This window comes from Carassius gibelio, chromosome A3 (genome assembly GCF_023724105.1).
Source record: "Carassius gibelio isolate Cgi1373 ecotype wild population from Czech Republic chromosome A3, carGib1.2-hapl.c, whole genome shotgun sequence".
NCBI classification, from domain to species: Eukaryota; Metazoa; Chordata; class Actinopteri; order Cypriniformes; family Cyprinidae; genus Carassius; species Carassius gibelio.
Genome location: NC_068373.1, coordinates 30584476 through 30652728, shown reverse-complemented (window position 1 = coordinate 30652728; position 68253 = coordinate 30584476). Strand labels below are relative to the sequence as shown.

Genomic DNA, 68253 nt, shown 5'->3' with positions numbered 1-68253 from the left:
CAGAATGCAACCATAGCTGACCACTCTATGCAAAGTCATCCAATTAATCAAAGAAGACTCATGGGGGTTGCTGTCTGATAAACAGGATTTTGCTGATGGAGATGATGGTGCTGCAATTAAATCATTTTATGAAATCAAAGATGAACTGACAGTAACGCCAATCTTTACAAGCCAGGGCAATATCACTTTTACACGAAGGCCACCAGGGGCTAGTCAAAACAAAGAAACTGATCAGGGAGAAAGTCTGGTTCCCTGGCATTGACCGACAGGTAGAAACCATGATAGCTTGCTGCATCCCATGTCAGGCCGTTGTGCCCAATCACACACAAGAACCTCTCCACGTCTAAGCTGCCTTCATCACCATGGGAAAAAGTTGGTGTGGATTTTGGTGGACCGTTCCCTTCCGGTGATTATGTTTTGGTGGTCATTGATGAATACTCCAGGTATCCAGAGTTGGAGATTCTGCAGTCCACATCAGCCAGAGCCACAATTCCTAAACTTGACAAAATATTCTTGACACTGGGAATTCCACTGGAGGTCAAAACAGATAATGGCCCACCCTTCCAAAGCTCAGAATTTGCCGATTTCGCAACATACCTAGGCTTAAGGCATAGGAAGATAACTCCACTCTGGCCTCAGGCTAATGCAGAGGCTGAACCTTTTGTATGCGTACCTTTGAAAAAGCTAAACGTGCTACACATGTTGAAGGCCGCCCATGGAAACATGAACTCGACTGAAAATCTTCCTGAACAAACCCCAGAACGTGACGTTAGGTTATATTATTTCCACATGTGATGTGTTTTAGCTTGAAAGCAGACATTGTTCATTCAGTCCACAAGGGGGCGCGATAGTGGTTGAGACTGCGGGAGCAAGGGAGAGGAAATACAGAGCGGAGAGCAGAACATGTAAACAATTGTAACGCAGATTTATAAGTTCACTAAAAGATCTAAAAACTGCTTTGTTGTGTCAGAGGTTTATTCAGAAACTTTACAATACTAAATTATTTTTAAGAAGCATGCTGTTATAAAACACAGGATTTGTTTGAAAACCCACAAACCATAATGTTTTCGCCCCTCCCAAATATCTGCAAAAGTGAAACTAAACTACTGCATTTAAAGACATTCTGCACCATGAAAAAATACAGTTCTTCTCATCGAAGCCTTAAACGAAGGAGGAAACTTTATTGAAGATAATAACCATTTCTAAAGAGAGGAACACACAGGGTTTTGCTCCCAGTTTACATTTTAAAGGTAAGAATAATCAGTCCAAAAACAGATGGCTTTATTAAATCAGATTTATTAAAAAATAAAACATCTGATTTCAAATTGATTGTTTAGTAGACTGAACAAAATCATTGATGATTTAACTTAAAAAGTAAGTAACTTAGTTGGCTTAAAATTTTTAGTTCATTGAAAATAAAAAAATAAAATAAAAATTCTGTTAACACAACAAAAGTTTAATTTAAATAACAGAAGCTCCAAATAGTTTTTAGCTGAACAACATTAATTATTTGTCAAAAGAAAAACAGTTGCAATAAAAAATCATACAAATAAATCCATGGTCTCAAAATATAAGTTCTTTCGGAAATTAAAGGTAAACACTACTCTCACCAATGATCATTAAATCGATTGCTTTTTTTTTTTTCATTACTCATATTGAAAATATCTGCTTTATTATTTACCCTTGTATCCTTGCATATAACAATTTCAACAGAAACCAAATCTTTGGTTAGCTTAAATACACACACATACTGTACATTCCCTTCTTAAACATGATGCTTTGCAGATATTTTCAGCAATGGGCAATAGTCAGTTGTCTCTAAAAGAACATGGCTACACTCTGGTGAAGGAAGAGGAGAATAAGATCCTGGTGAAAAATGAAGCTGGTGATCAGTTTGTCGTTAAAAAGATGAGCACTAACCAGGTGAGTTAGAAGGTTTAATTATTATGAGAACTGAGAGTTTAATGAGGAGAAAGATAAGTTCACGCATGGATATTAATACTTAAGAGGATAGCTCACCCCAAAATGAAAACTTCCCCATGATTTTCTAACCCTCAAGCCATCCTAGGTGTACTTGACTTTGGCCCCACTTTATAATAGGTGGCATTAAGTACTATGAACTTACATTTAAATTAATCATTTGATACAATCCACTTATTGTGTATACATGTTTTTACATTGTACTAAAATTAAAAAAAAAATACCTGCATGCTATTTATTAATTAATTAATTGCATATTACTTTGGTAACACTTTAGATTATAGCCAGCAATGTACTGTGTAATTCAACAGAATATACAGTGTAAGATTTTTAAGATAAGAAATTGAAAGTCATCCCTTGTCACCCTCGTTACGTGTAGTATCTCAGAATACTTACACCTTACTTTTAAAATATTTACAGTATTAATACTTTTAATTTTCCAAGTCATTACCCCCTTATCCCCAAAACATTGCATATTGTTTACGTTTACCTACGTACAGCTGTTAGTTTACGCTGAAAATTTTGATCTTTGTGTCATATGTAGTACCACGTAATTTCAGAATAGGTGCTCTTTAGTCATAAAATTCATACAGTATAAATGCTTCATAATTTTGCAGGTTATTACCCCCCTACTCCCCAAACGTTGCATATTAATCCCTTATACTTACGAGTAGGTACTGCTGAGGTACTCCATAGGGCTTACCTCCATGCTTACTTCAAGGACTACCTGTTATACTTACCTGTCTCCAGCAATCCCAAGCTACCTCCTGTGTTCGTGTGTGTGTGTGTGTGTGTGTGTGTGTGTGTGTGTGTGTGTGTGTGTGTGTGTGTGTGTGTTTGTGTTTGTGTGTGTGTGTGTGTGTGCGCGCGCGCGCGAGCGTCTTCATCATCCAACGTCTCGACTCCTCTACTACCGCTTGGATCTTCTCTCTGCCAAATACAAAGGACAGTATCAATGCTCTTTCAATTATCACTCACGATTGCCACTTCAGTTTGACTCACCTGTGTTGGCTTTACCCTCTGCTTGTGTCAATAAACAACCTTTTTTTTTTTTTTTTTTGGCAGGTCTAGCATAAGTTTTTAGGTACAGAAATTGAATAAAGTAATCACATGTAAAACAGCATTGTATATTGGACTATATAAATTAAATATATTTCTTTATTAAGTTATAAAAGCTTTATAATCAAGAGCAGTGAGTGATTTCATTGTTGTTGTTTCTATTAATATAAAGACTGTCACTTTAAAAGGAATACACTGATACAGTGGCCGTTCAGCCGGCTATATCTGCTGTAGGATAATTACCAAGATGGGCATTTTGACATAATTTTTGTCTGAATTTGTCCATTTAAACACAATACTTCAGAGTGATCTTATATTTGCGCGCGTTCTGAGGCGCGGGTTTGCGCGCATGCTCAAATCTTCTCACTGCGCGCGCGAGCTCGCGTCCTTTGGCTCTTAAATGTTTAAACTGGCAAAGCTTAAATGAGTTTAGTTTAAATACATATCAACGTGTGCTGTTCAGGTCTCATCTGTGCGCGCTTTCAGCACCCGGATGATGACAGAATAAATGACTGCTCATATTCCAGCATAAATCGTTCACAATGGGTTGCCACCTTCAAAACAGAAATATAAGAGACACCCCCAACCTTGCGCTTGATAGCACTATGCTCTACCAATTGACTTACAGGAACACATCAAGTGGTAAACACATAAGGTAGTGAAACCACATAATAAATAACCGATCTATAAACATTTCTAAATTATTTTAAAACACCATTTTTATTATTATTATTGGTAAGTTAATCTATTTTGTTAATTCAACAGTAGCCTATTGAAGAATGATATCACTTAAATTAGTTAAGTTGTTTATTTGCTTCACATAGGCATTGTATTTTTATTATTAAATATATCTCTCTTATCACTTATTAAAATAATGCTTATGTGTCTGATTGTACACCTTAAGCAAACAAATCGGCAACACTTTACAATAAGGTTCATTAGTTATCTACATTAATTAACATTAACTAATAATGAACTGCACTTATAAAGCAATTGTTCATCTTTGTTCATGTTAATTTCCACATTTAATAATACTTGTAATGCGCTGTGAACTAACATGAACAATGAACAGCTTTATTTCTATTAACTAACATGAACAAAGATTAATAAATACTGTAACAAATGTATTACTTACTCATTGTTAGTTCATGTTAGTTAATACACTAATGTTTAATAAATCTCTCTCCTTGAACTGTCACCTTATCATGGTGGAGAGGTTTGAGTACCCGAATGATCCTGGGAGCTATGTTGTCTGGGGCTATATGCTCCTGGTAGGGTCTCCCAAGGCAAACAGGTCCTTGGTGACGGGCCAGACTAAGAACAGTTCACAAAACCCATTATGCTGAAACTTAAATCAAGGACCGTGACGTCGCCCGGCATGGCGCAGCCGGGGCCCCACCCTGGAGCCAGGCCCGGGGTTGGGGCTCGTATGCGAGCGCCTGGTGGCCGGGCCTTCCCCCATGGGGTCCGGCCGGGCTCAGCCCGAAGGAGTGATGTGGGGCCGCCCTCCTGTGGGCTCACCACCTGCAGGAGGGAGCGTAAGGGGCCGGTGCATAGTGGAGCGGGCGACAGTCGTAGGCGAGACCCCCGACGACCCGATCTCTGGACACGGAATCTGGCTTTAGGGACGTGGAATGTCACCTCGTTGGCGTGGAAGGGGCCTGAGCTTGTGCGGGAGGTCGAGAGGTACCGACTAGAGATAGTCGGGCTCACCTCAACGCACAGCTTGGGCTCTGGAACCACACTTCTTGAAAGAGGCTGGACTCTCTACCACTCTGGAGTTGCCCATGGTGAGAGGCGGAGGGCTGGAGTGGGTTTGCTAATAGCCCCCCAGCTTCTTGGAGTCTCTGGGAGGGGTGCTGGAAAGTGCTCCGACTGGAGACTCCGTCGTTCTACTGGGGGACTTCAACGCTCACGTAGGCAGTGACAGTGACACCTGGAGGGGCGTGATTGGGAGGAACGGCCCCCCTGACCTGAACCAGAGTGGTGTTCTGTTATTGGATTTCTGTGCTAACCACGGTTTGTCCATAACGAACACCATGTTCAAGCATAAGGGTGTCCATCAGTGCACGTGGCACCAGGACACCCTAGGCCGGAGGTCGATGATTGACTTTGTGGTCGTGTCATCAGACCTTCGGCCATATGTCTTGGACACTCGGGTGAAGAGAGGGGTGGAGCTGTCAACTGATCACCACCTGGTGGTGAGTTGGATCCGATGGCAGGGGAGAAAGCTGGACAGACTCGGCAGACCCAAACGTACTGTGAGGGTTTGTTGGGAACGTTTGGCCGAGCCCCCTGTCAGAGAGATCTTCAACTCCCACCTCCGGCAGAGCTTCGACCAGATCCCGAGGGAGTTTGGAGATATTGAGTCCGAGTGGACCATGTTCTCCACCTCCATTGTTGCTGCGGCTGCTCGGAGCTGTGGCCATAAGGTCTCCGGTGCCTGTCGAGGCGGCAATCCCCGAACACGGTGGTGGACACCGGAAGTAAGGGATGCTGTCAAGCTGAAGAAGGAGTCCTATCGGGCCTGGATGGCTTGTGGGACTCCTGAGGCAGCTGACAGGTACCGGCAGGCCAAGCGGACTGCAGCCCGGGTAGTCGTAGAGGCAAAAACTCGGGCCTGGGAGGAGTTCGGTGAGGCCATGGAGATAGACTATCAGTTGGCCTCGAAGAGATTCTGGCAAACTGTTCGACGCCTCAGGAGGGGGAAGCAGTGCTCTACCGACACTGTTTACAGTAGAGATGGTCACCTGTTGACCTCAACTGGGGATATCGTCGGGCGGTGGAAGGAATACTTCGAGGATCTCCTCAATCCCACCGACTTGTGTTCCGTTGAGGAAGCAGTGGCTGGAGACTCGGAGGGGCACTCGTCCATCACCCGGGCTGAAGTCATCAAGGTAGTTAAAAAGCTCCTTGGTGGCAAGGAACCGGGGGTGGATGAGATCCGCTTCGAGTACCTCAAGTCGCTGGATGTTGTGGGGCTGTCTTGGCTGACACGTCTCTGCAACATCGCATGGCGGTTGGGGACAGTACCTCTGGACTGGCAGACCGGGGTGGTGGTCCCTCTTTTCAAGAAGGGGGACCGGAGAGTGTGTTCCAACTATAGGGGGATCACACTTCTCAGCCTCCCTGGGAAAGTCTATGCCAGGGTACTTGAGAGGAGAATTCGGCCGATAGTGGAACCTCGGATTCAGGAGGAACAGTGTGGTTTTCGTCCCGGTCGTGGAACACTGGACCAGCTCTATACCCTTTCCAGGGTGCTTGAGGGTTCATGGGAGTTTGCCCAACCAGTCCACATGTGTTTTGTGGACTTGGAGAAGGCATTCGACCGTGTTCCTCGCGACATCCTGTGGAGGGTGCTCCGGGAGTATGGGGTCGGCGGCTCCCTACCAAGCAAGAGCTTGGTTCGCATTGCCGGCAGTAAGTCAAACCTGTTCCCGGTGCATGTTGGACTCCGGCAGGGCTGCCCTTTGTCACCGGTTCTGTTCATAATTTTTATGGACAGAATTTCTAGGCGCAGCCAAGGGCCGGAGAGTGTCCGGTTTGGGGACCATATGATTTCGTCGCTGCTTTTTGCGGATGATGTTGTCGTGTTGGCCTCCTCAGACCAGGACCTTCAGCGTGCACTGGGACGGTTTGCAGCCGAGTGTGAATCGGCTGGGATGAGAATCAGCACCTCCAAGTCCGAGGCCATGGTTCTCAGTCGGAAAAGGGTGGATTGCTCACTTCAGGTTGGTGGAGAGTTCCTGCCTCAAGTGGAGGAGTTCAGGTATCTTGGGTCCTTCACGAGTGAGGGAAGGATGGAACGTGAGATTGACAGACGGATCGGTGCAGCTTCTGCAGTAATGCGGTCGCTGTACCGGTCTTTCATGGTGAAGAAGGAGTTGAGCTGTAAGGCAAAGCTCTCGATTTACCGGTCAATCTACGTTCCTACTCTCACCTATGGTCATGAGCTGTGGGTCATGACCGAAAGGACAAGATCCCGTATACAGGCGGCCGAAATGAGCTTTCTCCGTCGGGTGGCTGGGCGCTCCCTTAGAGATAGGGTGAGAAGCTCGGTCACTCGGGAGGAGCTCAGAGTAGAGCCGTTGCTCCTCCACATCGAGAGGAGCCAGCTGAGGTGGCTCGGGCATCTATTTCGGATGCCTCCTGGACGCCTTCCTAGGGAGGTGTTCCAGGCACGTCTCACCGGGAGGAGGCCCCGGGGAAGACCTAGGACACGCTAGAGGGACTATGTCTCCCGGCTGGCCTGGGAACGCCTCGGGGTCCTCCCGGAAGAGCTGGAAGAAGTGGCTAGGGAGAGGGAAGTCTGGGTGTCTCTGCTTAGACTGTTGCCCCCGCGACCCGGCCCCGGATAAGCGGAAGATGATGGATGGATGGATGGATGTTTAATAAATGAACCTTATTGTAAAGTGTATGAATGCTGTTCTAACGAGGCATGCTGTTGCACATCTTAAGCCACCAAGCGCAACAGAGAACACTCGCTGACAAATTGTGCTTGGTACTCATTTCCGCTGACACTTTTTCAGTCAGTTATTTATTTGATTCCTCCTACTCTCGTCGGTATTTAGCATCCGCTTTCGTTTAAACGCTGGATGCGGGGGGTATCTGGAGCAGCCTCCGCCATTCTTTCAAATTGTTCTCTGCCAAGAGACCCGCCCTCCTCTGACTCCGATTGGCCGTGAACCTGAAACAAACCAATCAATCCACCGATGGCAGCGAGTATTACCCAATCAGGGGCAGAAAAGGACGAGTCTTCACACAATGCCGATGGGATGATCTGCATGAGATGCTGCATTGAAGACAACTCCGAAAATACAGGACAAACCCCGTCCCGTATTGAATTCAAAACGGGACGCGCTATTTTATTCTCAAATACGGACGATTCCGTACTTTAAGGGATGGGCGGCAACCCTATTCACATTGATCAAGAGTGAATGGTTTTTCCAGGTTTTTTTCTCCTCATCTCTTTATTTTCTCGTCATATCTAACCTTTGCATTAGGATTTAGTTTTAGGCGATATGGCCCGACAATGTTTTCTTTAGTCTGCTGCATTTTATAGGATTATATTCTTTTTTTCACGCTAATTTTTCATTATTTTCATTCCAGAACACTAGCCTGCAATGCTAGACCATGTTAACTGGCCAAACCTACCCATAATTCTTTGCGCTCTGAGGACGTTGCCGCCCAGTTGGTCACATGTGTTAGCGATCTCTTGTAATGTCTGGGAATCCAGAATGCGCATCCATCAACAGAAACATATATTAAATTTCAATTTATGTGTGAACGCCGCTTCGGAGACCTGAGATCAAGGTGCGGTTTTCCAGCGGGAAAGCTGAAAAATCGCACTCCATTCAAATTATTTTTCCATGCCGGTCATGAGTACGAGTATGGCAGTTAATTACACAACAAGGTTTTACCATTGTAACTTATTTTTTAGCTGTAGAGAGCAAACAAAAGTCTATTATCAATCCAATACAATACATACAGCAGCGTCCGTGTCCTAAAGTCCCAGAATGCATTGCGTTGCTGGCGTCATGTTCCCAGACTCTATAGCAGAGCACTGAGAGCACAACAGGCATTCACTGATCAGAGCGAGAGCATCGCAAAATGTCACAAAAGAAGTGTGCTTTTGGTTGCCAGGGCAAGACAACCCTGCACAGATTAACAAAAAAAAAAAAAAACAGCATTAAGGGACCAGTGGATGGAGTTTATTTTTACAGAGCATCAACGGAGCTGTGCAAGTGTTTGTGTTTGTTCCCTGCATTTCTAAAATGCTTGTTTTACAAACAAGGCCCAGTTTGACGACGGATTTGCACATCGTTTATTTCTTAAGGATGATGCAATCCCAAAGAAAAGGGGTCACGATCGTGTGTTGGAACCGCAGGCCGTGAGTAAAACTGCTTCAAATATCTCTGCCTCCTTGTTAGTGTGTCCGCCTCCCATGCCGGACACCCGGGTTCGAGCCCCGCTCGGAGCGAGTCGTTGCTGATGCTGCACTCGTTCAGTTTAAGCCTCGGGATCTGATTCTGGATCATAAATATACGCTGAATCTGACTGTTAGCCATGGTTTGTTTTGGATGATGGTTTTTCCCTCACGGTAATGTCACAGTTTCCAAACGCTCTCAACGCAAAAGCCTATTCGCGCTCGTGATTCTTTAGCTCCGCCCACACGTCACGCCTCCAGCCGGTCGTGTTTTTCAGGGAAAAATCGGTACAGACTATCTTTCTCTTATGAATATAATTAAACTAAAGACTTTTTGGAGTTATGAAGGATGCAGTACTACTCTATAGGTACTCAAGATTAACAGGATATTGAGTGAAAACGAGCATTTCACCCCCTTTAACTGCTACCATATTACAGATGCTTTGGATTTAAGTTGAACCGCGGTCCCAGTGATGGATGTGTATATATATATATATATATATATATATATATATATATATATATATATATATATATATATATATATATATACATCCTAAATGGCTTGAGAGTGAGTAAATGGGATGCTTTTCATTTTGTGGTGAACTAAGCCTTAGTAACTGTTATTTTCCTCTTTATTACTGTAAAGCTGCTTTGAAACAATATTTATGAATGAAGTGCTAAAAATAACTGTAACTCTATGAGTTCTCTCTGTTTTTAGGATGAATCAATGTTCCTCCCAGATCTCAATCACCCACACATCGTCCAGTACAAGGAATTTATCAAAGGTTGAGAGAAAATGCTGAATTAGTTCTGTTCATCTACATTAGCTGCATTCAGAGCTAAATGAATTATTAAATATTAGTGTGTTTTTAAATAATTTTAAACTGTATTGAATCTGTTTCAGTTTCTGACTGTCTGTATCTTGTACTGGAGCACTGTGAAGGTGGAGATCTCGCTCAGAAAATCAAAAACAAAAACAAGGAAAATGTCACGTTTTCTGAAAATGAGGTATGGTTGTGGATTGATGGTGAGGCTTAACCCATTAGCACAGGCATTATATTCTTCAGAATCACTTAAAAATACAAGCAAGTGTACTTGATTAGTTTTGGAGATAAAACATTTTTAGTTCTCCAGGAGCAGAGATCCATCCATACATTAGCATGATTTATTAAACTGGAGCAGCGTTGTCTGACTTCAACCCTATTGAAACAGCTGAAGCAGCTAATATACGTCATTAGGTTTACTAGAAACTACTAGACAGATATGTTGGAGCAGGCTGGAGCAAATCTCTGTGACACTCAAGAGCAGGATTGAGATAACGTGATCTATAGGATCTTTTATAGCAACACAACCCTATATAATGGCATGCATAAGTTTATCTTGAGATGTATGTCAGAGAACACCTGAACAACCGGCTTCCCACATTTAAAACAATGGTGTTTCTCATAATAAACAGTGCCTTGTGAAAGTAGTCATACCCCATATGTTGGTCACAGTTTCGTTTTTGCTCTGGTATGCACTTTCAGCAGTTAGACCTCTTATAGACAGGTGTGTGCCATTTCAAACCATTTTAACTTCTTGCAGTCAATATTAAGGATTGTATTTTTAACAAAATAAAATTGGTAAATTCACATTGTACTGAATTACAGATTCTGGACTGGATTGTGAAGATCTGCATGGCTTTAAAGTATCTGCATGATCAAAAGATCCTGCATAAAAACCTGCGACCCGAGGTAAAGATTTAATTCCCTTCATACACATAATCTAAATGGGAACAAGGGAGCACTGAAGCCGATAATTCATCTAAAGTGCTCTAAAAATGCATCTAACTTGGCTTTACTTCTTTATTATTATGTGTGAATTGTAAAGAATGAATATAAACAGCAGCATACAATACACAGGAAGAAATTAGGATGTAAAATAATAATAAACAATTCATGAACACAAAGGGGTTGTTAACACATCAGCATTTTCAACTGAAACCAGAAAACCTTTAATGTGTTTTGGCCGTTCATTCACACAACAGCATGTTGTAAGAATGTAATGTAAGCAATAAAAAAGTGAATTATCTCATGCTCATGCCTATTACATTTTCGTGAGGTGTTTCTTGACCAAGTGATGTCGCCAACTACTGGCCTGGCAGCAGAATACAGCATTCCTGGTTGTTTTCACAGATCCGTGTGAATGGGAATCATGTTGACGATGTTTCCGTTTTTTTTTAGTAAATCACTCTCATGTAAACATAACGTCCGTAACATTTGAGACAACAAAAATTCTGCAGTCTCAAGTTGCAAAAGTTAATCAGTGTACTGGAAATGCAAAAATCATGAGAATGAAACAGAAAATACTTTCACTCAATATCACCATCTCCAGACTTATAACAACATACATCTGTTTTCTTATGACAGAGTATATTCTTCACTACATGTGGAACCATCCGTCTTGGAGAGTTTGGAGTGGTCCATCAACGGTATTGTTTCATTCAAAACATAACTTTGTCAGGAACTCTTCTATGCATAATACAAAAAATACATATAAAGTACATATGTGCTTTATGATTTGTATTCTGTAACATATTTTCCCTGTTTCTATCAGATCCATTGAAGGACAAACAGTTGAAGATGGACCTTCTTCATATATTGCACCTGAGATTTTGAATGACAAACCTTATGGGGAAAAAACGTAAAAAATAAAATAAAATAAAAATAATCTTCAGAGTGTAATGATGACTGGCTAATATACATAATATGTTTCAAACTGAATACTAATACTATGATGTTAATAACCATCACAGTGAAATATGGAGCCTGGGATGTGTCATCTACGAGTTGTGCATGCTGAAATGTGCGGTGAGATTTTCCTTTCATCAGATTGAAAGAGTTTCAAAAGGTTAAAACCATGATATTCAAATTTATTGCAGGGAATTTAATATAATGTATTAAGAAATATCAATGCAGTCTCAAGACAAAAATCAGTTCATTAGTTAACCAGTTAAAGGGTTAAGTCACCCAAAATGAAACTTCTGTCATACCCTCCTGTCATTCCACATCTGTACCTTCATTCACCTTCAGAACTCAGATATTTTTTTATGAAATCTGAGTGATTTCCTTCCCTCTATAGAGATCCAGTGTAGCTTACACAGTCAAGGTCCAGACTCCATGTGACTCCAGTGGTTTAACCTCAGTTTTTATGAAGCGATGCGAGTGCTTTGTTTGAACAATATATAAATAAATAAATAAATAAATATATAACATTTTTTTAACAAAATTATATCCAAAGCATGTTCACATGTAACCAAACACCCTGGCTGCTCTCGCTTTATCTCTGTTTGTACTGCTTTACAAATGTGTTTGCTCAATTGTTTTGTCTCAGTGGGAATACAAAGATTTTGACAACTGATTCTTATTTTTTATCCCCATTTAGTTTCCTGCAATAATCACAGTTGAGAATGTTAAAAAGATACTCACATCCTCCTATGAAGCTCTTCCCAAGACCTTATCTGAGGATCTTCGCCAGCTGGTATCAGACACAATTCAGTCCGATCCGGTGAAACGCCCGTCTGTCAGCGAGATCTTGACCAGACCTTTCATCATTAAATATCTTCATGAAAAGGTGTTACCTTCTTAAAAAATGGAAATGTTCATAGAATTTGTTTTAAAAAAAATACACATTGGCACAACATGGGGAAAAAACATTCAACATACAAAAATTTGAATTGATGAAATCTAATGCCTTTTTTTCAGAACATGCAAACTATTAAGACACTTTATAGGACACTAGAGGAACTGAGAGCCCTGGCTGATGATTTGGAAAGAGTCCATTTCAACACAACTGTAGGCAGTCTCACAGGAGGTGTCGTAGGACTGGCTGGAGGAATCGCATCTGTAGCTGGACTTGTTCTCTCTCCGTTCACACTCGGAGCGTCTCTGGTAGTAACAGGGGTGGGAATCGGTACGGCAGTAGCTGGAGGAGTGACAGCTGGTGCCAGCAACATAACAAACATGGTTAACCATAAAACAAGCCGGCAAAAGATCAAAATGCTCATAAAAGAGTTCCAAGAAAAAATCACCTCCACAGTTTGCTGCATCCAAAACATCCAAATAGCTGTGGAAACTTTAGAAAGACAGTTTTCCACAAGTGATCAGTCGTCTATCAATGCACAACCTGGGGCAAATGCTGGAGCTCGACTTGGACGAGGACTGGGAGGAATTCCGGAGCTTCTACGTGTAATTGAAGTCATAAATGTTGGGAAGGTTGCAGCTCAGACTGAGAGAGCCGTTCGTGTGGCTGAAGCAGCTACTGGAGTTTTGACTGCACTTTTTGTAGCTGTTAACATCTTCTTTGTTTTTCTCGACTCCAGAGAAATTCACAAGATCCGCCAAGATTACGCTTTAAGAGAGAGTCAACGAAAATCAGATTCTACCAGCAACCAAAGCACTGGGTCGACTAACCAGACGTCAAATAACAGCGACACAACAAACCTGCTGCCTTCAAACACTCAACAAGCAGAAGAGCTGAAGTCTGAGACCATGAAATTTGTGACAAAAATAAAGGAGACGACAGAGGAGCTTCAGAAGATTCTGGATACACTGCGAGATGCACTGCAACCATTCTCTGAGCTGCCAAACAATGACAACTAAACTTGTTAGTCAAGTTCTCCAGTCATAGATTAATTATAGTTGCAGCAAAGTTAGGTGATGAATATGTATCTATTCTGGAATTATTCTGGATATTCTTGATTTTTATGATGAAATATCTAAATTAATATTGCTGGTTTCAATAATGCTTAGAAACCTTTTGAGAAGTAATAAAGTAAGCTTGCTGCACTTCCATTTAATTATCTTAAGAATTTGTGTTAGGACTTCTTGCCTTAATTTCCTCGATGTTTTAGAAATCAGAAAACATAAGCATACAATATTTTCCTTTTTTCTTCCTGTATACAGTGGCTGCTTATTGTACTTTTCCTTCACTTGTACAGAAATAAATATATCAGAAATCCAAATATTTATTTTTCTTTTGATTTAATTATTTTTAACAGACCTATTATATGAGAAAAGCTAAACCATAAAAAAAGAAAAAGATCACCCCGCACAAAACCGCACACAAACCATTCATGAATGCACACACAGTGGACTGTGCACATCTCTGGCTATCTAGTGATTCCTGGAACCTAAGAGTCTGTAGTGATGCCTGTCCGCAAAATTCGAAATAAAATATATTATGCTTCTTACAATTAGCCTATACAGTTTCATTAGGACTACATGTTTGGTAAAAGTGCAAAAGCCTAAAACCTCAAAACATCCCTCAGTAAACACAAATACACCATCTAAAGATTTAGATATTTTTGTTATACAAAAGTGTTAAGTATTAAGGTTAACAAAAGCTTCTGCAAATGATGGAGGACTGGAGGATTTTTTTTATTCTACATTTATGTATAAAATTATATATATATTGTGTCGGGGTGAAGAAGCACACGACAAGAGGATGCAGGTAAATTCCCCCGAAAGATGGATTTATATTAACCAGCAGGTGGGGAAAATAGCCAACGTGAGGAGTTGTCGGGTGCTCGGTGCTCGGCCCTTTCTCTCTCTCTCTCTCTCTCTCTCTCTCTCTCTGTGCACAGTACTGTGTGGGTACCTGAAGTCCATGCATAGTGGGGGCTGGCGGTCACATACTGCTGTCTGTGGGGAAATAACTGAGGTAGTGGTAAGCCGAGTTTTTGGAGAAATATCTCCCCTCTGTGTTCATCTGTGAGGCTTATGAAGCCAGAGCTTGATGGGTTGCAGGTGTGGCTGCTCCGCCCGTGATGAGCAGGTGAAGGTGTGCCTGCTCCATTTCCCCCGCCTGGTATTGTAGGGTGAAGTGGAAGTCCTGGAGCACGAGGAACCACAGAGTCACCCTGGCATTTGTGTCCTTAGCTCGGGCCATCCACTGTAGAGGGGTGTGGTCAGTGATCAGGGTGAACTAGCGGCCTGGGAGGTAATTGCGGATCTTCAGAAACGCCCACTTAATGGCCAACGTCTCACTATCGACGGTCGCGTACCGTCGCTCCGCTGGGGTCATATATATTACCAGGAGAGGACGGCTCCCAACCTGGTATCGGAAGCATCCGTTTGCACCAGGAAGGGGTGGATGAAGTCGGGGGCTTTGAGCATGGGCACAAATGTGGGGGCTGCTTTTATCCGCTGGAACGCTCTCTCCATCTCAGGGTCCCAGGGGACCTTCTCCGGTTGCCCCTTCCTGGTCAGGTCTGTCAGGGGAGAGGCTAAGGAGGAGACGTTATGGATGAAACAGTGGTAACATCCCGCCAACCCCAAAACGGCCCGTACCTGTGTCTTGGTGGCGGGCCACGGCATGGAGAGGATAGCTGCCACCTTCTTCTCCTGAGGCCTGATGAGGCCGCTGCCCACTTGGTAGCCCAGGTACTTGGCTTCAGCGAGGGCCAGGTGACACTTACGGGGGTTGGCGGTCAGCCCAGCCCAGTGGAGTTCCAACAGCACCTTCCGCAGCCGCTCCAGGTGGTCCTCCCAAGTCTCTGAGTGAATGATGACGTCGTCGAGGTAGGCAGCCGCATAGGTTTGGTGGGGCCACAGGAGGACGTCCATCAGGCGTTGGAAGGTGGCGGGGGCCCTGTGCAGGCCGAATGGAAGGACCCGGTACTGCCAGTGGCCACTTGGGGTTGAGAACACCGTCTTCGGTTTGGCCTGCTCTGTTAAGGGGACCTGCCAGTAGCCCTTGGTGAGGTCGAGGGTCGAGATGAACCAGGCCCTTACCAGGTGGTCTAACTGCTCATTAACCCGTGGCATCGGGTAGCTGTCGAACTCAGAGACTTAATTTAAGCGGCGGAAGTCATTGCAGAAGCGGAAGGTGCCATCTGGCTTAGGAACCATGACGATGGGGCTGGACCATGGGCTGCATGATGGCTCGATGACCCCTAACCTCAGCATCTCCTGTACCTCTTTTTCGATGGCATGCCGCTGAGCCTCCGGGACAGGATAGGGCCGCTGCCGGACGATAACTGCAGGTGCTGTGCGGACATCGTGCTCGAGTACGTGGGTCTGCCCAGGCTGGGGAGAGAACACATCAGTAAACCTTTCTGTGATGGTGTAGGGACCTTGCCAGCTGGCCAAGAATTTGCAGGCGGCTTTGGGGACTAGGACCATGACGTGATCTCCTGGCTGGAACTCCTGTGGCTGGGCCGCCCTATTGTAGTGCCGTTGCTGGGCTTGTTGGGCCTTGGCAAGGGGTTCCCGGATGATGGGCATGACCCTGTCGATTTGCTCCCGCATCTCCCGGACGTGTTACACCGTGGTTCGGTGGACAGATGGCTGTTGCTCCCAGGCCTCTCTGGTGACGTCAAGCAGGCCACAGGGCTGCCGGCCGAAGAGGAGCTTGAATGGGGTAAAGCCGGTGGAAGCCTGGGGTACCTCTTGGATTCCGAAGAGTACATAGGGCAGCATCTTGTCCCAGTCCCGGTTGTCCTCGGCATTCACTCAACGTAACATCTGCTTGAGCGTTTGGTTGATCCGCTCGACCAGGCCATCCGTTTGGAGCTTGCAGAGGTCAGTCATCATCCAAGACATAAACAGGGTGCCTTGGTTAGTCAGTATCTGGGATGGTATGCCGACCCGACTACTCAGCAGGAACAGCTCCTGGGCGATGGCTTTTGCGGTGGCCTTACGGAGGGCTATGGCCTCAGTCCAGGATGACCAGGATGTGTTCGTGTCCCCGGGCGGACTTCGGCAGCGGCCCCACTAGATCCATCCCGATTCGCTCGAAGGGCACCTCGATGATGGGCAGCGGTATCAAAGGACTGGGGAGAGGGGTGCGTGGAGACTGGCAGGTTGGAGAGGCTTGACAGAAGCGCTTGACTTCGGCCTCCAGGCCCGGCCAGTGGAAACGGTCACGTATGCGTTGGACTGTGTTCTGGGCCCCCAGGTGACTTGCCATGGGATGTGCATGTGCCAGCTCCATCACTGCTTCTGTCTTAGACCGAGGGACTACCAGCAGGGTTTTTTCCTCCCTCCTTCGTTGCGCAACACAGTAAAGCAGGCCGTTTTTCACTATAAAGTGAGGCGTTGGATGGGGAGCCGGCTGGAGCTCCTTCCCGTCAGCGATCCGCACTTGGTCCCAGCAGTATTTCAGTGGGTGAGATAGCAGAGTCCCGCATATTATATTAAATTATAAACTACGAGCTAGGTAGCACAGGATATGGGCAAAGTTTAATCTTAAAATACACAACACAAGACAATACTTCCTTACAAATGAAACAAGAATTTATTGAGCTACTCTATTACGTGGATCTAATACCTAATGAACACACACATACACACACACACACACACACACACACTCACACACACATACATACTGTACACACACACACACACAGTTACTGAAAATGATAATGGATTTGAATGAAGTCCTAGGAGTAAGTTATTCGTTAGATCGCACCAGGAAAATGTGTAAATGTGTAGCAGAGATGTGTCTCATCTTTCCTGCTTAAGATCAATTTGAACTTATTTCAGCAATAAATGAAGTTTGTTTGTTTTACTTGCATTTGTGCTGAAAAGCAGAGTTGGTAGATTCGCTTGTTGCCTCGTCTCAGGGAATCCCCACGCCTAGGATTGGTTGCAGATCTGTTGTTTGGCTGACGTTTTTTGGGAAAACCCTCCTGGTGATTGGTTGGTTGCCTGGTTACGTAGAGCTTCGGAATTTCTTCGGATAGTCTCGCTGTTTGCAAGACTTCGAAAATTCTTGGCAGTCACAAAGTTTTGAGTTCTGGATGACAAGAACGCTAGCAGCGTGTTGAAGTAGGTCAAGCCATGGCGAAGAAGGAAGCCTGCACTCTATTAGTTCATGCATTGGGGTTTTATCCAAGTGGATTTGGTCCATCCCATGATGTGATCTTCCAATGGGATGCTGTTGCAAGGCAGACCATGCATTCCTTAACATGACGCTTCAACTTATCACATGGGGCAATATCTTTGCAGGCTTTTGTTTAATAACTTCTATAACATGCCATACAACATACATCACTCAAAATACCATCACACGTGTAAATGACATATCTGTACATGCATTTAAACAATTGCATGTTATTTTTTCTCTGTTTCTACTTCTGTATATTTATGTATTTATTTTACTTTTTTCTAGTGTTATTCCATCTATGCTGTGTAATTCTATGTGTGTCTGCACTGTGTGTGTATTCTCTTCCCACTGGTAGCTCTTGTTGCCAAGTCAGATTATTTGTGTGTGTAAACATTCTCGGTAATAAAGCTCTTTCTGACTTATGACTTCATGTCCAGGCCTCTGATGATAAGGGCTCACACCAAAATATTTCATTTTGAATCCTCAGCCTAGAAAGTGAAGATGTGGCACAGCATCCCATCTTTCACCTCCATCTATGTTCTGTGGAATTCATCTCAAAGGGGAATTATGGGATGACAATTTAGAGAACCTTGTTCAGACCATTTGTTCTTTTTTTTTGAATTGACGAATGTCTTGGTTAGTGCAAGACCAATAGATTCATGCATATTAAAAATGCAATTTGGTCTACTAAAAGTTAACAGTTTAATTTAATAATTTGAGTAACCATAACTGAACAATTTTAGTTATTGTAACGCATTGTTATTTAAATGAACTAACTCTTTTCAAAGTAAAGAACTTGAAATGTCTTGCTTTTTCAACAAGACAAAATCAACTTTTTTTAAGTTTTCATTTATTTTTTTAGGTTCGGTTTACTTGTACAGGTTTACAATGTGTCAGTGGAGTGACAAAAATATCTCAGATTTCATTAAAATATTTTCTTTTGTGTTTCAAAGATGAATGATAGTCTTACAGGTTTGGAACAACATGACGTTACTAGAATATTATTTGTCATTTTTGGGTGAACTATCTATGTAATATTAGCCATTTGGTGACTATTAGTGAAAAGAAAAAAGAAAAGAAAAGTGTAGGATCAATGTTTAATAAATATTCATATGGCAAGATAAAGATTTCTTAATTTATTTTTAGTTAGGTTTCTGAATGCTATTCATGTTCAATTAAATTGTACTAATACAGAGCAACAACAATTTAAACAATAAAATATCTTTATGTGCATATGGGAGAGTATTTGATATCCATTTTTTGAGGACATTTTCATAAACAGCATTCGTCTTTGATTTCTGCAGGGAAAAGTAGTTCTACTTTCTGTACAATGACCATCTAATCATATAAAAATGACTTTCTATTTAAAAAAAAAATACATATAATTTTAAACAAACCCTAATATAGGCCACATATCACAAGCAATCTACAGCGGTTCACTCAAAGCTAAACTGTTCACGCGAGACTGACAGGGCGAGAATTATCGTAGCTTTAATTATGTATTGTATGATGATCACTGCACTCTTTTTTAATGTGTATTTTCATTTCCAATCTATTGAATGATGAACTAACACTTAATGTATGATCCTTTATCAGTGGCTGTTGTTTAAACTGTTTGGTAGATTCCCAATTTAAGAAATGGGGTCCCCCAATCACAATATTTGCAATCGTGTCTCACTAGGTAACTGTAATAATGAACCAGGTAAAATAGAGATCGATTTTGATGATTTACTTGTTGAAGGCCTCCAGAAAGACCGGAGCAAGAAGGTCAAATGACAAAAGAAGAAAGACAAGCGTCGAGAAAAACAGAAGAGGAGATCAACCGACGGACCAGTAGAAAATTGTTTCTAAGATAAGAAGAATAATTAGACTGGAGCGAAGACAAGAAGTCATGAATAAAAAAGATAATAAAAATGATGGGGGAAATCATTAACTGGATTGAGTTGGTTAATGTTAATTCAGAATTGCAGTCTCTTGCAAATGATATCGAGGCCTTGAGATGGCAAACCTCTGTTGCAAGACCAGAAAAACCTTAAAAGGTAATAATGAGATATACAATTTGTTAGACATCAACTTTAAAAGGCAGTAATAAGAGATGTATGATGTTAACAGTTGCTCAACAGTTGAGACTGTCACGTATGCTTGCTTTTTGCTAAGATAATAATGAGTGTGCAAGGAAATGCATCTTGCAATCTGGATTGCAGGATGGACTTTCTTTCTAAAAAATTGTATTGTAATGTGTTTAATCTGATTAACACAGGGAGGAGGATTCTGCGCAGTTTAGCAATAGCTACTTACTTAACCCACGCCTTAAGATTTTGCAGTAGCTTAGAGAAAGATTCATTTGCTTTAATGGAAAGAAAATAAAGCAGCAATTACTTAATGTATGTGTGCTGAAGAGGGGTTGCCAAAAAAGGAAATGTCATATTCCTGTATCCATAGCAACCTGACTGTGAGTGTGTGCGTGCATGCAGATGTGTTAATGTCTTTCACCAAAAGAGGCATCTGGAAGAAAGGACGTATTGTTTTTGGGACTATATAATGTTATGGTCTGGACACATCCCCTGCCGCATCTCGGGGTGAAGACTTACGCTTTTACTTTTTGTTATTATTTTGCTTATGAGTTATTGCTTAAAATAAAGCGTAATGGTGATGCGTTTAAAACTTTTAAACAAGTCTCTGAGTAATTTATTATGAGTAAAGTTATTATTTTAGTTTGTTCCTGATCCTGTATTACGAAGCTCTGCAGCGGCAAAAACTCAACTCAGCTGATCTTGTTCTGGTGGGAAGAAGTGCAGAACTCTCCATTGCCACAGAGAAGACATCAAAGGTAAGAACAATGGGTTAAATCACCTTTGCTGGTTGGAAACTAAGATGTTTGGAGAGAACATCTGTATATTTCTTTAGTCAGATAAAATGTACACAACATGGCGCCCAAACGTGTGGGGCTTGAATACAGGATAAAGGATGACTTGAAAATAATAAGAAGCGTAAAGTATTAAACCTAGAAAGTCCCTACAGACCACGACCACAGTAATAGTCCAGAGGGACTTGTTTGTTTTCTATATGCTCGCGCAGGCTAGTAGATAGACCTGATATAGACAGACATAAGGCTCAGTGAGGCCAGAAGCGAGGAAGGAGATCTTGCTAGAAGATAAAGCTAGACTCTAAGTGAGTAAAACATGGATATGATGACGATGGTCAGCCTTGTTTCTCATGATTTAGTTCGAATGCTTGAATTGATTGATCTTACACAGTGAAGGTGTGGTTCAGATCAAATTCCATGGCATGAGATAAGAATGCTAACTTCAGTGGTTAATCTTAGGATTTATGAAGGAGCAGAAATCCCGCCCTTTATTTATTCAAACAGAGGAGAAAGAGACGTTTCTCCCAAAGTTAGAGTGTTTGATGAATATGGGGGGGAAGCCAGAAACATTCCAACAAGAGGTTGGGATGATCTGGATGAGTAGATACTGGGGAAGTGCCCAAATGTGGATCGGTAGCCCCCGGTTTTATGCCCCGCCAAGAGGGGAATAGAGATGCTCTAGACTTAAGTGCTCTGCAGCCGGAAGTGCCTGAAAGCCCGAATGATGAGTCTGAGTCAGAGAGTGAAGAACCGTTTAAGAATTATTTTTGAAAAGGTAGAATTCTAATTATCCTGAAGGAAGGATATTAGGAATTAAAGGAGGATGCTTTTGTTTTGATGAATCCAGTAAATAAAGATCTTCAGCAGAGATGGGGTAGCTAGTGCCTTTAGAAGAAGGGCAGGCTAAAGATTACAGGCTAAATCAGACAAAATAATAGAGCACAGAAAAACTCCAATAAAGACAGGTGATGTAGTCTTAAAGAAAGCAGGCAGACCTAATAGAAAACCTGTAATGTACTCAATAGGTCACAGAAAAGGTCAAAATAGTGACATAGCTGAATAATTAACAGCAATTCTCACTTTAGACACTTTGACAAAATACGCAAAGTAGCCAGGGATAATAATTAACGCTCAGTGGCTATGCCAATAATCTCAGGGGGGATTTTTGGATTTAATGAAATCACAATGGGAACAGCCCTTGTAAATGCATTAATAAGAAAAACGGATAGAACTAACTTGCCCAAGTTATGAAAGATCTGTCACCCAGACCCTACAGTCATAGAGGGAATAACTCAGAGAGTTAATGAAGATCAGGCTGCAGGAGAGGGGAGATCAGACCAGGGAGTTAGTAACTTACCAAGACCAGGAAATGCCTGGAAAATTCAGAACCAGAACGACCAGTGATAAAATGGACAAGAACCGTTAAAGGGAGGAAAGATAGGGTAGAAAACCCTTTCCCTAAACCAAAGCTAGGCAAAAGCTTTGAGACATTCAGGCTAGATGAGGGATATTTTAGACCCACACATGCAAGGGGTAGAAAGAGAGAAACTACCTTAGATAGAATCAATAAATGGGATGAAGAATATGTTCCAAGTATAACATGTGGTCATTTATAGTCATTACTGAATGGAGGAGATGCTAAGCAAATCCTCACATACACCACATTTACATAGTGCACTAAAAAAGCTATTTTGGCTCAAAAAGAATAGTACTCAGAAGGAGTACGGTAGAGAATTAAGAGTTTGAGGAATAGTATTCTAGTGTAGGTCCTTAAAGTGACAGAGGATGAAAGTGTAGTTCAAAGAAGTGATAGAAATATGATAGCTACACTAATTAGAGAAACAAGGAGACCTAGAAGGCTCCGTTTCATAGAAGTGACAGCTGAGTCACAGTATCAGTCAGAGGAGGAAATAGCGCAGCCAGCTGAAGTGAGTGCACTGAATCATCATTTAGAAGCATTGCATTTAGGTGCACCAGGTCAAAGAAGGCCCATAACCGCTATAAATCAGGTACATACTCCTCGACAAACTGAAAATAGTGCAATGGAATCCAGAGTAACTCTGGGAGAATTAATGGAAAAAATATCAGGAGATTAAATTCTTAAAAAAAGGCCAAACTGAAAAATAACACAGTAAAAGGCAAAGTGGGGGAACTAGTCAGATATGGTGAACAGATGAAATTATCTGGCGAGTCAGTAGACTCACATAATTTGGCTGAGTTTGGTCTGCATGGAAGCAGAGAATTAGCTAAGACTCTTGAGGGGTTAATTACTAATAAAAAGGAAATTGAGCAGGAACACTCAAAAAGTGGCATACAGTAGGATTATTGACAGCCTGTCAAGAAATTGCAGAAAAAGTTGTAGAGGGGATCCCAAGACACATTTTTCAAGGTGTAAAGAGAAATGCCCGTGAGAAGAAGCCCTACAACCGTTATGAGGTGGAGGGTACATTCTCCCCTCACCCAGAACAAAAACCAGATAGGAACTGGAGAAAAGGGAGAAATAGATCTATCGCTAAAGAAATATCCCTTGGAGGGAAAAAATATAGGGAACAACCAAAATATAGGAAATATTGATATGAGAATAGTGGAGAGAAAAGTAGTTACATCAGTCCAGAAAAATGGAATAAATTGAGCCCAGAAGAGAGACAGCAGATTATAGTAGAGAGACTAAAAAGCAGGCCCGAAACGAACAGGCAAGGTTTAAGATAGCTGACAGAAAAGCAGAAGCCAGCGTAGAAAAAGAGGAAGTCCAACAAAAGAGAAAGTAAAAGATGAAAAAGATGAAGTAATCAAAGATCATGTAGGCTTTAAGCCAAGACAATTTCAAAATGCAATTTTGAAAAAAAAAATTATCAGAAATACTGCTCACAGTTTACATTAACATTTTATATTCACAAAGGATAAATAAGAGCACTTTAAACTGCGGTGACACTTTGTTTTGGTGGTCTGTTTTTAGCCATTCTACTGGCGGTGGGTAGCTTTGCAGCCACATGTCAACCAACAGTTAGTGGAGTATTAGTAGACTGTCTGCTTAATATCTTCTAACACTTTCAACTAACACTAACCCTAAACCTATCCTGACTTTTCTGCTCTGAGAGTTTATGGATGTGTGGTTGCGGGGTTGCTTATTGGGTGCCTGGAGTGGACAATCAAGACAGGGTCAAGTCAAGTCACTTGTATTTATATAGTGCTTTGAACAAGAAAGATTGTGTCAAAGCAATTGAACAACATTTATTTGAAAAACAGTGTGTCAATAATGATGACAGTATCTGTGCAATCATTTGCTATCAAGTCAATGATATCGCTATACGTTAAGTAATCCCAACTAAGCAAGCCAGAGGCAACAGCAGCAAAGAACCAAAACTATATGATAGAATAGAGGAAAAAACCTGTAACTGAAATAGATAGAACAGACACTAGATAGGTTAACAGAGACAGGTCTTAAACCTAGTTGGAAGAAAATGGAAATTGGAAAACATGAGATAGATTTCCTAGGGTTAAAGCTTGGTAAAGATACAAAAGCTTTAACAACAATTACAAGAGCTAAGCTAGAAGAAATACAGCAGGCAAGGTCCCCCAGAAACAGGAATCAACTTCAGTCATTGCTAGGTACCTTGAATTACACGAGGGAGCTAATACCTAAATATTCTGAGGATGCTAAAATATTATATCAAGGAACCAAGGGAGGAAAATGGCAATGGATTGAGCAGATTGAGCAAGCTAGATTAAAATTAATTAATATCCTCTTAATAGTGGTGCATTAGAAAGAAGAGATGAGACTTTTCCTCTGTACGTTCAGGTTGCTGAAAAAGAAGAGGAAGTTACTCTAACAATACAAAAAGCGGAAGGGGCGACATCCGATTGCCTTCTTGACACACAGGCAAGGTCCAGCAATGAAGCGCTTTGATGAAAACAGTCCTGAGAGAATATTAGCAGCTGTATGTAAGAGACTAATTACAGCTAAAAGCTGTAACAAAAGAACAACCAATAGTGATTGTTTCCTATGGCAGGAGAGATAGCTAGAATAAAAAGAAACCTAGTGATGAATCAGGCTCCTGTAAACAGTCATAGGTGGGATCAACGGAGTTTAATTCTAGGAAATAATAAATTAGATTGAAGAATAATTAAACAGAAAAGTAAATATAAATTTACTAGGTATCATGAGAACCATCAGTACCTACCAAATTACATCACTGATGGAAGTGAAAGGGCAGGGAAAGTTAAGTGAGGATACCTGGTTAAATTTAATGGACAGCTGATCAAATCACAGAAAGAGGAAATTCAGGGGACCGCTCAGTTAGCAGAAGTAACAGCTGTTGAACGTGCTGGGTCATACAGAGATTGTCCTGACGTGTGATTCAGAATATGTTACAGATGGGATTAACCTGGAACTAGACAAGTGGAAAGCTAATGACTTCCACACAGCTAAAGGTAAACCAATGGCACATAGAGAGCAGTGGAAAAATATAGCCAATTTACTAGAGAAAGTAAAGACCCATGTTTATCAGCAGGTTAGTCACACAAAGGTCAGAAAATAAAAGGAGGACCAAGATGGTTTGAAGATCCTGGAGAATTTGTGAAAAAAGGTGTGGAAGGTGTAAAGAAAGCAGCTGAAGCTATGTTTAATTTCGTTACAACGGATTTATGGAGTGGTCTAATTAATCTCTTTATTAGAGCCGGATGGTACATTTTATATGGAGGATTAATTGTATTAGGACTAGTTATAATAATGGTTATTATAAAATGTTTCTGTGCATCTCTAGGCCAAAGAATGATGTCCCGAAAAGAAAAAGGGGGATGTATTAACTGTATTAGGAAAATTAATAGATATTCAAGCTAAAGGGCATAAACATATTAAACAAACAAATAAGCATGACTTAGAAAAAACGTTATTGTATAGAAATCATGGTATATCTTAAAAGGAGCTAAAAGGTAGCCGTTATATATACATACATATATACATATATATATATATATATACAGTTTCACTTGTACCTGGACAAGACTAACTGTATATTTGAGGAATTTCTATTTGGGAATAGAAAACTAATTGAAATTTATTGAAACCAATTACTATACGTAAGTCCAACAGAAGATCTCAATTGTTAACGGGGGACAAACAATGGAACCGATTAAGACAGAGGCCGCAGGATTTCAGATTCCCGAAATCCCTGGTATTGGATTCTAGGTTGGTGTTTATATTTTATGGATGCTTTTGCAAGGAATTAATAGAAATCTCTGGTGGCTGTATTTTTTATCAGTTTTACAAATTTTAAGAATAGTGTTAGGAAGAATTAGCAAAATGATTTATGTTTTGTGCTCTGATGATTTTATCAATTGGATGGCAAAAATTGCTAGGACATCAGGCAACATTTGGTTTACCTGTAACAAGTATATTAAAACTTTGTGTTGATGTTACATCTGTTATGATACATTAAGATAAGTTTGTCTTTTGGGGAAAAATAAGTATTATCATAACTAGCGCAATGTATCTAATAGGATTGTTGATATTTAAATCTGCAACTAGACAGATGTACGGTTACTTCCTCTACAGTCAGAAATCTGGGTGTTATATTAGACAGCAATTACATGTAATTTTTGTTACAAAAACTACATTCTTCCATCTTACAAACATTGTCCTGCTTTGTCAATAAACAAGCTACAGGTAGTTCAAAATGCAGCAGCTAGAGTCCTTACAAGGTCAAGAAAATATGATCATATTACCCCAATTTTACAGTCTCTGCACTGGCTACCTATTAAGTTCCGTATCAGTTACAAATTATCATTACTTACCTATAAGGCCCTAAATGGTTTATGCGACAACCCATCACGCACCCTAAGGTCACAAAACACTGGACTTTTGGTAGTTTCTAGGATAGCTAGTCCACTAAAGGAGGTAGAGCTTTCTCACATTTGGCTCCCAAACTCTGGAATAGCCCACCTGATAATGTTCGGGGTTCAGACACACTCTCTCTGTTTAAATCTAGATTAAAAACACATCTCTTTCGCCAAGCATTCGAATAATGTATCTTTTTAATTGTGAGTGTAGTAGCATCTGTTCAAAGGTGCATTTTTATTCATTAGCTTGGGTTAAACTAATTTTACTTTATTGGATCAGCAGCTATACTAATGATGTCTGTATTTTGTTTCTATGTTTCGCCACGGGTTTCACATCCCGTGGTAACTAGGATTTACACAAGCTCCAGTCTGGATCCAGAACACCGGAGAAGAGATGATGCTAACCCTGAATCAACAAACAGAACTAACAATTATTGCTAAATGTGTGACTGCATCATATAATAACTATTAATTAATAATATTGATAGTTCATCGTCTAGCTGACTACGTCTTGTATTATTATTATTTTTTATTTTTTATAAAATCCTGTTAAATGTGCACAAACGACTAGCTACTACTAAATATTGTAGAAACATAATTTTCTGTAAAGTTGCTTTGTAACGATTTGTATTGTAAAAAGCGCTATACAAATAAACTTGAATTGAATTTAATTGAATCAATGTTAATATCCCCATACCTGCAGATGTGTGACAGAGCTGAGTGATGTCCAGATGTTGAGTCTGGTTGCTGATGGGATTGTTGAGCACACAGCTGTAGCTGTTTTTATCCTGATCTTCCAGCTCCAGAGGAAGAGAGAGACTGATGCTGAGATCAGACACACTGATGCTGGACAATAAACTGATTCCTCTGAACCAGGAGAGAGTCACATGACTCACATTCATGACTGAACACACCAGTGAACATGATGAGGATGATGATGATGAGTTTCTGCTGATGACAGGAACAGGCAGAACACCATACACAGTGAGACTGAAAGTCTTGATCACACGCTTGATGTCTAGTTTATAATGTCCAGCGTGATCAGTTCTGGTGTGTGTGATGGTCAGAGATCCAGTTTGATCGTCCAGCTTCAGTCTGTCTCTGAATCTCCCATCAAGAACATCATCAAATACAGTCATGCTGTCAGCCAGGACATTAATTTCAGCTATTCGAGTGTTTCCAGGTCCAAACGTCCACAGAATCAGATCATCATCCATCATTTCAGTAAGATCAGAGTCTAGAGTGACTGAATCTCCCTCCATCACTGACTGATTCCCATTAGTTTTAGCAGGAACACACCTGAAGAACAGGAACAGGAACATTAGGACCACTGTGGTTCAAACCAGGGTCACGTGGACAGATTGGACATGTACACTGGGATAAGACTAGACTGGACATAAAGACACACACCTGAACTTATAGAGCTTCCAAAAAGAGAATTGTTTTTTTTTTTTTTTTTTGTAACAATGCCTTAAAAGAAGCATATTTGGTTCCTCAAAGAAGAAGTAAGCGAGTAAGAGAGTAATACCCGTAGCTCCATCTAGACACAGTGCACATCTGAGACTACGTCTTACACTTAGTCTAAGCTGGGTGTGAACTGAAAAGTTACATCTGCTTTGTACAAGATTACTTTCTCATCTGTGAGTTAATTGTGAATTAATCATTGTGGACATATAATGTAATGTTTATGGTGAAGGATAAGTGATACAGAGCAATTGTTAGAGAGATAATCTTTGATATTCATATATTAAAAAAATAAACACACAAACAAAAGGAACAGTGTTTTGAAAAGCGCTTTCTGAGCCTTGCTGAGTCCAATGTCAGATGACAGCAGCTCAAACAGAAGACCACCAGCGTGTGAAACATCTTTCCTCCTTCAGTGTCTGATCTCAAATGACTGTGGTCTGATCTGGTGTGAACCCCACAACAGAGTTTGACCCTCGTGTAGTTCACAACGAAACACACGTCATACGTCCTGTACTTACATCAAAACAATCTTCTGCCTCTAATTAAGACTTGAACTGTTTTGATCATGTAACACTGATCATGTAGTTGATCTTTCAGAATGTTGTTAATAAATCATGGTTAAAAAAGAAACTAAGAGTTCAAGTTATCTACCACCTGACATATGCAGTGTTATTGAGGTGTGACTCTAGCAGCTCATCTGAATCAAACCGAAACCTTCTGCGGTCACTTTTCTTCATGGTTTGATCTGCATTTGTTTGATCTGTGCTCAGTTTGTAGATCAAGGGTTTCTTGCTGACTTCCTGTCTAGATAAAACGCTTTACAGATAAATAAAGTACTGAATCCTTGTGACACCGACGAAGAAATCACTGTTTATTAGTAAATAATTCTAATATCTCCTTTCTGTTTTCCCCTGACTCTTTTGTTGTAATTACTTTTGCCGGTGCTTATTATTGGGTTTATTTGAATGGAGAACTGTTGAGCTGCGGCTGCGGGACACTAAACACTGTTCAGTTTCTCACGACAGCCACAGCAGTTCAGTCTTGTGCTGTTTCCATCAGCATCACTGACTGATGGATGTCTAAAATATAACAGCAGGCTTGAGGGCCAGCCCGTGTCTGAACTCTGAGTGAAAATTGACCCGAAGCCCGGCCCGTGGAGGGTAAAAAAGTCGTGGCCCACAGCTGAAATGCAGGGCTCTAAATCAGCTCCATCAGAAATAAGTTTCTCAGTTATGAGGAGAATAATAACTGGCTCTGGTCTAGCACACACAGAATGATTTAATTGAAAATTTGTCAGAAGAGGTGAATGAATAATAGTGGTCATCTACGCAAATCGAAGAAGAGGCGGCTTCTCCTGCATTGTTTTTTTAAACTCTTTGTACAGCAGTTAATGTTCATTCTAAATGTACGTAGAATATGTGTTACATAAATACATGAAATGTAGAACATGTAAAAAAGTGCTCTTGGCTTGTCTGCCACACATTAAAGTGAAACTCTGCCTACGGTTTCCTTTCTTAGATGACGGTGTGGTCGTCTGCAAGTCTGCAGTAGAGACTTTACTGATCCAGTTCTTGAACACTCACATACTCGTGCATTAAGAAGACTATCACATACTCAGATGAACCTGCACCAAAAGTGTTGTAAATGTGCTTGAGCGCGTCTTTCTCTAGATCTGTAAATATTCGTGGCTTGAGGACCAGGAGAAGGGCATGAGGTCCAGGACCAGACAGAAGGAACAATCTCTTCACATGCTGTTCTTCAGGAGAGAGAGCAGGATTAAAGGTCAGGAGAGCTGATTACCACCACACATCTCTTCAAAACAATCCCATCATGCCTCTCAAACTAGTTCAGGGAGGACGTTGACCCTCAGAAGGCCTTCTGTCCCAGGATTGTGTTTCTACAAAGGGCTTCAACATCTGCGTGTGACCCCAGCATCACTATTCTCAGCTCTTCTTAACTCACCTTGTGTCTTCAGACAGTCCTGATATCAGTCCTGACAGGTGAGTTTGAATGAGATGTGTTCATGTGTTGATGGTGATGCATTGCTGAAAATGTGGACAGTGCCAAAATAAGCTGCCTATTTATACTATGTTATGATATTTTACATGTGGCATTGATAAATCGTATCGTTACACATTTGATCGATGTGTAGATGTTTTAGGCCGCCATTGTTGTTAGTGTGATCAAATGTTCGAGTCCCATTCTCTTGATGCTAAAACATGATAACATCATCTGAACCCAAGCAGAACAAACAAGCAGAATAACATAGACTTAAAGGGGTATTTAAAGGTACATATTTCGTGTATTCAGAGTTGTTCACAGTGTTTAAGAGATGGATTCTCATGCTAAACATGGCCAAAGTTTTTTTTTCGATCGTGGATCTAATGATGTAGACGAGAACGGATATGAGCATTTCTGTGGGAAAAGCGCGCCCGCGCACACACATTGATCAGAGAAAAGCGAGACCACGCACATCAACGCGCCTCAAAATCATCCACAGCGCTGCGTAGGATTTGTTTCCAAATAAGTGCATTTTTGGATGTGAGGGAAAGTTGACCATGTTAAGCTTCACCAAGAACCCAGCGTTACATGAACAGTGGATGCAGTATGTTTTTCTGGGGCAGCAAAAGAGTGTAGTAAGTGCCTTTGTCATTTGAGTGACGAGTGTTTTATAAACAAGGCCCAGGTCGACGCTGGATTTGCACATCGTTTGCTATTAAAACATTGAGCCGTCCCTGTGATAAAAGACCCCATTCATTTAAGTACAACTTAAAAGATTTCTGTCTTTTGTTGGAAACCAGCACATAAGTGAATATGTGTTCATGGAAACAACACGAAACATCAGTATTATAGCTCTGCTCATGGCACGCCTCCAGGAGCTCGGCTTTTTCCGGAAAGATTCGAAAAAGCTGTATTTCTTTTATAAATATGCTAAAACTAAAGACTTTTTGGAGATATGAACGATGCAGTACTAGGTACTTAAGATTAACAGGAGATTAGGTGAAACTGTGTATGTTATGTACCCTTTAATACTCAAACTGTACATTAAATTGAAGACAATCAGGAATGTAAGATAAGTTTACATCTTTTCCCACTCACTTCTTCTTCTCTTATCCTTAGGAAAGCTGTGAATCCTTGCTTCTCTTCCTGTATTTCATCCTGACTGGTGGTCTAGAGTGTATTGGGGTTATCTGTTTGTGTGTCATGGTGTTGTTGCACTTGTAGAGCAATGTCGTCTCTGTAGGTTAACATGTGTATTGCACATTGAGGTTATGAAAATATTTGTAATAAAAGGTTTTAAAAATATAAATCTGCAGCTGCTGTGAATGAATGTGTGTCCTGCAGGGATCAGATGCTCCTGCTTCAGTCGAGTCCAGGTCACGAGATGATGACTGTGTGATGATTGAATCAGTTTCACATCTTCTCAAACTGAACCAGAGGAGCCTTGTTGTTCCTTTGTAACAAAGAGCAAAGACACTTTCATCATCTCATGTCCTCAGCATGGAAGAAGCTCTCCAGGAACATCCTTTCATTTCATACTAGATTCTTTTGATTTAGTATTATTAATTATCAAGTCACTTTAGATAAGTGTCTCTAAGCATTTAAAGTGCTTGCACTACTCGGTATAAACTCTTTCTGTTATAAACCACGTGCAGATGTGTTGTTTTTGATATTATAAATCATTTCAAATACACACTGGGTTTGTTCATATGTTTTGAATTGTATTTGTTCTGTAGAAACGTGATGAATCAATCTTAACTTCGAGCTAAAGTTACTCAAACTAAACTCTGAATCTCTGAGCAGTGTGAACAGACGCTCGTGTGTCACGATGTGTTTCAGGCGTCTGACTGCAGACAGCTCACACACACACACACACACACACACACACACACAAACCCTGCATTGGTTTAAAGCCCTCAGATAATGTCCCAGACAGCAGATTTCATCAAACCATTACTGATAAAAAGAGCTGAAGAGGTAATAATAGAGATGTTCAGCATGAGTGATGAATGTGACCTTGTAAATGTGTAGTTTTGAAGGAAAATCTGAATCAAATGCAGTAAAAGAAATGCACAAAGGCATCCAGATGCTATACTCTAGATTAAGTTCAGATGAAAGAATGCTCGTTTGCACTCCTCACAGTCCTTATGTCACCCCACAATAATTTCCAAGATCCTCCCGGTTTATTCACAATAATCTGGTGTATAAAATAGGTAAATACCATGTTTCCTTTCAGTTTACACTGTTTCTGGTTATTAACCCAATATCAGGAGCAAATACCCTTCTTTTACATTTTAAACTGTGAAATAAACTCAAATAAGTAATCAGGACATAACAGAAGTACAGAAAGAGGTTTGCAAACTGTGAATTCATATTTCTGCATGTGGTATTTAACATAAGAGCATGTTGAAGAATGATGGAGATGGGGAAGATTATTATTAATATATCTTCAGAAGCATTTGTTTCTGAATTAAAATGATCAGATGAACAAAACCCATCAAAATCTGTTCATATGTTGTATGATTATTAACAGACGTGTAGCATCATCAGTTAAGATGGACTATTACAACATAAACAAAGTTTTCTGTAAGAAGTTTAATGTAACGAGATGAACCAAGGTTAGAAAATGAGCATGTATTTATATTATGATTATGATTTCTGTATTTATTCATGTTCATTAAAGTTATCTATCCTGCTGTAATCAAGTCTGTTATTAGCAGAAAGTGCTTTATTCTAGACATCACTATTTCAATCAAGAGCTTCATTTATTAATGTTTTATTAGTTTTGTCACAGCTCAGGTATATCATGTCATCAGTCTTATTAGTTTTGTTAAGCTCTGTGTGTATAATCAGCGTTATATAATCAGTTTGTTACTGTACTATTGTGTTGTTTTGTCATTAACAATAATGAATCAACACTATTCTTTTTTTTTCAGAGAAAATCTAACATTAAAGATTCTGAGTTTCACTGATAAATGTTTTCTTGTTAAATATGCGGTGTAATCAGTTACAAGAAAACTTTATGTAACAAATAATCAGAATCAGAGTTTAATATGAACAGTGTACATGTGTAATATTCGGTCTATAGTCCAGTGCTCTTGTGCTGCTCTTTTGGTGAAGAGCAGAGTTGTATTCTCAATGGGGTGGACATCCAAGTATCAAGCACTGATTTAGAGATGTCCTTCAATCTCTTACTGTACATCACTGCAGTAATAACAGAGATCAGAGTTCAGATGTGATCTCTGATAGTGAAGATGTGAATCTGTCTTAATCTACTCTTCTCCTGTGTCTCGTGTAGATGATCTCTGTGAATGGAGTATTTTAACAGCTCCTGACCAAACAAGAGGAAAGTGAGCCGTCAAAGACTGAAACACTTCTCATGATCTCTTCAGTTTTCATCTGTGTGTGAAAGAATCGTGGAGCATCAACTACACACTCTTTCCTGACACTGACTTTGGTGCTGTGTCCTCTCTTCTTCTCTGAGCTTCTTCAAGCATCTGATTACTGTAGTATCCTCCGTTCTTCTCTATCATTGTGTCAATCTTCTCCAGCAGATCTGTCACCTGCTCTCTGTTTCTCTTATCTCTGTTATTGAAGATGTGATATCCACCTCCACACTGATCAACTAGATCTCTTACAGCTCTGTCCTTCTTTATGATTTCCTCTATGGGCATGCCTTTTAGATAATCTCCATAAGTGAAGAGAATGATGGAGTATTTTAACACCTCCTGACCGAACATCATCTCAATCATCTGAAGAATCTGCTGCACCTCACATGTTAATCTTCTTACTGTAAACACAATGAGAAAAGCGTGTGGTCCAGGACTGGATAAATGTGTACTCCTTGTGTCAAATAATCCAGGAGTATCAACTACAGTCAGAGATCTGTCTGAAACAGTGGCGTGAGCAGCTGAACATTCACGGGTCACTGCAGTCACACTTAACTTAGATCTGAACTCTTCTCGTCCCAGTATTGTGTTTCCAGATGCACTCTTCCCAACACCAGTTTGACCCAGCAGCACTAATTGTCTTTCTGACTCTGTATGACAAAAGAAAACAGATCACACCATCACTTATTTTACCTCAACAGTAAACATGTAGTACATTCCTATAATAATAATACAGTTACAGTAACAATACAGGCAATAATGATTCTGTATCCAGATGAAGCAGACAAAATCACTGCTGCTTTTCTTTTTCTTTTTTATATATTTTAAGCTAATTATTAATGTCAAAATACATTTGAAAAGTTTGCAAATCTTTTACTGCTAAAGGTCCTTGAGAAATGCGCAGATTCTGGAAGAGAATTAATGAAATACTTTGTTTTCAATCAATGAAGCCTAAACTGAAATACAGTTTGCAGGGAAATGTTCACATTATTGTCCTCAGTTCCACTCAATATCCAGCGATATCCTCGACCTGATCACACAGACACTAGCTGGATGATGACATCACTGAGTTCAACTATGAACTTTCTTTAACTGAATGTATTATTGTCCTTCTGCATTATTGACACACTATTTTCCTAAATAATGCTTTTCAGTTGCTTTGACATAATCTGTAGTGTTAAAAGCGTTATATAAATAAAAGATGACTTGACTTGACAACAGAATAACAGTACATCACTACCAGCAGAGGACTTTTATTATGTTACTCAAACAACTGAAGGTTTGATCTTTGGTTGACCAATCAGTGGACAGAAGCATTCATTCCTGTCTACATGTTTTTCTCCATTTTCCCTGAATATTTGTGGTATAATGAATGATTAGTTCACCTTGTAAATTAACAAATCATTCATTAATGGCCAATCATTATTAAACAGAGATACCAGAGAAATCACAGGAAAACACGTCGTGTTCACGTACGGTGAGAAATAGAGCTGCACACCACCAATCAACAGTTTTTCCAGATTTTTTATGTTTTTTTTATTATTATTATGCTCACCAAGCCTGCATTTATTTGATAAATGAATAGAAAGTTCCAAAGATCAGCGTTTATCTGAAAAATATTTTGTAACATTATACACTATTCCATTCAAAAGCAACGAGTCAGTACGATTTTTTTTTTTTAATTACAGACATTAATAATTGTATTTAGCAATGATACTTTAAATTTATCAAAATTGATGATAAAGACATTCATAATGTTACAAAATAATTATATATCAGATAAATGCTGATACTGATGATGAATAATGATACTGAAACTATAGCTTTAAAATCACAGGAATAACTTATATTTTTCAAATATAAAACAATATAAAACAACTATTATTTTTAAACAGTAAAAATATAAAAAAAAATGTTACTGTTTTTTATGTATTTTGGATCAAATCAATGCACGCTGGATGAACAGAAGATAATTCTTGAAAAACATGAAAAATCTTACTGTTCAAAAACTTTTGCCTGGTAGTGTATATTAGTGTATTAGTTTGAATTTAAAGATATTAATATTAATTAGGGGAGTATGATACAATTATTTGACAGTGATTTCACATTACTTGTTTGTATGAAGGCTAAATACAAATAAAAGGTGAACATTAATTTAGTTTTGCTGTTTGTTTTTTCTTAAATATTATATGAGGTGTCATGGACTTGGCAAATTCATTTTTCATAAGTTTGTACAGTCATCTGTTCTGGGTGTTCTTTTTTAATAGTGTTCATATCGATACTGACTGAAACTAAAGACATATATTGTGATATAAATTTCGGCTAATCGTCCAGCCCTAGTGAGAAATACTGTCAGCAGCTCATAGATCACCATCGACTGGTGGATCTTCATCACTGTCCCAGCAGCTCCCGAATTATCAAACAAACATAATAAAACAGAAATACATTACATTTCTCCAGTCTTTGTACTATATTGTGTACATACGTCTTCTGTTATTTCTGGGAGTATGGTACAGTGATAATAGTGAGACGATCCTCTAACAGCGGAGCAGCTCACTGTTCACGACGGGCGAGATAGTGGAACAAAATCCTAAATACTGAATTGGGGACGAGGGGTTAATGAATATCTTTGAAGGGAACTGACTGTCATCTGAGAAGTTTTGACGGCAATAGTGTTTTCTCTTCCTTTCTTATGAAGTATTGTTAATAAGCACAGCGCTGCTTTATTTACAAACAAGGAAACATGATGTTGCTGTTGTTCCATAAAGACAATCTCAGGACGCGTGTCGTTCCGAGACAAGAGCGAGCGTCCTCTCGCAGTGACGTCATCAAGCCCACAGAACGCGACGCTTCATTAAAGCTGCGGTAGGGAACTTTTGACGCTCTAGCGGTTAATAAACAGAACTGCTTGCGTCTTGCGGAAGAACATCGTAGCCGGAACTACTTCTCTCTGTTTATGTCTATGAAGAATCACAAAGGTACTGGGTTACTCCGCCGCGGTACCCCCGAAGCAATCTAAAATAGTCTGAATATAAAGACTTATTATAGGTGCACCCTAGTGATTCAGGACAAGCCAAAAACACAGTTTGGAAAATGGATTCATGGTGTACTCGCTTATTATGTTCATTTTTCTACATTTTGAACACAAACAAAGTTAAGGACCGCAGCTCTGATTGGTTGTTTTTACCGGGAGCGATGGAGTTTCTTCAAATGGCAATAGGACCACTGGGAGGAGCCAGAGGAGCTTGATTTTTTTCACAGATTATCTGTCTCCTATTCTACTGTCAGGACATAATGACAGGTTTAATAAATATGTAAAAAATATATTTTTTTACAAAAGTTACCTACTGCAGCTTTAATGCGTTTATTAATACGTCTTTAAATGCCTAATCTGACCTAAGATAATCTGATCCGCAGTTCCTGCAAATATGAGTAGGGTACCAGTCTGTTCGGTTAAACTATTGAAATTAATAATAATAATAATAATAATAATAATAGTTAATATAGCAAGCTGTGTGAGTCTATTATCTTGAACTGTTCATTACTTTTACACATTCACCTTCTGAGAAGAGATTGTCGAGATCGCTCTAAATCGTAAAGTAGATTGAAACGATGAGTAGGCTAATGTGAAAAGCGCTATACGAATTAATCTGAATTGAAATTACATTTGTAGACAAATGGAAATTGTGCCACTGTATGAATGTCTTCCAAAAATACAATAAAACAGAACATATATATTTTTTTAAGTGCCTAAACTTTACAAAATAGTGAAATAAAAGCATTTTTTAAAAACATATTCACACGTCACAACATAAACTGAAAACGAAACTACAACTACAGGTTTTACCTCAAAATAAACGACTGAATTCATCTTAGAAACATTACATTATTTATTGCGTACATTTACTCACTCTATAAACACTATTAGCAAACTTGTGGCTCATGTTTAGCGTCTCCAAACTATCCTGTTTAATCTGGAATTATAAGATTATAAAAAATTACATTCTGTCAAGATGCTTTGAAACAATGTGCAATGTGAAAATATACAAAATTTAATGCAAGTTCTGGAATCCAAAAAAAGAAACTCAAACATAAATACACACAAGTAGCATAAAGATTGCCACACTCAAGTTTGTTTAGCACTTTACCATTGTATATATAACTCATATTAGCTATATATGACTCTTGAACTAATGTGCATCAACTAGGATAGTGTAATTGTTTGATGTATTTATATTTACTATAAGATTTACTTAAGAAATAAAGATTAAAGATCATCTGTAATTACAAACCAAACATTCACAATTAAAAGGTAAGACGACTTTGATTAAATGTACACAACTGAACGAAAACCTGCTAACTTACCTTTCACACTGACAGGTTAGCAGCTGAGCGGAGATAATAATCCATATTAATAATACAAATTTATACTGTATATGGAAAAATAAATCCATTTCAATGTGCATTCAGTAGTATCTAATGATTAATGCTACTGGAAATAAAATTACATTAAAAATGAAAGACCATCAAATCAAAACATCTACCTAATCAAATAAAATCTACATGTGAAACCGCTGATTAATTTTCCTATTAATGATCAGTGAGTCAAAGAAAAGCAGTTCACTTTTACCTCTAAACACAGACAGTTTCACAGCTGAGACACACAATCTGTGACAAAATGAGTCCAGAACCCACAAAAACAGGCAAACATCTGATCCTTCAGTCTTTAGAACAGCTGCATGTCACTTTTATTTAAATAAACTCACTTCTTTTTTTCTCTCTTTGTAAAATCTCAAAAATCAGAACACTAAAAGGAGTGTTAAAGTCTCAATTGAAAACAAAAACAACAGTACAGACACATAAAAACACACATCTTCCAGCTGTTTGTAAACTCTGGACAGGTGGATAAGTTTGGCAGAGACGCCGTCACGCGCTCATGTCTTAAAAATGCTTGTAGATTCATTATTGCAGTTCAGCCGATACAAAAGGCTACATGAGTACGCTTAAAAAACACAAAAGAAACGGCAATCGCAGAAACCCGATAATGCCAATGTTGGTAAAACACAACCAGCAGTGTATAGTGCACAATCAACAATGTACAGCTGCACACAAACTCACAAACACAGACCAAAAACAGTAAAGTGCACACAAACACACAGTATAGACGTCCGTCCGATCACGTGAAAGTCTTTGAAGATAACTTGTATAGCCTTAGCAAACAAATAAAAACAATGTACGAATCATATAAATGTGACAGCGAGCCTGACGAACAGATCAAGAAGGGAACAGTGGAAGGTCTGAATGAGAGATCAGATGCGTTTAAGACACACAAGTCCACAGGAACGCTGCGCTGGACGAGGAACGGAGCGACAGAAACATCGCCTTCGTGAACCTCCCAAAACACAGGGAAGCATTTTCACTCCTGAATCCCACAGAAATAATGAGGAGCACATTTTATGGATAGTTGAAACTCTCTGCATTTCTCATTACGATCACGCAGAAAACTGCATTTTTTAGAATATTTTAAAATGTAAAGCATTTGTTTATTTCAATTTTAAGCTAATTGCATTACAATATTTAACTGTAATATAGGAAATTAGACAATGTCGTTACGGCAATGAGAAGTAGAAAACGTCGCACATTACAATACTGAAAATGAGGGAGTACATGTGCTCGGTCATCATTAAAATAAATCACAATGAAGAAAAAAAATGAACTTGTTCTAAAAATAGGCTTTTGATTTTGACTTGATTCTGGGGCAAAATGAGACCTAGGTGTGTTTTTTTTTGGTTATTTTCACGCACCTGGCAGCTTCGAATGCTGTTGCTCTCTAATTAAATCAATAAATCTGCTGTCGAAGAGTCAAATAGTGCCAGCATAGCATCAAACTGAAATCAGTCGTTCAAGTTGAGCAGTGTGTTTGTGTGTGAGAGAGAAAGAAGGCCTTTAGAAACAGTCCCTGCATTCGAATATATGATAGCTTAACTCTGGCAATGATGAGAATGTCTGTAAGCAAATCCCTATGACGCTCACACTGCACCTGTGTGTGTTTAATATCTCACTGGATAGATAGAAAAGCCTGTCGACTCGTCCAGTGTTTGTGCGGAAATGTAGCTCTCTGAATGCGAGTGTTTGTTCGAAGTGTGTGTGTCTTAAAGTTGCAGTGTGTCGCCAGAAACAATTGCAAAAATAATGAAAACATACAGAGGCCACACATTACGCTTTTTGGTGACTTATGTTTCATTCAATAAATAAAAATATACCTCAAGAACTTGTTTAATTTTACATTTAGACGATTTTTTTGCATTGTGATATTTTTAAGACAATTCCACTAGTATTTATTCATCACAGTAATATTTGTAGTACAACCTTTATATATAAATAAAAAATTACCATATATGCATTAATGCATTAATAACAGCAATTTGAATTAACTGGGAACTGTCATTAAAAATAATAATCACAATGAAATTTCTTAATGGGCCTAAAATAAACTTATGCACAGTATAAATTATTTTTCCTTGGATGTTTGGGGTTAAAAAAAAATGAAATGTTTTAATGAGATTCACCCTTGTCTTGTGAAAACTAGACTGAAATATTATGATAATGCAAGGGCTTCCACATGTTTGGAAACAATCATTGCGTTTGCAGTTTGACGCACTTTAAACTCCACGTACCAGTATCTCAATAACTGACTGCTGTCAATCACAAACTGTCTGTCCCGCCTCCAAGCAGGTTGCCTGGCAACAACCCAGCTGTGCCGTCCTCTAACTGAGGACCGCCCCATAGGCTGCTGCCGTGGTAACCGAGAGCCACGCCCCCCCAGACCCCTTTCCCCGCCCCCTCCCCTGCGCTGTTGCTCCATTGGCTGAGGAGGGCGAGTCCCGGGGCTTCCACCGCGGAGCCGGCCATCACGTCCAGCCCCTGCCAGCCCACCGCCGCGTCTCCGTCCGCCCTGATGCCCACAGGACGCTCACCCTCTCTCGGGGCAGGCTCAGAGCCGGGAGAGCCCTCGGGTGACCCCGCGGCCTGGGAATGTGTGAAGTAACTGATGACGTCCTCCTCACTCATGAACTCGGCCAGGATGGTGGTGTTTCCCAGAACACACCTAAACATGAAAACACTTCAGATCACTAGAAAACTGACTAGAAAGTCCTAGCATTCATGTTTGACATTAAGTCAGTTTATCAACATGTTAACACTTTCGGGGTGTTGGTGTGACCTGCATTGTGACATACTGAACTCAATCAGGCATGTTTTGCATCCACCAGCCATTTAAATGGCAGTAAATATAATTATAAGTTATTGATTTTGTCATTGGAACAGTATCAGTAAATTGAGCGCCTCTAGATACGATTGATCTGTACATCTACAGAAATAAAATATGTGACATTGAAATATATCTAAATTATGAATGTGCATAAAAAGAAAATATCATTGCATTAATTTTATAAAATGATGTAATTATACTGTCATTTTGCACGTTTCGTAGGTGTTGAGGACTAGTGAAGCTCAGCCGTCATTCAGTACGAGTAAAATACTTAAGTACTGTTTAAATCAAATACTTAAGTAACACTGGAATTGATGACCTGTAACTGAGTCATTTTTGTTTTAAGGTATCTGAATTTTTACTCAATTATGGTTTTCAGTAACTCTTTACATCTCTGCCTGACAGAGGATTATAAACATGTAATTGACCATATCTATAATTCATTATTAATTGAAGTGTGTGTGTGTGTGTGTGTGTGTGTGACTCACATATGCAGGGCGCTCTGGGCTTTGGCGGCTTCATGAGGGCTGCAGTAGCGAATCAGAGCGCTGCCCTGCGTCAGGCCGAGGTGAAAGGTCAGAAGAGGGCCGTGTTGTAGACAGATCGTCTTTAAGGTCGAGCCATCGATCTGCACACAAACCACAGGAAAACACAACAATGTAGTGATTTGCTATACTAAATATCCCGATAAATACAGAAAACCGCTTAAAACCGACATTTAAGTTGCAGCAAATGCTTCAGATTAGTGGTTGGCCGATATATCGGCCCATATTTGGCATTTTTCAAATATCGGCCGATACGTTTTTTTTCTTGGCAGATGTGTTCAAAGCGGGACTTTTATTTTGATGGTGCACAAAGTTTTCTGTGAGGGTTATGTGTAGGGTTGGTGTAAGGCCATAGAATATACAGTTAGTACAGTATAAAAACCATTATGCCTATGGGATGAACTCACTTTACACAAAAACAAATGTGTGTGTATGTGTGTGTGTATACAGACCTGTGGCGTGAGGTTTCGCAGTAACAGCCATGATTTTCCCGCTGAAGCTCCTCCATCGCTCCACTCTGAAGAGCACGGGACATGAACAGGTTGATCTTCACATATGCCTGTGTGAATGTGACGTGTTAATGTGTGCCTGCAGTACCTGATTTAAAGGGCGGCTCTGGGCCACTGGCTCCGCCCCCCCAGGCCCTGGGCATCCAAGGCCCCTCCCCCGCCCACAGCTGCTTCTGACTGAGACCCGGAGGGGGGCGGGACATGTGAGCAGCGTTGCGGTTGGTCCGCCATGACTTGCCGTGTCCGATGGGCTCCGGCGGCCAGCTGGACTTCTGCTCGGAGTATTTAGCTGGAAACAGCACGAGGAGATGCGAAATGCTATGAACATGCTGAATACCATTTTACTGAAAATGCACAAAGGTTTTTTAGCCAGCGTTACCTGTGCCGTGAGCAGCGAGGGGTGTTTCTGAGGCACTGTACGGCCAGGCACCAGGTGAAGGCATACAGGTGTTCAGAGAGTTTGACCCTGATCACAGACACACACACAGTTACACTCTCAAGCATGCAACGCAGATCACATTTCTAAAGCCTCAAAAATGAAAAAACTTTGCTCAATAAAACTGAACGCAGTCTACTGTATGTCTTCTGCTGTCTGATTGATAGATTACACTTTTTCTCTTTTACTAATTTTATGTCCTTGCTTTTTGTGTGAAATGAGGGAACAGATCAGTATTTTGTGCACATGATTTAAATTGTTTCTTGCACTCTCCCGGTCTCAGTACCTGTGCTGTCTTGCAGCAGATGATGCTCGGCGTCACTGAGCACGGAGGATCCCATTATTCCCGCAGGGTTCATGTAGGGGTCAGGCTCTGGCTCGGGGCTCTGGACACCCTTCCACGGGACGCCCGGCTGAAACTCTAAGAGTGAGATGACATATTAAAGCAATGAAGGCATAAGAAAGTCAAACACTTGCATCCTGTGAGGCTCATGAAGTTGGGTGACTTTAATATAATATCTGACATAAAATACTGAGCTGGGCTGAATGTGATGGAAAAGTAAAATGAATCGAGTATTTTCACCAATTCAAAACAAGGAAATCACTAATACATGCAAGATGTGGTCTGAATGTTACCTGGAGGCCAGGTGGGGTTGATGGGAGATGTGTCGACTTTCCCTCCAGCGCTTCGGTGCCAGCTGCCGCCCAAAACATCGTACTGAGAGAAGGAGGATCCGCCGGCCTGCTGGACCGGCCCTGAACACACAGACACAGAGCTGAACACCCATCCAATCACTAACACAAACTCCTATTCTCGGGTGGGAATTCACATATTTTTAATAACAACAACATTCATTTATTCCTTTAATTACATTTTTGAATAAAACCATCCTCTAGTATCATTTAAAGCAGCACATTCCAATAAAATCTGCTCAACCGTGTAAGACTCATTCATTCATTCACTCATGTGTTTGAGGAGGTGAGGTCCTCACCTGTGAAAGCAGCAGGAGCTTTGCTGTGCAGCTCAGATCCTCCCATGGCAGCATGCACCGGCCCATCAGGCTGTTTGTGGGCGTTCATGCCCAGCTGGTGGAGGTGTGCATCTGGGTGTTTGGGGACGTGTCCTCCCATGGGGGGCGGAGAGAGTCTGGGCCCACCGACACCCTGCTGCTGCAGAATTGCCATGATCCGTGCCAACTACAAAGAAAACACACGTTAATGAAATGCACTTGGTCCATACAAAAGTTCTTTCAAAGCATGAGTATTTCCATTCCAGTTTAAATAACTACAAATCCTAAAACAATAATTTATTTTTAGAAGCAACACTGGATAAGATATAAAGACTTATTATAGATTTAATCTCGATTGTAAGGTTATATTGACTTATTTATACATAAAAAGTGTAAATCTGCAAGTTTTCTAAGTAGAGAAAATACCTGAAAGCAAGGTCCAAGTTAAATCCAAAAATAAGACTGATTACTTATTGGCTAACTGCTAGTTGGTCAAACTCATACTTAAGATATTGTCTTAACATAGAGGCTAAGCTTATACTACTGGCCCCAGGTCTTAATATCTTATGCATCTTGCTTCAGGCATTTTTAGATACTTTAGCAAGAAACAATAAAAATAACTAAAATGTATTAACATGTTTTAACTTCAGATTATTGAAAGTTCACTATTGCAGATATTTCAGTCAAGACATCAGTTAGTTACAATAATTTCATAGGAAAGTTTTTTTTATTTATTTTTTTTATTAACCATTTAATGAACCCATAAACAAAATATTTCAGTCGGCATATGCATTTTATGATTTTTATCGTATTTGATGCATCAGGCTTTTATGGCTCATTTAGTCTGATTCAGTCAGAATATGAAAAAAAAAACAGCTCAGATTTATTCAGAGACTCAAACGGAGCAAAAATATGCAATTTAGTGCAGATGCCGATATTTGCTGATACACAATCCTGACTGAGAGATCATGAGAAACAAAAACGTTCCTAAAAAGGATGATGGTCATATTAGATACTCACATTTGAATATGACTTATAAATAGACAATTAATTAAAATTAAGTTGCTTCAGTCCAGTAACTGCTCATTTGAATATTATTCAGTAGGGGGCGCTGTGCTGTTTTTGGGTGCTGTACCTGCTGTGGGTCATACTGTTGTCTCACAGGAGGAGGAAACTTCCTCTGATTCAGAAACTGTTGCTGCTGCTGTTGTTGTTGTTGCAATATGAGCTGACAGGCCTGAGATAATGTACATAAAACAGTAAAACAACACCTTTTTTAAACACCTTACATCATAGGACTGAATGTGATACATACCAGTTGAAACTGTTGCATGTGTGGATGAATGCCACTGAGCATGGCGAGGTGTTGGGGGGAAAGCTGTGGAGGGAACATGCCTCCACTAGGGGGCGCCATTGGCTTTAACATTGGCCCAGGAACCTGCACAACAACAGAGAAACCATGGTATGACTGTAAGCTATTAAACATCCATTTATCAGTGTTAAAACCAAGATCACAAACTAACCTGAGGCGGCAGGAACTGATGAGGCACTTGTGCTCGTATCCCAGGGGAAGGGTTTAAGGGGTGCACACCAGCCTGATGAATCCCTCTCAATGGAGGAATCCCACCACCGCCAAACATACTATGACCTCCAACCTTCAAAACAACAGCAAAGAAGTGCAATCGTTAAAGCTTAGGGGGAAGTCATGGCCTAGTGGTTAGAGAGTTTAACTCCTAACCCTAGGGTTGTGGGTTCAAATCTCAGGCTGGCAATACCACGACTTAGGTCACCATACTTGGCTGAATGTCACGTCACTTAGGGCTTTAGAGGATTTTTAGTTAGACTTCAACACTCATGACTTTGAACAGCCAGCATGAAGCAGAAGCTACAATGGACTTCTATATGGTGACATACTCTTGAGTGAAACTGCTCATCGAATCATACCAAAAAAAGCACTTGATATTGAGTAGCTTCAGATAAATCTGATCCCATAACCTCAGGTTGCTCCAGTGTCTCTCAGGACTGGAATAAGTCCATTTGCTTTTCGTTCTTAAGAGTGTTTCTGCATTTAAATGCCATGGGATATTTGTTTACGTAAAGATGGGATTGGATGTGTCTCAGTACCTTGTCCAGGTAAGGTCCGGTCTCTCCGCATGGCGTCTCTTTGGAAGTCTGTGAACGGAAAGCACCCCCAGTCCTACCGCCTCTCCGTATCTCACCATCATTCATTCCTCTTCTGTCGTGCCTACTATCGTGACCCATACTGGAGTCTTCATCCTTTCAAACACATGCAGCATATTTCTATAGCAGCAGCACACAAGAGCAGATCAGCAAAGTGGTAATGACGAACTTACCATTACGCTCATGTTTGAGAACTGCCGAGTCACAGGAGATGCCCACGAGTCCCCACTGTTGCCTTTAAGAGGGCTCTGTGGGACAAACCAAAGGGTTACTCGGGAGTCAATAGTTTTCCCTAAGTCAAAAAGGCTTGGTGAGGTCAAACAGATCTCCCAACATACCTTAGCATTGTGTCTCCTTGCCCCCTGACCTTGTCCCCAGCCCCCGGAGTTGTATGTGGACATGTTGCTTTGAGATCCTCGACTGCCCCAAACACCAGAGCCACCATCCTCTTCCTCCAAACTGGAGTGTCGGGACACATTCGAGCCCTCGTCACCCCATCCCTCTTGCATAGACTTTGAACCTTAATAGCAAATATGAAGAACAGCTCAAATGACACACTTGAAAAGTTCCACAATTAACAGGAAATTAATTAAACATGGCTGCCATGATTACCTAATTGTGAAAAGACTTAATTATCCAGCATTACATTTAGATTTACTCTCATTATCAGGATCGTTACCATTTAGAACATTTTTGTAATGCTTAACATTTCCGTTCATCTACTCTGCAAATATGTGTGTGACTGGTTGTAATAGCAGATCACCAAACCAAAATAATATTAGCGACCAAATATGCAATTATGCCCAGCAATTTTAGACAAGTTGGGATGTGTAATCTATTTACAGGACACAACATTCACTTACCTCCAACAAAAAACAATTTGAATGTACATTCTATTATTTAAAATTAATAAACCACAATTATAATATCAACTGAAATAATCAACAATTAGGATTTTTGTCGTAGTCATGCAGCCATTTGAGAAATCGACATCTTTCATCTTACAGTTGTGCTCAGGGTTGCCAGATCTAAAAACAAAACCAAGCCAATGGGCAAAAAAAGGTATTTCAATGATTATCACAAACTAGCCCACATAATCACTGTATAATAGTAGTTGTGAACAGTGTGTCTCATTAAGTATAGTTTTATCATTTGTAGAATATAAATTGGGTAGAATATTTAAATACATTCATAATTTGTGCAAAGTGCCCAACGTTTAACCCACAGGGAAAAATTCTGCCAATAGTTTAAAATAGGCCCAATTCCTTGCGAAACCCACAGACTTGGCAACCCTTGAGCATGTACACTTAGACGGTCTCTTACTACACTTAGTAGAATGGGAATGCACGTTTCCCCATCCTCCTCCTTTCCCTGGATCACTGGATTCCCCCCAACCATCAAACGACTTCCCCCAAGAAGCTGTACTGCTGTTCATGGACGAATCGGAGGGATCACTGCTGCGTGCCCAAGTCGCAGGAACTATAAGATGTACATGTGTTGATGAATGGGATGTTTCTCTTTCAAAATGATTTAACTGTTTCAAAATGCACTGCCGGCTTCTTACCAGAAGTCTTAGATGGAGCTCCAGCCTGTCTTCCAGACGACTGCTGTTGGTCCTGTGGGCTGTTCTTATCCCACCGATTGACGGCTCTGCTGTAGCGTGACGGATCTCCCCATGCAGATGTGCCATCATCGATTTCCATCTTCCGGTTGATGGACTGCGGCGAGGGTTCATCCCACCCACTCGGCTCTGCAACTAAAGGCATCTGAGGGATGGGTCCACAGGTCCACCCAGACCCCTTCCTCTGGTCGTCTGTCTCTCTTGGACGACCCTGATCCTGCAATGCCTTTGGATATTCCGGCATTTGCTGCTGGGTTTGTGATTGCTGCTGCGGTTGTTGATTTTGGGTTTTAAGTGCTGCTTGTTTGTTTGGTATCTGTGATGGAAGAAGCTTCTCACCCCATCCCTGGTCCTGTTTGACACTGCTGCCTGCCAAGCCACCACTCCGCTGTCCCGACCCTTCAGGTCTGCCCCATAACCCTTCATCCTGATTCTTGTGGGGACTGCCTCTCTCCTCATTCCAGCCTCCACCTTCGGGTAATTGAGTCCACTCACTTCCGCCACCCTTGTTCCACCCCGTCCCATCCTTCCTGCTAGTATCTTCTACCTCCTGGCTTTCTCCCCAACCGCTCCCATTGCGGCCTTTCCCAACACTTGTTTCTCCATGCCCAGTCCACCCTTGAGCTCTTCCCACCTGGCCAACCTCCTGTTTCTGCATTTTGGAACTGGAAAAGTCAACTGTTTCCTGCCAGCCTTCCTTACTACGGGTGGTGTGCTCTTCTGCATCCCAGCCAACATTCCCACTCTCACCCTCAAAGTCCCATGCGACATTCTGCTTGATCTGGGTCTTGCCCCATCCTGTGTTGCACAGTACTTTAGGATCCAGGTTAGTGTGATTGATCATGGTCTGTAAGGCTTCCTCTGGCGGGAGGGCCTGACATTTGGAGGGGCTTTGGACCAGATTTTGGGCATCCTCATTGCTTTCTCTGACAGTTAATTCTCTCTTAGAACCATTCCAATCATTATCTGCTTTCTGATTGTCATCTTTTGATGCCATGCTGTCCACACACATTGAAGAGTTCTGAAATCTATCTGTGCTTACCTCAGAGATCTCTCTCACATCCTCTTTTGATGCTCCAGCCGCAGAGTCTGAGGTCCATCCTGTAGCTGCCTGTTTGTTTGAACCTACCATATCTCTGTCCAACACTTCGTGAGAGATACCAGTGCCACCACCTGAACTTCCACTTACTGCATCACTGCTCTTCCCAATAGGGTCTTCTCCTGTATCCAACACTTCCTCATTGGAGGCTCCATCATCTCCACCACCATTTGGTCCAGCTTGAAGCTCCATCCAATCTCCTGTAATGTGTTGTTCTTTTTTGCAAAGTGTCTGGTACAGTGCACTGGCTGGACTCAAGGGTGTGGGAGAAGATTCCTCAGAAGCAGTGTGGAATAAGAGTTTTCGACTGGAGGATGCTTCATCTGGGTTGTAATTTTGATTTAGACCTTGGGTGCATTCTTGGTCTCCAGAAAGCAGCGGCACCTTTGAAATAAAGTCTTGATTGACGCTTTTAATGGATTCTTTATTCTCAGAGTGTGAAGATGCACGTCCTATCACACTGGCATCTGCATATTCAGAGAGTTGAGAAGAACTGCCCTTTCCCAGGCCATCAGACTCATCAATCCACGAACTGAGAGAATTTGGAGTATGATCACTATTCCATGAGCTTTCCGGCCTTGGCCATTTCTCAACATCAGAATTATCTTTGTCCATTCCCTGAGCGGAGAGTTGACGTCCTGAGCCCAGCCCCCATGTGTAATTTGCATAAGTGGGAGTGGCAGAGGCGTCAGATGATGTGTGCTGAGAAATTGAATCTACTGTAGGATCTGGAAGAGAAAAATACCCAATATCAGAAAAGAACAAAAGACACAAAAAAAATCCCAACAACAACCACATGATTTATTTTCCAGAAATTATACTTTTATTACAGAAAAAAAAAAAAAAAACACACACAAAATTCTACACATCACCTGGCCCTTGGAGATTTATTAAGCATTATAAAAGAACCTCACAGCTCTGTTGAATTAATTTTATTAAGTCCATAATTTGCCCCACCTGAATCATCAGCTTGCTCCTGCAGCGGACGTTGGGGCATGGTGTCCCCTGTGTTTCCGCCCCCAAGCAGCATGCAAGACAGTGGCGGCTGGCCCCTCTTCAGTAGCACTTTTGGTTCCTGTTGGTTGCGGAAGCGCGGAGGAACCTCACGGGGCATGAAGCGCTGGGACACCGTGGAGGGGGGCTGTCCGTTGGCCACAGGGGTCCACTTTGCATTGTTCCCTCCCTCAGGGGGGTCCGATGAACCCCCAACAACACGACAGGGGGAGTTTTTTTTGTCAGAACCGGGTTGTAATGAAGCAGAAGAAAGAGTGACGAGGGATGGAGGAGATGGAAATAAGACCAATTCTGAAAAAAGCAGAGCGGGAAAAAAAACCTTGCAATGCATTTCTTAACATTTCTGAAATCTGAACTAAACTAACTAAACAACACAGGACGTGATGTGATGCATCCTGATAAAGCACAACAGTGACTTCAGTAACCAAAAATATTCAGGCAAACAGAAAAAAAAAAAGTTTTAAAGAGCCGAAACCATTGAGCAAACTGTTTACTAAGTATATTAAGCAACACACTTCAACATGATATATAATAGACACTGTCATGATGTCATAAAAGTGAAGCAGTGTCACACGTACACTTAAAGACATAAAGCTTTATTTCCAAGACGATGCATGGCAAGCTTTGAATTAGGGCTGCGCAATATAGCTAAATAAAACCGATACAGTGATGTGGCTTAGTGCGATTGTCACATTGCATGGGCTGCGATTTAAAGCATGCTTTAGATCAAGAATGTAACTGTGTTTCAGATCTGAGATTGGCTTGGTTTGTTTACTGTGAATATAGCTGTTCTGAGATGACTTGACAGTAAAGTGAAAAGTGAAAAAGTGAAAGTGTCATGTGTCCAAGTATGGCGACCCATACTCAGAATTTGTTCTCTGCATTTTTTCCCATCCAAGTGCATACACACACTAGTGTACACAGAAACAGTGCAGTGGGCAGCCAATGCAGCAGCGCCCGGGGAGCAGTTGGGTGTTGGGTGCCTTGCTCAAGGGTCTCTCAACTTCAGTCGTGGCATTGAGGGTGGAAGAGAGTGCTGATTATTCAAGTTCGGACCTGACGAACTTTGGGTTACAAGTCCAACTCTCTATCCATTATAATCTTGTCGGTTAACGGTTAATAATCAGTTAACAAGTTGTCGGTTAGGAAAAATAACCGAAATGAACATCCCTAACAAGGATTAGTCTACTTTATATTTAATTTATATAGTGAAAAATGAAAAGTATGAGCAGATGCAACAAAATCACCCCCCTAAGGCCTCGTTTACACTATCAGTTAAATGTGACCCAATTTCATTTTTTTGGCTCATGTGACACAGATCAGATCTGTTCTATGAAAGTGTTAACAGGGAAAAAAAACTCATGCATTCGGATATTCCAAGATCAGTTTCAAGCCTTATTCATATATGGAAATAAATCGGATATAAATCAGATTTGTGCCATATATGTAATTCATTAAAACTGCAGCAATACATATAGTAATTTATAACAATAAGAAATGGGGAGGACTTCACTCTATAGACTATTGCCTATTGAAAAATGCAGAGCACTAATTCTGAGTATGGGTCAACATGTTTGGCCACATCACGTCACTTTCACTGTGTTGGTCGGCATTGTGCAGCACTTTAACGAATATATTCCGTATTCTGCCCAAAAAGACCATAAACATTGCAGATAACATCTGAAATGATAATTCATTTACACATATCTTAAAAACTATTCCCATGTGATTGATGCACTTTAAATCAGGTGATTTTATGCCAGTTTTTTTGGCTGTCAGTCAGTGATGCCCTCTGCTGGTAGGGACTAGTAAAAACACTTCTGGTGGTTTCACCGTCTGATGGCAGTTTAGAGCACAACTGAGCGATCCAGACATTATAGAGATCAGTGGGTTTAAATCAAACTTTACTTACACAAACCAAGCACAAATGCTATTTACTAACCTTTTGCGCTGTCTTCAGAGTCCTGTAATAAAAACAAACTGCTCGTCAGACGTTTGCATGCACATACACAGCTAATGGGTGTTTTGTTGAGTATGTACAAAGTTAAACCCAGCACATGCATTGCCCACCTCCTGATGACTGCTGTCTCCTGTCTTCTGGTGACTGTCTTCCATGAACTGCTGCTCCCTTCCTGTTCCTGTGACATGACACAAACCACATTTATCAAGGCTCGAAATTGTGACCATTCATGTGAGTGCGACCAGTTTTCACTAAAAATGTTCAGAGTATTTGCCTTCTGAGTGTGGATACAGTGACCTGTCTCAAGCTACATAACCATTTTTAACTTTAATGCAGATTTTTGATTGGTGAATATTAGCTGTCAATCACCCAGTCACCGCTTTCGGCTGTCAGGTGTCAGGGAGCTAATTTGCTTGATAACAGCCCAAATGTCTTACTATAATCGACCAATTAAATATAAGAATTTGACTCAAATAATATTGCACACTTTTAGAAAAAAAAAAAATGGCTTTAAGGTAAAAAATGACCATCAAAGGTAAAAATCAATTTAAACTTATTGGAAAAAATCAATTTGGGTCACTGTTGTGAACTAACCACCACACAGAATATGAAGAACATAAAATTTTTTAGCAGTCATCTGTCCACTGTAGCCCTAAAGATATCAGCACAGTAACACTCATTCATATTATAGTATAAAATCCCAGAAAATAGAGATATCATTTGTCAATATCGCACACCCCTAGCTCCCAGCCGTTTTGTGCAACTGGCTGAATGTAAAATTTAACACCGTCTCCTAACCCTCACTAAAGAAGAGTTTAATTATAGGTTGTCTGTCATTTTCTCTCTCCAGATTAGTTTTTTCTTGTGGTAGTCAGCGACTGAATGATTGACAGCTAACATTAACTAAATGTAATGATAAAATCTGTTAACATATCATTTGTGGTTGCGATGCTGCTAGATTTTTGGTGATTGCTTTGGTGACTTTCTGAAGTTAGGAGCAACAGTGCTACCAAATAAAAAAAGTTCATTTCGAACCCTGCATTATATCTCTGTGGTTAATTGCCCTGTTTTATTGAAAGACCTGGTATGATGTACTCATGTATGCATGCCATGGAAATCTTTGCACCATGCCAGATCATGAAGCAGTAAAGATTTTATTCTACTATTTGTGTGTTAATACTTGCAAACTTTCTTACACAAACCCAAACAACACTCTGATGGCAAATAGTACAAATACACAGATACATACATCATCGCACTGAATGATGATTTTACATCGATATTATTTCTCCAGTGTACGTCAAAGACCATTGTACTGTATGAAATGAACGGTCTATTTCGCTATAAATGTGATTTATACATCTTTCTGCTTCAACTTATCAAGCTAACATGCTAATTATGGCGCATTCACGCACAAACGTTCAAACGCACAGAAAAATATGCTTCGATATCAATTAAAGCAACTAGAGAAGGGCTACAAGGATAACTTCAGGCCACAAAATGTATGCAAGTCTTCTATACGTTGAATTATTCAGCGGTTTTCGATGGTAAACATATGAAGAGATCAAAACTAAATGCAGAACTGAAAATACATTCGCGGCGTAACAAAGACAGCCTTCAGACACGGCTCGAACAGATCGTTTAATGTTTATACGTTTGTATTTTGCTGCTAGCGCGACATATGGTGTGTATGTTTGCAAATGTTTGGGTTTGTTTTGCTCACCTCAGTAAGTCCGGCCAGCAGCTGCGCACTGACGCTGCGACGATCAACATCCGGGTATCAGGTCACAGAAACACGCGCACGCGCACCGGGTAACGATAAAAAGAGACTTAGGTCTCAGCAGAGCAAGAGTTGGCGTTTATCACCATGTGGGTGGTTTAAAACCTTTTACTGTCTATGTTTAAAACTGCTGGGTGTTTCTGAATCATTCAATCTAAATGATCCCCCTTACCAGGGGTGGTTCTAGGAGAGTAGAGATCTGGGGCTTAGCCCAGAAAAATCCATGTATGTGACTTTTTTATTTTAATAAATCAGAACGATTTACCTTGTTTAAAATGTACAAAAACAATAAAAACAAAAACAAATTTAAAACATTTTATTTAAAGTATTGAGGAAAATACATTTGCTTTATGCAAACAAAAAATAATAATTGCAAAACAAATGAAACAGCGCGAAAGCAATGGTTTTGCAATACATATTTTCCATGGTCATATCTATTAATTTATTTGCAGCTGCTTTGTTTGTCAGTCTAGTTTGAGCTTGCGATACCATTTTCCCTTTGCGCTCTACTTTTCTGCAGGTCTCTCTTTGTGGCACTGTTTTGACGTGGGGGCGGAGTCAATGGACGGGGGCGTGTACAACATGCCTCCATGGAAGTGACGCCATCGGCCCGAGACGCAGCTGAGCTCACTGATCCAGGTCCTGTCATGATGAGCAGAGACTTTCGAGTGGATAGTTTATTTTTATTCAGAAGCATTAAAACATTAATGTTTTCGTTTTATTTACTTTATTAACAAATACATGTATTAGCAGCGTTTGCTCAAGTTAAAGAAGTTGTTATGAACATCTGCTGTTTCTCTCGATGTGCACACTTGCATTATGTGTATTATTGGGATCGCAAATCATTTGAGTCAGTTCGGGAGTTCGTAGCGGGATCGCGAATCATTTGAGTCAGTTCGGGAGTTCGGAGCGGGATCGCGAATCGTTTGAGTCAATTTGGGGATCGCGAATCAGTTGAATCAGTTCGGGAGTTCGTAGCGGCATCGCGAATCATTTGAGTCAATTTGGAGATCGCGAATCATTTGAGTCAGTTCGGGAGTTCGTATCGGGATCGCGAATCATTTGAGTCAGTTCGGGAGTTCGTAGCGGGATCGCGAATCACTTGAGTCAGTTTGGGGATCGCAAATCATTTGAAACAGTTCGGGAGTTCGTAGCGGGATCGCGAATCATTTGAGTCATCTGACTCCAGTTTGGGAGTTGGAGCGGGATCGCGAATCATTTGAGTCAGTTTGGGAATCGCAAATCATTTGAATCAGCTCGGGAGTTCGTAGCGGTTCGTAGCGGGATCGCGAATCATTTGAGTCAGTTTGGGGATCGCAAATCATTTGAATCAGTTCGGGAGTTTGGAGCGGTGGGTGTGTGTGTCCTAAAGACTGTGCTGCGCAACCGTTAACTGTTAGATGTTCAAAATGTAACGTTAAATCAGACACAATTTAAAACCGAAAAATAAATATACTACTAAGATTAAAAGTTACAGATACCTGAAGCTCTTATCTTGGCGTTCAAGTGTTTTGGCTTGGGGGGGGGGGGGGTGGGGGTCTTTACTTCCTTTTTGAAGAAGAAGAAGATGAATTTTGCATATCCATTTTAATTTTCAAATAAATTGATCTAGTAAAATGCTACACGCCAACAAACCGTCTGCCTCAAAAAGATCTCATTTCATTGGCTGGATCGTACAGAGGCTCATCGATGGTTGGCCAGTTTACATGTCAGTCATAAGCACTAGAATCAGTGGGCGGTTTTCGTCGGGTGTGAATGACAACGCGAAACTTACTTGGGTAAATTTACAGACACTGTGGACGTGAGAATCGAGAGATATTTATTTATTTGTATTTATTTAAATTCTAATATAAATTACTTTATTGGGCATGAAAACTCATTGATGGCATGGTGGTAACAAAACCATTCGGGGCTTTACTGAAAACATTCGGGGCTCCAGCCCCCTTAGCCCACCCCTAACGCCGCCCCTGCCCCTTACCCAACCCCACCCCTAAACCTAACGTCACTATTACATCAACCAATCAGGTATCATGGTGTAAAAACACCTTGATCTTGTAACTCCCATTACTTTCCTTCAGAGACCTCTACTTGATAAATAAGTGCATTTGGTTTTTAAAATTCTTAATATGTTTATTAAATGTATATATACATGGCGAAAAAGTAACCCAGATATTTGTACATTAAAAAGTAATGTGTTTAGTTACTTGAAAAAAGTTGTCTTCCCAACACTTGGACACGGACCAGGTTTAATGTAGATTTTGACAAGCCTACTGCTTGCTGTGAAACGTGGTTAAACGGCCAAATTTGCAAACCAGGATTTTTTTTTTTTTTAAATAAATAATTAATATTAGCTATATGATTCATATTATTGAATTGCGCAGCTGCATGAAGCATAATAGTTGACTGTTGAAAAATTCCAGGTGCAGTTCACTCCCAGTCTCAACCATCGACCAGAAGTCAATTTTGATTATATGATAACTTTTTGACAGCATTTCATCTAAGAGCGAAAACAAATTCTAGCGCAAGAGCACAGTTTTAAGCAAGATGTGCCTCTCGGGATAGGTGTAGAAACTATTCTTCTTCTTCTTTCTTCTTCTTCTTTGTTATGGCTGTTAAAAATAACTTTTAGAATCTGGTATTTGGCGTGAGATTGTAATGTGCGGAGTGAGTGCGAGCTTGATTAATTACCGGAGCTCTATCTCCGCCCTAAAGGCGCTTCAATTGCCTGAAATCAGCCTGTTCCAATTATTATTATTAGGCTAAGAGCATTAAGATAAAACCAGTAACAGTGCAGCCAACTGAACGACTGTTGAGTTGAACAGAAGAGGTTTTCTGTTTAGTATTTCGGTTTAGATTTGGATGATCGCTCTTCATGGTTGTGATGGATTTTAGGAAAGGACTCGTTTTAGTCCTACTTTTCTTTGCCGTTGATGCACGGAGAATGAGGGTGATCCCTGCTGTTCAAAGACCGAGAACAGAGCCGCCGTCGGAGGTTGTAGAACAGAAATCAGGGCCGTAAGTAGACTATGAAACTGCTTTGAAGTGAACAGAGGCATCGCTATGTCTAATATAGACCCGCTATGCTGTTTGAGTTCCAGAGACATCGATGTGTCAAAATACATGGGATAATGCTTCCTAATATACACGGACAGATGGATGGATTTAACTTGCATTGCCTGAAAAAAAATTGTTGAAAAACAAGTGATTTGAAGAAAAGACAAGTATAACCTTGATTTAAATATGCAGGGTTCTGTTTTTTTCCCTAATTGTAAAATAATTTACACTGCAATTACAAATTGAATAATGTTGATTTGTTTTAAATATTTAAAAACCGCAATATAGAAATAAGTGACGGAAAATACAGTGACGCATTTTAAATGAGAAACCCAAATTAACAGTAGGTAGCAGCAAGCCACTTAAGTCATTTAAGTTTTTTTTTTTTTTTTTTTTTTTTTTTTTTTACATTTACTTTTAGAATGACTCTTTAATTCAGGAAAGAAGTCATCGACTCTCCTGATTTGTTCATAAAGGCAAATTCATTCAGTAAGGAAACATCTGTGTTGCTGCAGAAACGCTCCACATGGGTTTTGTGTGGAGCCATCTGCTTTGCAGAAATGGAGCAAAGACAGACAATCTTGTCTCTATTTTTAAATCCTTTAATATTTATTTCTTGTTCATCGAACTGCTGCCCTGACACAAAGTCAGGCCATGCTGGCCGAATGGTTCATATGATCACTCGAAATCTTCAAGTTTATTTGTATAGCGCTTTGTTTACAATACAAAGCAACTTTACAGAAAATTGTTTCTACAATAATAAATAGCTTATAAGTGGTGACTGTCAGTTTGTGCGCATATGACAGGATTTTTCAGAAAAATTAATACAAGACTCCGTCAGCCAGACAATGAACATTATTAACCGCAATTATTATGATGCAGTCACACTTGTAGCAATATTTGTTAAATATGCTTGTTGTAGGAAGATCCAACATTAAGTCTTTGTTGCTTCACATTGACCATGCTCTAGCAAATAACCTAATTAAAAAAAGACAATCTGTATTCGTTATACACTAGTTGTAGACACCTAAAGCAGCTGATGCAACTTCTTCTAAATCTCTGGTTGGCCAGTTACATGTCAGTCAGAAATGCCAGCCTGGGTGGTCAGGTTTTTGTTGGGAGTGATTGGGTGAATGATAATGTAGGTGGAGACTGTTGAATGTGCATGGAGTAAGTCTGTGGTACTAATGTAGATTATTTTAATGTGCATAAACTATGATCCATACAGGGAATAGTAAAAACCTGTAGCACCTAGCTCTGCCACTGGCTCTAAATGTATAAAACAAACTGCTTAGTCAGACTGGGAACTTTACCCCACCTGTGGGAGCATACGTTACCTATTGGGCAAAATGCCCTACTGGTACAAGTTTAAATTGAAGTATGAAATGTCCAGAGTTTTCGTAACCATTCTGGAAAACATTTAAATAAAAAAAATAAAAAATTCCCCCACTCCACCTTATATCTTTGGAGCCTATTAAACGAGAGTAACTCTTACCATTTTAAGATAATTTGTGGTGAATTCTTATGCTTTGGGTCTTATTCCTTATTGTTGGCATATTTCTGAACGCGCTCTTATGTTCTTGACTCTCTTAAATATGGCAGCCACTTCCTGTGACCGTTCAATCATGTTCTGACCTTTGAACCTGAAATGTTTTCACAGGTTATTCATAGTGATGTTTCCTGGAGTGATTGAGTCTGGTTCTGAAGCCAAATTGTGTGCAAGTCTTCTGAAACCCCAAGAGAAACTCACAATGACCATTTCTCTGCTGGATGAGAAAAATGTGGTAACTCAACTTGTGCAGCAGAGCTCTCGGATAGCATTTCACCGATGCTTTAGTTTCCAGGTCTGTCATCAGGAGACGCTGACTTCTCATCTGGTTTGTTGTACATATTTAAATGGGGATTTCTCTACAGGCTCCTAAAGTAGATGGAGAATCTGTGCAGAAGCTTCAGGTGGAAGTTAATGGGGGTGGCTTCAAAGTGAAGGAAGAGAGCAAAGTCATGTTCAAAAGTTACCAGCCTTTGACTTTCATTCAAACAGACAAACCCATCTACAATCCAGGACAGACGGGTGAGCTACAAATGGCCCTTGAATGCATATCAGCTGTAAAAAGCCCATTACACTAAAAGTTCTGATGGCTTCAAGTGTGTTACGTAAAGAATGGGAGCATTTATTCTGGTCTCATTTTGCAGTTAACTTCAGAGTTGTCACAATGGATACCAAATTTGTGCCTCTTGATCAAATGGTAAGGCCTGAGCTCTCTTATTGAGTGACCTGAACAAGAGCAAGTTTAATGCAATATTTTTTTCTATTGATGCCGCTACATAAGCTTTGTTTAAAATGCCTTATTACTTTTTTTTTTTTTTTTTTTTTTTTTTTGTATCCTACAGTATAGTTTGGTGGTAGTAGAGGTGAGAACAAATCTTCGAATATAGCAGTTTTTTTTTTTTTTTTTTTCTTAAAATGCTTGGTTCGCACGGTTTATTTTTTATATTTTTTTGTGCTGTTAACCGTTTTCTAGGACAACTCTAAAAACCGGATTGGGCAGTGGACAAATGTTACCTCAGGGTGGATATTGGGGCTTTCTCACCAGTTAAACCCAGAAGCTCAGGTTGGGATGTACACACTGAAAGCTTTTATTGGTGAGAGAATGACCTCACAGGTTTTTGAGGTGAAAAAATATGGTAAGTCATTGTGTACACTATGCAACTGTTCAACGATGGATCTGAGGTCTTAATGTAAAGTGTCTCGTTTCTGGTTTAGTCTTGCCCAAGTTTGATGTGACCATAAATGCACCACCGATGTACAGCATTGCAGATGTGGGACTGACCGTTGAGGCTTGTGCCAAGTGAGTGACTTATGTTCTTGTCTAGTGACTTGTTGGTTTTTGATCTTGTTTCTTGTGCTGTTTCCAGATACACGTATGGGCAGCCTGTACCTGGTCAAGCGTTGGTGCAAGTGTGTCGTGATCCATATGTTGTGTCTAAGTTGACCCGTCAGTGCCTGAATAAAACCACTAAGGTGTGACTCCTGCCTTGCAGCAGAGGACTATTCTTGTGCTTTTTGCTTGACCTGAATGTGACCATATTTGCTCTGCTACCAGATGGACGACACTGGCTGTGCCTCCCTTACTATCAGTACGTCAGAGTTTTTCAAGCCAAAATCTGAGCATTTACAAGATTTATTTTCTGTTATTGTGAATGTCACTGAGGAGGGAACAGGTGAGAACACTTGCCACTGGTTAAAATAAGTCTGAGGAAGTTGACTTGTTTGTTTGGTGCACTATTGTTCCTCTGTCTTTCCTCAGATGTAGTGATCTCAAAAGCCACAACTGTGGCCATTACATTTGAAGTCGGCAAGGTCAAATTTTTGGACCTCCCAGATTACTATGAACCTGGAGAAGTGATTAGTGGAAAGGCAAGTAAAAGATCATCCCTCATTGCAGAAGGCTTCACATTGGTTCCCTTTCTGAAATTCAGTCTTTCCCAGCAGATCTCAGTGTGTCACTTCAATGGGACTCCAATCGCGAACAAAGCGGTGTATCTGCTGGATGGTAACAGCTGGCCCAAGAAACTGCTGCTGAATCTGACCACAAACCAGAAAGGAGTGGCCAAGTTCTCCTTAAACACTGTTAAGCTTGCTAAAGCCGCTCTGAATCTGGTGGTAAGATTTGTTTTTTAAATGTAAAAATCAATCAAGACTTTTGCGTGAACCTAAATTAATTTTGTTCTCCAGGCAAGTGCAACTCCAGCCATTGTTTATAGTTTCAAGTCAGCATACTTCGCTACAGATACTAGAGCTGTTCAGCTTCTCCAGCTTGGTTCTTCCAGCAACCCAACGATTAGTGAACTGAGTATAGTAAAGCTTGAGCAACCACTTAAGTGTGACGCTGTGGTTCCCATAACCGTGAAGTATGCATTTGTTGGAGAATCTGGTGGCTACAGTGTTGACATCATCTATATGGTGAGTGGACAAGTTTTATTTATTTTTCCCAAATTCAGTAGTCTGTCCATCACTTATGCACTGGTTTCTTCTATCAGGTCTTATCCAGAGGAGTGATTGTTCTCCATGGATTTAAAAAGATCACCTCAAGGGCTTCTGATACGGTCACAAGTGGCACAGTGTCGTTCCAGCTGTCTGTCAGTGTCGATATGGCTCCAGTAGTGCAGATTCTGGCCTTCTGTGTTCTGCCCAGTGAGAATGTGGTTGCTGCTAGTGCAGCGTTTGACACCGAAATGTGTTTCCAAAACCAGGTATGATGAGTACTAGCATCTTTCACTTCATGGAAGCAGTGGTGTATCCTAAGTGTATTGGCTTCTTGTTCCAGGTGTCTCTGCAGTTTTCTCCCCCTACAGCTGTTCCTGGTGAAGAAAACTCTTTGACTGTGTCTGCTCAAGCAGGATCCCTGTGTGGCCTCAGTGCTGTTGATCAGAGTGTTCGGATCATGGAGCCAGGAAGACGTCTGAGTCCTAAAATGGTATACGTGTGTGGTGTTTTTTTTTTTTTTTTGTTGGGGGTGGGGGGTTGGTTATCTTTAAATGTAAGAATTTGATTTATGCTGACTGGATCTGTTAGACTAACCTACGATACTACATGATGTGATTTGTCATTTATAGCAGTTTTAGTAAACGATAAATTTCATGTCCATGCACTGTATTAAACATTGTTTCGTGGTCCCAGGTGTTTGACTTGCTCCCGATGCAGTCAGTTTACCCATACAGTGTGGAGGATGAACCAGAGTGTATAGGTTTTCAACCCCGTATACGTTTTCGACCCAGTCAATCTATTGTTATAAGTCAAGCCTACACCACCTTCAAGGTAGAAGACAACTCTTAACTATGTAGTTTACTGAATACTACACTCGCGCATATGTCTTTCATGATTTGACTTGTTACTCTGACAGAGCGTGGGAATAAAGATCACAACCAACATTGCTGCATTAGCCCTTCGGTGCCAAGAATATCAATACGGCTTCCCTGAAGGTAGATCTATACAGATGGGCTGTTCTTTCCTTAAGTGATTTCTTGACTTCTGGGAGGTTATTCCTTGATCTTTGTGGATTTAGTAAATTTTTGTTTTTATCTAATGAATTCAAAAAAGGTGGGTGGTTTAAGTCCTTCATAGCTACAGAACTAAAGGGCACACAGAAAACAAGAACTTCTGCTTAATTGCTCTTTTTAGCCATCGGAAGGTTTTATGGAGTGGCTCAGGGTCGGGCTTTTGCTCCGGCTCAGGCTCCGGCTCCGGCTGCTATCCCTCTGCAAGCAGAAACTGCTGGAGCCCAGCGCTCTTTTGAAGTGACTGTCAGGACTTACTTTCCAGAAACCTGGATCTGGCAGCTTGCTCAAGTGGAGTTAGTGAATATTATTCCATCTAAAGCCACTGACCAACAGTTCTTACTACTACCATTCCCTTTATTCTTCTCCTGCTGTCTTTCAGTGAAACTGGATCCACACGAGTACCCCTCAAGGTTCCTGACACCATCACCACATGGGAGACGGAGGCATTCTGTGTGTCCTCCAAAGGCTTTGGCTTGGCTCCTCCTGTTCAGCTGACGGTCTTCCAGCCCTTCTTCCTGGAGCTCTCCCTGCCTTACTCCATCATCCGTGGAGAGTCTTTCGAGCTGAAGGCCACGGTCTTCAACTACCTGTCCAAGTGCATCATGGTCTGGGTTTTATTTATATAATGGATCTGTATAGAAGGTCTTGTGCTTTCACTCCACATGGTGTTTGTTTTCCCAGGTTAAAGTGACTCCAGCTTCTTCCTTGGCCTTTACTCTTAAACCACTTAATGAGCCATACTCATCCTGTCTCTGTGCCAATGGGAGAAAGACCTTTAAATGGGTGTTCACGGCTTCTGTACTCGGTCAGTATTGGACTCTGTCTCCCTGAGTTTCTGTATGAGGTGTTGCTCACTTCCTGTCTGCTATTGCAGGACCTGTTAATGTGACCGTCAGTGCTTCAGCTGAACAATCCCAGACTCTATGTGGCAGTGAGGTTGTGACTGTGCCAACAAGGGGACGCATTGATGAAGTCACTCAAAGTCTACTTATTCTGGTAAGTCTTTACCAGGTTTCTGGAGTTTGATCATGGAGCTCATGTTGCTTTACTGGTGTTTTATTGCTTTTTTATAGCCTGAAGGAGTTGAAAGGACAAACTCCCAGAGTTGGTTACTCTGTCCAAAGGGTGGGTTTTGCACTTTATTTCCAAATGCATACTTGTACAGCAAACATTTAGCCTGACACTCAAAGCTATTCCATTGTGTTCGGTCTGCAGGAAACACCCTTTCTGAAGATGTGCTTCTGACATTTCCAGCAGATGTGGTTCAGGGATCAGCCAGATGTTCGGTTTCAGTCCTTGGTAAAGCATTTTAACTGCGCCGAAACTGACATGTGAAGTTTGGCAGAATTTTCTGATGTAGGTTTTGTTTTCTCTCTTGAAGGGGACATAATGGGTCGTGCCCTGAAGAATCTGGACCAGTTATTAAAGCTGCCATATGGCTGTGGAGAACAGAATATGATTGTTCTTGCTCCTAATATTTACATCCTGCTTTACCTGGAAACCACAGGGCAACTCACAGAAGCCATTCGACAGACTGCCACGGGCTACCTTCACAGTGGTATAGATGATCAGATCCACCTTTAAACTGTTGTAGACTTGATTACAAGGAGGTTTAGTCCTGCTCTTCCCATTGACTTGTATCAGACCATCACCCTTGCTGACCAATTTCCATGTGGTTTGACTTGAGCAGGATACCAAGGACAACTGAACTACAGGCACAGTGATGGTTCATACAGCACATTTGGTAACGATGAATCGAACACATGGTGCGTTGTGATGTTCTAGTCTTGTGTATAATGTGGCACCAGTGGTTTGTAAGTTCTGTTTGTCACAACTTCTCCATGGCCAGGCTGACCACCTTTGTCCTGAGATCTTTTGGTCTGGCGAGGCAGTTTATTTTCATTGATCCACATGTACTGCAGAGTGCAAAGGATTGGTTGATCGGCAAGCAGGGTTCAGATGGCTGCTTCATACAGCAGGGAACTCTGTACCACAATGAAATGAAGGTGTGTTCTGTTTCTTAAAATACTGTAACCAATAGATGTGAGGTCTGAGACTGAACTCTGTATACTGGTGTATTGTAGGGTGGGGTTGGTGACCGCGTAACGATGACCGCCTACATTACAGCATCACTGCTTGAACTAAGTGTCCCCATCACGGTAAAAACCTGCAATTAGCTCATACAACTACTGGAGAGATTACCTTTTTTTGGGGGGGTGTTGTATGAAGCGTTTTTATTTTTCCCTCTCTCTTCAGGATCCGGTCATCACCAATGCTCGATCTTGCTTGAGGCCCGTCGTTGGGAACCTGGGAAACACTTACGCCACTGCTCTGCTTGCCTACACCTTCAGTCTGGCTGGAGAGACCAGCACTCGAGCACAGCTTTTAACTGCCTTGAACAACGTTGCTATTTCTGAAGGTGAGGTTCACCTAGTCTCGTGGTGGTGGTGGTTGTTGTTGTGGTTTTCAAGTTCTTTGGCATCAACTTTCTGTCCTCACTCTCTCGTCCTAAGGCAACAAGCTCCACTGGTCTCAGACGTCATCTGGTGACACTCTGGCGGTGGAGATCAGCTCTTATGTGCTGCTAGCGGTTCTCTCTGTACAGCCTCTCACGACCACTGATCTGGGGTATGCTAACCGCATTGTCAACTGGCTTGTGGCCCAGCAGAACCCTTATGGAGGCTTTTCCTCCACCCAGGTGAGACCGCACACCAAACAGGAGCACAAATGATGTCTGAGGGGAGTTTTAATCTGGTGTTTATTTTTAGGACACTGTGGTGGCTCTTCATGCTCTGTCTCTGTTCGCCGCTGAAGTGTTCAGCCTGGAGGGCTCCAGCACGGTTACTGTACAGCCGTCTGTGGCAGGAGAGGTGTATAAATTTGATGTGAATCAGGACAACAGGCTGCTGTATCAGGAGAAGCCACTAAAGAACATTCCTGGCAGATATAGTGTTGAAGTGAAGGGCTCCAATTGCGTGTCTGTGCAGGTCTGCATCTTCACTTTGGGTTCAGATTCTCTTCTGCCCATCTTAATCCAGTTCCTCTGCGTTCATACTGTAGGTTGCATGTTTCTACAACATCCCAACTCCTATTCTAGTTGCCAGAACACTGAGTGTTGAAGTGAAGGTGACTGGAGACTGCCAAGGAGCCAATATCATGGTGAACATAACTGTGAAGTAAGAACCGCTTTGTGTCATAAAAATAGTTCTAGTTTGGATCTTAAACTTGGAAGCTGTTTTATTGCTACCATTGACTTAACCCCATTTATCCTCCACCTTCATTCAGATACAATGGCCCAAAAGCTAGCACTAACATGGTTATAGTGGACATTAAGCTCCTGTCAGGCTTTACTGCTGATACAACACTGGTTCGTATGTGTTCTAAGACAATTTGGAAATTTCTAAGATGCTTAAAGCTGCTACAGTTGTATTATCAAAGTGTGTGTGTGTGTGTGTGTAACCGCCCCCCCCCCCCCCCCTCCAAATACAGCTAGGACCTCTGCCCGACTTGTTTGACCCGATAGTGGAGCGGGTTGATTCTGGCGAGGACCATGTCCTAGTGTATCTGAAAGAGGTGAGACCGTGTACACTGGGTATATTCTCTAGATGCTGTATTATGTTCTGTGTGTTCCTCTGTTCTGTCTTGCAGATTTCCAAAGGTGTCCCTATGACTTACAGTCTGCTGCTGAAACCGATTCTTGTAGTGAAAAATCTCAAGCCAGCTGTCATCCGTGTTTATGACTACTATCAGCCAAGTATGCTTTCATCCTGATAATGCTTTGCCCTGGCTGAATTCTTGGTTGAACACAAACCAACACTTTTTCTGTTCCCTTTTTCAGGTGATTCATTTGAGACTACCTACATGTCTCCTTGTCCTTGATCTGTTTCCGTGCTGGTTACGGAATCCATGAAATAAAACCGCTTTTATTCCATCAGTCCTTGTTACCTCTTGTTCCTTATCTATGACAAACAAATGTTAAGCAGGAAGTTCCAAACCCTTGATAAGAGTCTCTATTTGTAACTACTTGACTTACTCAAGGTGCCTGGGATCTCATTTATAAACTCTGTAGATTTCATCCTAAAAGTGTACGTAGGCACAAGAGCTAGATTTTGCGTGTGCACCAGAACCTGCCAAAAATCCCTTTTATAAATCCCAGTTACAGGAGGATTGTGCATGTTCACCATCCCGAAGTCCCCATATATGGAGCTTTTACAATGCCTAGTTTCACTATGCAAGTGAGGTTATGCATATTTCAATGCACATTCCCATACACATGACACCATATTTAACACCATTAAAGGTTTAAGACACTAAGGATATGGACTATAAATGCGTGTGTTTTTTTTTTTTTTTTTTTTTTTTTTTATAAATGTATACAAATAAAATCCCTAAAGTTTTTAAATAGTTCTGAGATATTTTAGAATATAGTTTGTCTCCTTCCTTTCCACTGGCCGAATAGTATTTCAAATGTTTTAAACAATTAAAATCTAATTTATGCAGTTTTGCTAAGGTGAATATCTTATTTTTAGCCTATGTTTATTGCATTGTAAATATAATTGTCTTACTCTGAGTCACATTTGATAATGCCAAACTTGCTTTGAACGAACTTCATGCAGCCATTAGTAAACCACAGACTGCTCACCCGGAGGCTGCTTCTATTGTCGCGGGTGATCTTAATCACTGCAAATTAAAGACAGATTCCATCACCATGTTTCCAGACACACCAGAGGAGACAAAACTTTGGATCATGTTTACACAAACATTGATGGAGCTTACACTGCAACCCTCCTCTCACCTCGGACAGACTGCTCACCTTTCTTTGTTTCTCACTAAGTATTCACCTCTCATCAACCATGTGAGGACCAAAGTGTGGCCAACTGGAGCAGACTCTGTTACAACAGATAAAAACATACCCTAATCAGAAGCCATGGATGAACAAGGAGGTGTGACTTCTGCTGAAAACCCACAACACTGCCTTCAGGTCAGATGATGCTCAGGCCTACAGTAAATCCAGGGATAACCTGAATAGGGGCATCAAAAAGACAAAATATTGCTACAAGCTGAAGGTAGAGGAACACTTTTCCAACTCTGACCCCCGACGCATGTGGCAGGGCATCCAGATCATCAGTGACTACAAGTCAAGCCACTCCACTCCAACGGTCATGGACGTCTCCTTCCTTAACGAGCTAAATTACATTTATGCTCGCTTCAACAGCGACAGCAAGGAGACGGCCACCAAAATTACACACTCAGCAGATCACCAACCTCAAATTTACCTCCACAGATGTCCACAATGCATTGAGCCGGATCAATGCATGCAAGGCTGATGGCCCGGACGGCATTCCTGGACTTGTGCTTAGGGCATGTGCAGAGCAGCTTTCAGGGGTCTTCACAGACGTTTTCAACATGTCCATCACACAAGCAACCGTGCCAACATGTTTTAAGTCCACATCCATTGTGCCATTACCAAAACACTCCTCCCCAATGTGCCTGAATGACTGACTATCTCTCCGTAGCACTCACACCCATCGTTATGAAATGCCTTGAGTGATTGGTCCAAGCACAGCACACCACAAAGACTGTCTCCCACCCACACTGGACCCACACCAGTTTGCCTACCGCAGAAATAGGAGCACAAAGGATGCAGTATGCACAGTGCTGTACTCTGCACTCACACACCTGGACAATAACAACACATGTTAGGATGTTGTTTGTTGACTTGACAGTTCAGCATTTAACACCTTCATTCCCTCCAAGCTGGCCACAAAACTTGGAGACCTGGACATTAACACCTCCCTCTGCAACTGGATTATGGACTTTCTGACCAACAGGCCTCAGCATGTTCGGTCAGGCCACACCCAATCCACCACCATCACACTTAACACTGGCGTACCACAGGGTTGTGTGCTAAGCCCATTCCCTTACTCCCTTTACACCCACGACTGCAAGCCTGTGCAGGGATCCATCTCCATCATTAAGTTTGCAATTGACACCACGGTGAATGGCCTCATCAGTGACAATGATGAGACTGCCTACAGGGAAGAGGTACAGCACCTGTCCACATGGTGCGCTGACAATAACCTGCTCTCTAACACCAATAAGACTAAGGAGGTCATTGTTGACTTCAGGAAGAAGAAAGGAAGCATGCATGACCCCATGCACATTAATGGGATGGTTTCTGAACATGTCTCCAGCTTCAAGTTCCTGGAAGAACTGGTTCTCGGAGGACCTGTCCTGGACCACAAAAACCTCCAGCTTGGTCAAGAAGGCTCACCAGTGCCTCTTCTTCCTCAGGACACTGAAGAAGACCCGCCGTCTTCAGCCATCCTGGTGAACTTTTACCGGTGTGCGATCGAGAGCATCCTGACCAGTTGCATCACAGTCTGGTATGGGAACTGCTCAGTGGCTGACTGCAAGGCACTGCAGAGGGTGGTGAAAACTGCCCAACGCATCACAGGGACACTACTTCCTGCTATTGAGGACATCCAGAGGAAACACTGTTTACTTCGAGCTCGCAGCATTCTCAAGGACTCCTCTCACCCTGACCATGGACTGTTTAACCTCCTGCCCTCCGGGAGGTGCTTCAGGAGCCACCGGACAAGGACCAAAAGATTAGTGATGAACTCTACCATCTGATACATATATACCCTCTGTATAGTTATTGTACATATTGTAGACCTTGTATATTCTGTACTTACTGCTTATTGCACTTCTGGTTAGATGATAACAGCATTTCGTTGCCTTGTACCTTACATGTGCTGTGACAATAAAGTTGAATCTAATCTAATCCCACAAAACAAACCAATTCACAATCTCAACAAAGTAGAATACTTCATAAGACCAATAAAAAAAAATTACAAATATTTTTTTGTGAATTGTTGGCCTTCTGGAAAGTATGTTCATTTACCGTACATCTTGCTAGGGGCTCCTTTTGCTTTAATCTTTGCCTCAATTCCGCGTGGCCTGGAGGTGATCAGTTTGTGGCACTGCTGAGGTGGTCTGGAAGCCCAGGTTTCTTTGACAGTGGTCTTCAGCTCATCTGCATTGTTTGGTCTCTTGTTTCTCATCATCAGAAATCAGAAAATCAGAAATCCGAAAGAGCTTTATTGCCAAGTATGCTTGCGCATACAAGGAATTTGTTTTAGTGACATAGGCTTCCAGTACACAGAGACAACAACACACAGACAAAAAAAATAATAATAATAATTTGGCAAATAAATAAGTGTATAAACAATTGTGCTATAAATGATAATGTAATAGGATTGAATAAGATGCAGGGATGTACTAGGATGGAGGGGTAACAAATATGTATG

At 41.0% G+C, this 68253-nt stretch overlaps 5 protein-coding genes across 7 annotated transcripts; 2 read left to right on the top strand and 3 right to left on the bottom strand.

Moving 5' to 3' along the window:
• The first annotated feature begins 891 nt into the window (after positions 1 to 891).
• On the top strand, positions 892 to 13970 carry LOC127942504 (calcium/calmodulin-dependent protein kinase type 1D-like). 3 transcript variants are annotated; one of them, XM_052538247.1, is made up of 10 exons: positions 892 to 1250; positions 1714 to 1923; positions 9687 to 9753; positions 9873 to 9976; positions 10618 to 10701; positions 11377 to 11438; positions 11564 to 11650; positions 11763 to 11817; positions 12392 to 12580; positions 12712 to 13970. In XM_052538247.1, exons 2-10 carry the CDS (start codon positions 1798 to 1800, stop codon positions 13606 to 13608), a joined length of 1671 nt encoding a protein of 556 aa, XP_052394207.1. In that variant the 5' UTR covers positions 892 to 1250; positions 1714 to 1797; the 3' UTR covers positions 13609 to 13970. The 3 variants fall into 3 exon arrangements, with proteins under 3 accessions (XP_052394207.1, XP_052394196.1, XP_052394186.1); XM_052538236.1 differs by having other exon boundaries at positions 893 to 1250; positions 1796 to 1923; XM_052538226.1 differs by having other exon boundaries at positions 893 to 1250; positions 1786 to 1923.
• A 12633-nt stretch (positions 13971 to 26603) lies between these two features.
• LOC127942666 (SLAM family member 5-like) lies at positions 26604 to 27997 on the bottom strand. The gene has a single exon (XM_052538538.1). It carries the CDS (start codon positions 27863 to 27865, stop codon positions 27080 to 27082), a length of 786 nt encoding a protein of 261 aa, XP_052394498.1. The 5' UTR covers positions 27866 to 27997; the 3' UTR covers positions 26604 to 27079.
• Positions 27998 to 32360: 4363 nt separating this feature from the next.
• On the bottom strand, positions 32361 to 34117 carry LOC127943266 (GTPase IMAP family member 9-like). The gene is made up of 2 exons (XM_052539599.1): positions 34094 to 34117; positions 32361 to 34048 (listed from the first exon to the last, which is right to left on the bottom strand). Exons 1-2 carry the CDS (start codon positions 34115 to 34117, stop codon positions 33440 to 33442), a joined length of 633 nt encoding a protein of 210 aa, XP_052395559.1. The 3' UTR covers positions 32361 to 33439.
• A 3315-nt stretch (positions 34118 to 37432) lies between these two features.
• LOC127942341 (trinucleotide repeat-containing gene 6B protein) lies at positions 37433 to 52849 on the bottom strand. The gene is made up of 20 exons (XM_052538030.1): positions 52769 to 52849; positions 51156 to 51223; positions 51028 to 51049; positions 49029 to 49376; positions 46916 to 48799; positions 46675 to 46830; positions 45690 to 45871; positions 45525 to 45599; positions 45295 to 45447; positions 44694 to 44825; positions 44486 to 44608; positions 44306 to 44407; positions 43153 to 43357; positions 42797 to 42916; positions 42447 to 42581; positions 42104 to 42190; positions 41813 to 42013; positions 41668 to 41732; positions 41159 to 41298; positions 37433 to 40508 (listed from the first exon to the last, which is right to left on the bottom strand). Exons 2-20 carry the CDS (start codon positions 51198 to 51200, stop codon positions 40106 to 40108), a joined length of 4578 nt encoding a protein of 1525 aa, XP_052393990.1. The 5' UTR covers positions 51201 to 51223; positions 52769 to 52849; the 3' UTR covers positions 37433 to 40105.
• Positions 52850 to 55581: 2732 nt separating this feature from the next.
• On the top strand, positions 55582 to 64874 carry LOC127942351 (alpha-2-macroglobulin). Its single transcript, XM_052538041.1, has 34 exons — positions 55582 to 55840; positions 57540 to 57723; positions 57794 to 57950; positions 58073 to 58125; positions 58271 to 58291; positions 58402 to 58564; positions 58644 to 58728; positions 58796 to 58901; positions 58984 to 59101; positions 59188 to 59297; positions 59373 to 59543; positions 59616 to 59843; positions 59921 to 60133; positions 60208 to 60357; positions 60561 to 60698; positions 60784 to 60862; positions 61062 to 61233; positions 61320 to 61545; positions 61622 to 61745; positions 61815 to 61936; positions 62014 to 62065; positions 62156 to 62239; positions 62322 to 62498; positions 62631 to 62706; positions 62790 to 62946; positions 63025 to 63099; positions 63197 to 63359; positions 63454 to 63638; positions 63709 to 63927; positions 64001 to 64116; positions 64226 to 64307; positions 64430 to 64513; positions 64589 to 64694; positions 64779 to 64874. The coding sequence occupies exons 1-34, from the start codon at positions 55698 to 55700 to the stop codon at positions 64817 to 64819; spliced, it is 4380 nt and encodes a 1459-aa protein (XP_052394001.1). The 5' UTR covers positions 55582 to 55697; the 3' UTR covers positions 64820 to 64874.
• The last annotated feature ends 3379 nt before the right edge of the window (positions 64875 to 68253 follow it).

Excerpts from the sequence above, each read along its gene's own strand:
- LOC127942504 (XM_052538247.1), top strand. The coding sequence starts at position 1,798 with ATGGGCAATAGTCAGTTGTCTCTAAAAGAACATGGCTACACTCTGGTG. Across the intron at positions 10,702-11,376 it reads ATAAAAACCTGCGACCCGAG|AGTATATTCTTCACTACATG; the intron begins GTAAAGATTTAA and ends TTCTTATGACAG. Across the intron at positions 11,818-12,391 it reads TGTGCATGCTGAAATGTGCG|TTTCCTGCAATAATCACAGT; the intron begins GTGAGATTTTCC and ends ATCCCCATTTAG.
- LOC127942666 (XM_052538538.1), bottom strand. The coding sequence starts at position 27,865 with ATGTTCCTGTTCCTGTTCTTCAGGTGTGTTCCTGCTAAAACTAATGGG.
- LOC127943266 (XM_052539599.1), bottom strand. The coding sequence starts at position 34,117 with ATGTACTACATGTTTACTGTTGAG. Across the intron at positions 34,049-34,093 it reads ACTACATGTTTACTGTTGAG|TCAGAAAGACAATTAGTGCT; the intron begins GTAAAATAAGTG and ends TGTCATACAGAG.
- LOC127942341 (XM_052538030.1), bottom strand. The coding sequence starts at position 51,200 with ATGGAAGACAGTCACCAGAAGACAGGAGACAGCAGTCATCAGGAG. Across the intron at positions 45,600-45,689 it reads CAAGGAGACACAATGCTAAG|AGCCCTCTTAAAGGCAACAG; the intron begins GTATGTTGGGAG and ends TTTGTCCCACAG. Across the intron at positions 42,582-42,796 it reads CAACCCCACCTGGCCTCCAG|AGTTTCAGCCGGGCGTCCCG; the intron begins GTAACATTCAGA and ends TCTCACTCTTAG.
- LOC127942351 (XM_052538041.1), top strand. The coding sequence starts at position 55,698 with ATGGTTGTGATGGATTTTAGGAAAGGACTCGTTTTAGTCCTACTTTTC. Across the intron at positions 60,699-60,783 it reads AAGCCTACACCACCTTCAAG|AGCGTGGGAATAAAGATCAC; the intron begins GTAGAAGACAAC and ends TTACTCTGACAG. Across the intron at positions 62,066-62,155 it reads TTGGTTACTCTGTCCAAAGG|GAAACACCCTTTCTGAAGAT; the intron begins GTGGGTTTTGCA and ends TTCGGTCTGCAG.